At 36.4% G+C, this 70,063-nt stretch overlaps 6 protein-coding genes and 1 pseudogene across 8 annotated transcripts; 4 read left to right on the forward strand and 3 right to left on the reverse strand.

Moving 5' to 3' along the window:
* On the forward strand, nucleotides 12,340–14,246 carry LOC109832951 (cation/calcium exchanger 1-like). The gene has a single exon (XM_020400451.1). It carries the CDS (start codon nucleotides 12,515–12,517, stop codon nucleotides 14,159–14,161), a length of 1,647 nt encoding a protein of 548 aa, XP_020256040.1. The 5' UTR covers nucleotides 12,340–12,514; the 3' UTR covers nucleotides 14,162–14,246.
* Nucleotides 32,085–35,565, forward strand: LOC109832952 (glucan endo-1,3-beta-glucosidase 8-like). The gene is made up of 2 exons (XM_020400452.1): nucleotides 32,085–32,757; nucleotides 34,118–35,565. Exons 1-2 carry the CDS (start codon nucleotides 32,429–32,431, stop codon nucleotides 35,232–35,234), a joined length of 1,446 nt encoding a protein of 481 aa, XP_020256041.1. The 5' UTR covers nucleotides 32,085–32,428; the 3' UTR covers nucleotides 35,235–35,565.
* Nucleotides 39,928–43,131, reverse strand: LOC109832953. 2 transcript variants are annotated; one of them, XM_020400454.1, is made up of 3 exons: nucleotides 42,989–43,131; nucleotides 40,931–42,216; nucleotides 39,928–40,534 (listed from the first exon to the last, which is right to left on the reverse strand). In XM_020400454.1, coding segments are annotated over exons 1-3 (1,773 nt in total). In that variant the 5' UTR covers nucleotides 42,990–43,131; the 3' UTR covers nucleotides 39,928–40,048. The 2 variants fall into 2 exon arrangements, with proteins under 2 accessions (XP_020256043.1, XP_020256042.1); XM_020400453.1 differs by having other exon boundaries at nucleotides 42,955–43,131.
* Nucleotides 51,542–52,817, forward strand: LOC109834617 (annotated as a pseudogene).
* Nucleotides 60,658–64,267, forward strand: LOC109832954 (pentatricopeptide repeat-containing protein At4g13650). 2 transcript variants are annotated; one of them, XM_020400456.1, is made up of 2 exons: nucleotides 60,658–61,614; nucleotides 61,728–64,267. In XM_020400456.1, exons 1-2 carry the CDS (start codon nucleotides 60,744–60,746, stop codon nucleotides 64,109–64,111), a joined length of 3,255 nt encoding a protein of 1,084 aa, XP_020256045.1. In that variant the 5' UTR covers nucleotides 60,658–60,743; the 3' UTR covers nucleotides 64,112–64,267. The 2 variants fall into 2 exon arrangements, with proteins under 2 accessions (XP_020256045.1, XP_020256044.1); XM_020400455.1 differs by having other exon boundaries at nucleotides 60,658–61,575; nucleotides 61,725–64,267.
* On the reverse strand, nucleotides 65,070–66,128 carry LOC109832075 (short-chain type dehydrogenase/reductase-like). The gene has a single exon (XM_020399520.1). It carries the CDS (start codon nucleotides 65,949–65,951, stop codon nucleotides 65,187–65,189), a length of 765 nt encoding a protein of 254 aa, XP_020255109.1. The 5' UTR covers nucleotides 65,952–66,128; the 3' UTR covers nucleotides 65,070–65,186.
* LOC109832956 (short-chain type dehydrogenase/reductase-like) lies at nucleotides 67,850–68,934 on the reverse strand. Its single transcript, XM_020400457.1, has one exon. The coding sequence runs from the start codon at nucleotides 68,731–68,733 to the stop codon at nucleotides 67,969–67,971; it is 765 nt and encodes a 254-aa protein (XP_020256046.1). The 5' UTR covers nucleotides 68,734–68,934; the 3' UTR covers nucleotides 67,850–67,968.

Raw genomic sequence — 70,063 nt, forward strand, 5'->3', positions numbered from 1 at the left:
TTCATACACTCCAGCTGCTGGTTCGAGGGGAAGTACTCCTGATACGGACAATCCCCCATCGGAAGACCTGAAACATGATGCATCTCATGCAAGGCTAACCCTAGCTCACCACCGCTGGTTAGAAAGGTGTTGCTGTCAGGCATATAGGTCTCCAGCAAAGCCAAGAAATGGCGACAGCTGACTGGGATTCCGTACATGGTGGCTCGTATAGGCGCATACAACCCACTGCTCTTCAGATCCCTCTCCCAGCGATGATACCCGTTAGAGCCAGGAGTCTTGTGGTGAGTGGCATATCCACACTGAACTCGATCAGCATCTTCAGTAAGATGCCAAGACATCTGTCGCTCCACGGCCTGCCCCTTCAAGTGACTGAAAGAATATTGGTGTGGAATCGAGGGGATGTACAAACAAGCTCCCCCGTTGAGAGTTAGCCAATGCTCCTCGCAAAGGGTCAGCGTAGCAGGATCCTCGACGTGATCTCCAAACAGGAAACTCGGCTTCTTTAAAGCCTGAGTGGAGGTAGAATCCGGGGTGAAGGAGGCATCTGTAATAAGCTGGCGCAAACAATGGCGACCTCCTTCCTGTATCAAGCGGCAAGAGTCGTTTGAACGATCCCCGTCGAACCGAGGAAGTGGGCTAACAGCCTGCCTAAGGGAAGCTGAAGAGAAGACCTCCCGGCTACAACCGGTATTGGCATGAGGAGGAAGGCTGCCCGCAGGAAACTCCACTACAATAAAGCACAAGGGTGGAGTCAGAAAGCTCATAAGAAAGAATGATAAGCTCATTCCCGGAATAATTGGAGAGACGATTCTGAGTGTCCTACACCAGAAGAACGGTATGCATCAGTAACATACACCGACCTACAAGGTGTAAGACGACACAAAATCGCCCCAATATACCGGAAGACTTGAATTGGCTAAGCAAAACAAGTCTGAAACCTTACCCTCCGCGAGAGAGGTATCGGTTCTCCCTTCATGACCGGCAAAGAGGTCAATCAGGGATGCAAGAAGAAAAATCTGCATAAATTCTCACCCCCGAAGAATGAGGCCGCGGGGGAGGATGTCGCGGGAACCTCTTCCTCACTATGCTGTGAATGAGAACGGCTCCTACGGGGTCGAGATCGACGCGGAGACATGAGAAATCTGCGACAAAAAGCAGCAAGTCAGGTACAATCTAAAATATGAATGCACGAAATTTAAAAGGGAAATTAAGAACTTTAATTAAAATCCTATACATAAATAGGGTTTCATAATTGAAGTCTAGTTAAACCTACAAATTTCGTGCATGCGAAACAATGATTGTCATGTTTCGCGGGGAATTTTGGTGAAATACCCAAAATACCCTTCGTGTTAAATTTGGGTCAAGGACACGCTCGGGTTGGGTCATGGTCATCATACCTGATCATCTAGCACCCCGATACCCCACAATTTTGGTTAATTTTACAAATGAGCCCTTTTGTAGAATTTAACCAATTTTGCAAATAAACCCCTCTAACAACTTTTGGTCCTCTTGCCTAAAGTACCCCTCAAACTTTCGGCCAAATGAGCATGTAATCTAGGTCCTAATTTCAGTCCTCTATTACATGAACACCACCCCAATTCTTTGGCCAATAAGCCCCCCAAAAAAAATTTCGGCCCCATATTTGCACATAAAACCCTCAATGAGGTATGTTCTTTTTGCATGAAACACCCGTCCAAATTGTTACCAAAGGGGTATGAAATCCAAGCCTCAAAAGTTCAGTCCCATTTTGCAAATAAGCCCCCCAAAATTTCGGTCATGCTACCTCTTTTGCACAAAACACCCCAAAACATTGTGCATACACAACCCTAGCCTACTACGAGAATAAAGATGCGATCTTTACAAGAAAATAAGAGGATGGCGAAGAAGAACTTACCAAATCAAAGGGGTTTCCTTTGAGCTTGAAGAGGAAGGAGAGAACCCTACTTGGAGAAGCAAGCTTTCGGCCAATAGGATGCACCCAAAATCCGAGCTCCTCTTGAAGGGTTGATGGGTTCTTGAAAACGAATCAATGGAGGATAAAAGCTTGGGGAAGAAGAACACACAAAACCGAAAATGGGGGGGAAAGAATGCGGTTTTCTCTTTTGAATTTTGAATTAAAAGAGGGGGGGACCATGAGCAAAAGACAAAAGAAGAAAAGGCCAAAAGAAGGGGGGACCATGAGCAAAAGACAAAAAGAGGAAAAAGGCCAAACAAAAGGGGGGGGGGGATCTCGGCAAAACCGAGACACCCCCAAGGGTGTCTCGGCAAAGCCGAGACACCCCAGGGTGTCCCGGTTTTGTCGGGACACCCCCGGGCGTCTTGAGTCTGTTTTGACCCCCCGAACCTTGTTTGGACCCCTAAATGGTTTTCTGAACCCCAAATCACACCAATTCTTCGCCAATCGTTGAATATTGATGAACTCCAAAAGTCAACCTTTGACGAATCAAAACCCTAGGGTAGACGCCGGTCAACGCGTAACCCTAGGTCAACGCCAGTCAACGGGTTGCGAGCAAAGTCAACCTTTGACGAATCAAAACCCTAGGGTGGACGCCGGTCAACGCGTAACCCTAGGTCAACCCCACTCAACGGGTTGCGAGCAAAGTCAACGTTTGACGATTCGAAACCCTGAGGGTCAACGCCGGTCAACGCGAAACCCTAGGTCAACGCCAGTCAACGCGTTGCGACAAAAGTCAACGTTTGACGATTCAAAACCCTAAGGGTCAACGCCGGCCAACGCGTAACCCTAGGTCAACCCCACTCAACGGGTTGTGAGCAAAGTCAACGTTTGACGATTCGAAACCCTAAGGGTCAACGCCGGTCAACGCGTAACCCTAGGTCAACGCCAGTCAACGCGTTGCAACAAAAGTCAATGTTCGAGGATGAAAATCCACACCAATCAACGTTCGACGATCCAAAACCCTAAGGGTCAACGCCGGTCAACGCGTAACCCTAGGTCAACGCCAGTCAACGCGTTGCAACAAAAGTCAACGTTCGAGGAAGACACCCCAGGGGTGTCTCGGCCTGGCCGAGACACCCCAAGGGGGTGTCCTCACCTTTTACCACCCCCCCTCTTGGTTTCCTATAAATAGGCCCCTTAGGCCTTCATTTCAAGGGGCTCCTGATTTTTGTGGCTTTTGGTGTTGGTTAATTTCAGGTCTTGAGCTTCTGCCTTGAGATCTGAAATCTAAGAGAGCCTAGGCGAAGCCCTGCCGGAGCGAGGAGTGAGCGAGCCGTCTACAGCAAAGGAGGAGTCTTTTTCTTCCTTCCCCTTCTCTTTTCCTTAGTGTTGCCCCTTAGCGGTGATACTAAGTAGAGCGAATATCTCGATTATTCGAGATAGGAGCTATAAACTTCTAGATCTAACGCGGATCGACGAAGTTCTGCTTCTATATCCCTTCGCGGATAGACGAAGCTCTGCCCGATTTTCTCGGAACGGATCTGATCTACCGGTGGTCCACGGATATTGACGTCCCCGTCACAGGCCAAAGACCCACGCAAGCGAGACCGCACCAAAACGGGATCTCGTGTTTATTTTCGAAAAGTTGTAATCTTTGTTTTGTTGCACGAGGAGGTCTTATAAAAAGACCGACTTTTTATCGATTCTTGTTGTAACGCTTGAAGTTGTAACAGATTCAAAAGCAATGAAAACAACAACTTTTTCCGAAAACACAAGGGTGTCTCGGCTTGGCCGAGACACCCTAGGCCCCCTAGAGCCCCTCATTAGCCTATAAATAGCACCCCTTAACTTTGTTTTGAGAGAGCTGGATTTTTGGAGAGCTTTGGCGAAGCCCTGCTGCAGCAAAGAGTGGTCGTGCGCTTCAACCGAGGAGGAGAGGTCTACATCAGTCTTCATCACCCATTCCCCGTCTGATCCTTAGTATTAGCCTTTAGCGTTAATACTAAGAAGAGCTAATACCTCGCTTTAGCCGAGGTATACGCTTATAGCTTCTAGATCTCACGCGGATCGACGAAGCTCTGTCCGATTTATCCGGATCAGATCTGATTGCCCCGGTGGTCCACGGATATTGACGTCCCCGTCACAGGCTAAAGACCCACGCAAGCGAGACCGCACCAAAACGGGATCTCGTGTTTATTTTCGATAAAGTTGTAATCTTTGTTTTGTTGCACGAGGAGGTCTTATAAAAAGACCGACTTTTTATCGATTCTTGTTGTAACGCTTGAAGTTGTAACAGATTCAAAAGCAATGAAAACAGCAACTTTCCCCGAAAACAGGAACTAATACTAATTCAAAGATTTGGGGGGCTAATTCAAAGTTCGAAAGATTAAGGGACTAAGTTGAAAAGGAAATGAAATAAATGGTCATTATAATCATAGTAAAGCAGGTATTTTTTTTATTCATTTTTTTGTATCCAACTGACACCGCGTCAGCTCTCCAAAAAAATCACTCCAAATTAGAGTGATTTTGTTGTCCGCTATACCTCATCAAAATGTGTCAGTTTTTCATGTCAAAAGAATATCCAAACAATTATAATCACAGTAAAGCAGGTATTTTTTTTATTCATTTTTTTGTATCCAACTGACACCGCGTCAGCTCTCCAAAAAAAGTGATTTTGTTGTCCGCTATACCTCATCAAAATGTGTCAGTTTTTCATGTCAAAAGAATATCCAAACAATTATAATCACAGTAAAGCAGGTATTTTTTTTATTCATTTTTTTGTATCCAACTGACACCGCGTCAGCTCTCCAAAAAAATCACTCCAAATTAGAGTGATTTTGTTGTCCGCTATACCTCATCAAAATGTGTCAGTTTTTCATGTCAAAAGAATATCCAAACAAACACGATAAAGTAATGAAAACTGACCGTACGACCCATTAACCGACAGTTTTACCCGATTTTTATTGTAAAAAAAAATGCAACCAAACAGGCATTTATACGTTCCATATCTTGCTGACAGGGAGTTCACGTCATGTCAGTGGTGATTTATAGTCTAAGGCTCTGTTTGGCAAAACTAGCTGAAAGCTGCGAGATTATAGCTGAAAGCTGTTAAGCTAGCTGAAAGCTGTGAAATTGTAGCTGAAAGCTGTTAGCTGTGTAGCTAGCTGATTGACTAGAGCTGTTTGGCAAAAGTAGCTATACAACTAGCTTAAATTTGTTAAATGACTAAAAGAGACATGCAATATTATTGATATAAAATTAGAATTATTAGGGGCAAAACGGAAGAAAAAAATTGGCAGCTCCTTCCCAAAGACGAACGCTACTTGAGGTAGTTTTCCAAAAGCTACTTGCAAAAGACACAATCTTCAAAATAATCTCCTCCTATTTTTTGTCACCAAACAGCTCTACTAGCTTATTGACCAACTCAATAAGACACAAGCTCTTAGATAAGACACTTTTTTTGGTTGCCAAACAGTGCCTAAGAGTGGTGTGTCAATTTTAACTGATAGATCGTTTCCACGTTATCCTAATCATGGGATTGGTTGAGTATTTTTTCCAAATGGTGATAGATTTAGGTGACACGTGTGTTCCGTGTGGTGATAGTTCAGGTAAGTATGTGTGTGATTCTCAATTTGTTGAGTCATACAAGGTTTAAGATCCTTGGGAGGCAACGAGCCGCTGGAGCCAACGGATTGCATAACGAACATGAGAATCTTTGTTGTGGCGGAGTAAAGACGGCCAACGGATTCCACGTCTGTGTCCAAATTTTTTTGCAATATCGTCTTATCGTCGTGGGCCTCGTGGCCGCTCGACATCAATACGCGGCAACTTTTCCCCCCGAATTTCTAGTGGGGCGATCACGCACGCAAAATAGATGGGTTTTCTTGGTTAGTCATACAAAATAGTGTTCGCTCGGGCCACAATGACATTCCTAAAGCTCAAATCATCAAACAACCTAAGCCCAATCAGTCCAACATAGCCACTCTCTCTTCCTCGGCTGAGTCCACGAGACCGACATTTCGGATGGGCCCAGGTCGGACGGGCCCCGAACATCTTGGTGAGATATCACATCGCGCGTGCGTCCAAAGCTCACTCCGAAAGGCCAGCCAAACTTTTTCTCGCTTTTCACACGGCTTTACTATCCACGGAAGCAATTCCAAATTCGGAGAATTTAAGGGTGAAAACTACGGGAAATGGTCTGTTAGCTATAATAAGAAAGAAAACTGATGAAGTTGAAAGTCTTACATTCTATTGTATTGTATTCATGTACTTATAGTTACAAAGTATGAGTAACAACTATGTTAACAAAAAAGATAAAACAAAGGAACAGAATAACAGAACTGAGATTTTCTATACAGGTAAAATCAGTGTAGATGCTCCTTGATTATTGCTCCTATCTCTTAGATGTAGTTGAGCATCTGATGGGATTGTATCTGTTGGAAGCTCCACAGAATCTGCAAGTTCAGTTGAACTGTTCACAGTATTGTTAACAGCTCCTCGCAAGCTAATGGGGAGTGGATGGACCATTAGCTTGTTACGTAGCAGGAGAAAACGGGGTGAGGACAGCCCTTTGGTGAAAATATCAGAAGGTTGATCATAGGTTGGAATGTATCTAGTGATCAAATCTTTGTTGAAAATTTTCTCACGAATAAAATGATAATCAACTTCGATATGTTTAGTACGTGCATGAAACACTGGATTTGAAGAGAGTGCTAAGGCGCCAATATTGTCAACCCAAAGACATGGTGCTGTTAGAATTGGAATCCGAAGTTCCTTGAAAAGCATTCGAATCCAGTAGAGCTCAGCCACAGTGTGCGCCATTGAACGATATTCCGCTTCAGTGCTGGAACGAGCAACCACAGGTTGCTTTTTAGCAGACCATGAAATGAGGCAAGGACCCATGTATATGCCATAACCAGTTGTTGACTTTCTGTCATCAGGACTGCCTGCCCAATCTGAGTCACAAAAGGCATTTATATGTAGAGAACCAATGGTGTAATGGAGGCCAAAATCCAATGTGCCCTTAAGATATCGAAGAACCCTCTTGGCAGCGGTCATGTGAATTGATGTAGGTGAATGGAGGAATTGACACAACTGATTAACACTATAAGCAATGTCTGGACGTGTTAAGGTGCAATATTGAAGTGCTCCAACAATGTGTCGATATTCAGATGGATCTGAGAGTTAAATTTTGACAATTTGCTACCAGTGACGCATGGAGTAGAAGCAGGTTTAGAGCCCACCATCTTGGTTCGATGTAGTAAATCTGTGATATATTTCCCTTGATGGAGATGAAGTCCATTCTTGTCCCGGAATGCTTGAATACCAAGAAAGAATGAGAGCTCACCGAGATCTTTTAAAGCAAATTCATTCTTGAGTTGTGATAGAAGAGCAGCAATAACTGAAGATTGATTACTGGTGATGAGTATGTCATCAACATAAACAAGAATGAAGACACAGACTGAACCATGATGATAGGTAAATAAAGAAGGGTCAACACTAGAACCTCTGAAGCCCAATTCCAGTAAAGCTTGAGAAAGTCGAAGAAACCAAGCTCTTGGAGCTTGTTTGAGACCATAAAGCGACTTATGGAGTCTACAAACATAGTCTGGATGCAATGGATTCTCAAATCCCTTTGGTTGTTCCATAAAAACCTCTTCCTCCAAATAGCCATGAAGGAAAGCATTAGAAATATCTAGTTGATGGATGGACCAGTTGTAATGAACAGCTAGAGAAAGAATGAGACGTATGGTTGCTGGTTTAATGACCGGACTAAACGTCTCTATGAAATCAACTCCAAACACTTGATCAAAGCCTTTAGCCACCAACCGTGCTTTGTATCTGTCAATGGAACCATCAGCCTTCTGCTTAAGTTTGAAAACCCATTTGTTGCGTATAATCTTTTTATGAGTTGGACGAGGACAAAGGGTCCATGTGTTGTTGGTCATGAGGGCATCGAATTCAGATTGCATGGCTGCGTGCCAATGCGGGTTCCCAACTGCTTGTTTGAAGGTCTTAGGTTCAGGGGGAAGAGTGATAGCAGAGAGGACAGTTAGAGGATGCTTTGTGGTGTAATAGAGCTGATGGTCAGGAAATTGTTTTGGATTGAGGGAGTTGGTTTGAGATCTAGTGACCATACGTGTAGGAATAGCTGGAGGGGTGTCAAGTCTTGAATCAGACAATGTAGGGGAGGGATGACAAGGTGTATGAGAGACATCTGATATGAGAGGTTCATATGTAGAAGTTGGATGAGATGTGTTTGTAGAGGTAGGAGAGGAGAGAGGCATAGAAGGTAAAACAATAGAAGGTAAAACAGAATTTATGTGAGGATCAGATGAAGAAATAATAGGTAAAGAAGTAGGTGTTGTGGGTGTACCTGAGGTGATCAATGGATCATTGCTGGATGAAGACACAACTGCTGGAGAAGTTGTAGCTGGTACTGTAACCTTTGCTGGAAACAGATTCTCATCAAATACAACATGGCGGGAGATATAGACACGATTGGTCAACGGATCTAAGCATCGATAGCCCTTTTGATTGGTGCTATAGCCTACAAAAATGCACTTCTTGCTGCGGAATGAGAGTTTGTGAGCATTATATGGCCTGAGAAGTGGGTAACAAGCACAACCAAAAATACGAAGGAGTTTATAGTCTGGGTGATGATGAAAAAGCTTATAAAATGGAGAAAGATTGCCCAAAACAGGGGTTGGCATTCGGTTTATGAGATAAACAGCAGTTAGAAATGCATCAACCCAATATTTTTGTGAAAGATGTGAGTGAGCAAGTAGGGATAGAGCAGTTTCGGTGATATGGCGGTGTTTGCGTTCCGCAATGCCATTTTGCTCAGATGTATATGGACAAGTTAATCGATGTTGAATACCATTTGAGGCAAGAAAGTTTTGAAATGATAGTGAGGTGTATTCCCCACCATTATCACTTTGGAATTGCTTGATTGTGCATGAAAATAAATTCTCAACCAATGTCTTGAATTTTATGAAACACGAAAGTACATCAGATTTCATTTTTAAGGGAAATAGCCAGGAGAATCGAGTGAAATCATCAACAAAAACTACATAAAACTTGCATCCACCAACAGAAATAATTGGAGAAGTCCATACATCAGAGTGAATAAGCTCTAAAGGAGTTTTTGAGACTCTAGTTGATTGAGAAAATGGAAGTTTTCTGCTCTTGGAAACTTGACAGGCCTCACAAAGAGTTTGTAATTTATTAGAAGAAGAAACACATAACAAAGAATTAGTAGAAAGATGCTGAACTACTGAAGTCGATGGATGACCTAAACGGAAGTGCCAAATGCTCATGGGTGCTGTTGCTCCTAAGAGAGCTGTAAAAGAGGAGCCATGAGTAGGATGACGAGATGCCTTATTGGTAAGAAACTGTTGCAAGTAGATTGGGTACAGTCCAGCTTCACTTGGTCCTTGCAGAAGGGTCTTCTTTGTCAGCATGTCCTTAACAAGAAAAGAAGTGGCGGTAAGAACAAAGAAACAATTATTATCATGGCAAAATTTTTGAATTGAAAGAAGATTTGAGGAAACTTGAGGACAATGTAGAACATTATTTAGAGCAAGATTAGAATTAGGAGTAACAAGAAGTGATGAACCCGTATTGGCAATATTCAAACCATTACCATTTCCGACCATGACAACCTCATTGCCATTGTAAGGCTCTTGAAGAGTGAGATTACCAAGTTCTGCAGTCACATGATTATTGGCACCGCTATCCAAATACCAAGGTTGTTCAATCTCAGCAGATGTATGAGTGTGAGCAGCCATTGCAGCAAGTTTAGATGGTGGATGGCGTCCTTGATAAGAGTAGTCCATCCGGTGGTAGCAGTCAAGAGCTTGATGACTAGTCTTGCCACAAATCTGACAAGGGACACGGTTGTTTGAGAAAACATTAGAAGAGGGTGGTGTAGCGACTGTGGCACGTCCTTGGGGATGTTGATGTGGTTGCCAAAATCTCTGACCAGACTGAGAGCTTGAACCATGTCGTGGCTGGTACTGAGACTTGTTCTTCTTGTTGTTGTTATAACCAGTTGGTGGACGAGGTTTGTGTGAGAAGAAAGCTACTTGAGGGTCAAAAACAGGTGGAACAACTTGTTTTTGAGCATCAAGTAGGTGTTCAAAATTTAGCAACTCAGTTTGGAAATCATCAAAGGAGATAGGAGAATCTTTGGTTGCGAAGCTCAGTGAAGTGATGAAAGGGTTGTAGGAGGGATCAAGGCCACCTACCACATAAGAAATAAGATCATCATCATCTACTGGCTTGCCAACAGCAGCAAGCTGGTCAGCCCAGTTTTTGGCAGTAAGAAGAAAGTCAGAACAACATTGAGATCCTTGACTTAGAGTCTGAAGTTGTCGCTTCAGATGAGAAATTCGAGAGCGAGAATTAGGAGCATAGCGGTTAGCTAGGTGTGTCCAAATTTGGCGAGAAGAGTTGAGGCCATAAACAGTAGCCAACACCTTCTCACTCAAAGTGGCATTGATCCAAGCCAAAAGGAATTGATCCTTTTTCTGCCAAAGAAGATAGGCAGGATTAATTTCTGAAGTGGGTTTACCCTCAGTGTCAAGAACAAACTGAGAGGGACAAGATTCAGAGCCATCGACAATACCCAGATAATCAAAGGTACGTAAGGCAGGGAGAAACTGAGTGGTCCAAGTAAGGTAGTTGGAACCATCAAGCTTATGAAAGGAAGCAGTATTAATGGTTGGAAGAACAAAGTTATCAGTAGTGAGGGATGCAGGGGTGGAGGATGAAGATGAAGAGGCCATTTGAAAGGAAAAATGATCGAGAGGAGGTGTGAACCAATGAGCTCTGATACCAAGAAAGAAAACTGATGAAGTTGAAAGTCTTACATTCTATTGTATTGTATTCATGTACTTATAGTTACAAAGTATGAGTAACAACTATGTTAACAAAAAAGATAAAACAAAGGAACAGAATAACAGAACTGAGATTTTCTATACAGGTAAAATCAGTGTAGATGCTCCTTGATTATTGCTCCTATCTCTTAGATGTAGTTGAGCATCTGATGGGATTGTATCTGTTGGAAGCTCCACAGAATCTGCAAGTTCAGTTGAACTGTTCACAGTATTGTTAACATAATAACCCCCCTGAAGTCAACCGTCCTTGCATTAAACACCTCACCTCCGTAGGTTTTTTTTGTAGAGAGAAATTTCACTTTTGTATTTATTTATAAGGTTTCCTAGTCGATTAGTTTTAGGGCTTGTTTGGATTGAGGGGAATAAGGGTGAAGGGAAGTTAGGGGAACCATTCACCTCTATTCACCTTGTTTGGGAACATTTAGGAGGTGAAGTTATTCACCCTAGTTCCCCTTGGTTCACCCCCTAAGGTACCGTTTGGCAAAGGGTTAAGTGAGGGGTTAAGGAGACTTAACCCCTTCTTAACCTGCCAAACACAACAAATCTATATAAGCGTTAAAATGGGTTAACCCCTCTAGAGGGGTTAAAATGAGTTAACCCCTCAAAATGAGGGGTTTACTAATACTCCTATTTAGATGGAATAAGAGTTAACCCTTCTAATTATAAAAAAAAATAGTCAAAATCATTGTTATTCCCAAACACTAAAACTGATCATAAGGGCTAAAATAAAACTTATTTAACGGGTTAATATTTTAGTCCTTCGGATTATCAAATGGGCTAAGTACATTAATCCTTCTCTTTAACCCATTTTCATTAACCATTTGCCAAACGGGGTCTAATAGTATAAAATTTGTTACCCCACAAATTGGGGTGTAACCAAGGGGAAGGGAACTCCCTTCCATTCCCTTTCATTCTCTCACCTAGTTTCCCTTAACTTCTCTTCACCCCTTGCAAATCCAAAGTTAAATACAAATATTATCCGTTCAAAAAGTCTGACACCACCTTTATTTAAGAAAACCCATAAATTGAGGATGCAGAAGTCAATTACCATAGAAGAAAAATACTAAAAATATATATGTTTCGTCATGCTATCAAAATTGACCTCCCTAATATAGAAAGCATTGCCTATTCAAAATTTTGGCAATCTTTAGTTTTTTTTATTTTACTTTTCCTCTCTATTACTTATTGATTTACGATTTTTCAGCAAGGAACGCAAACTGTAATACATATAGCACATACAAACTTTAGGATATTAAAGCTCTATGAAAACCGTGTATAATCCAACATAAAATAGAAGTTGAATAGTGAGGGTCACAAGAGAGAGTTTTCTTCTATGACATAAAGGCACTTAAGGGAGTATATTGAAAACATAACCGAATTCTTTGAGGGTGTATTATTAAAGTAAGCAAGTTTCTGTGGGCAATATCGAAAAGTCACCGAAAGTGCATTAGTGTGACCGAAGTTTGAGAGAAACCCGACACGTCCATCTCCTCTCTATATCTGTAGCCAAAACTAACCCATCCACATTTATTAAAGCATCGACCTCTCAACTCCACGCACTCTCTGTCTTCCCCAAAATCCCTGCGCTCTCTCTCTAAAAATCATTAAAACCCAAAAAATTCTCGCCAAAATCAACTCCAACCCTGTCTACTCACCAAAACCCATGTCCCCAATTCATCTCTCATCCTAAAATTCCCTTCTTTCTCTTTAATCTTCAATGGCTTCTCATCTCTCACCTCCAAAACCCCACAAAATTCTCCTCAACATCTCATTCCTCTTATTGATCTTTCTCCTCTTCACCTTCAATCTCTCCTCCCCCCAAACCCTCTTCAATTCTCATTCAATCAACCCCCAGAACTGCGAAGAATTCGATAGTCTCAAAGACCACAAAACAAAATGCTTCTATATCAAGGCCAATAACCCATGCTCTCCTCAGGGCTATATCGATTACCTCCACCTCTTCTACTGTGTTTTTGGTGAACACCCGTTTATTGGCTACTCAATTCTAGCCCTTTGGCTGCTAGTCCTCTTCTATTTGCTTGGAAACACTGCCTCTGTTTATTTTTGCTCCTCTCTCGAAAGCATATCGAAGCTATTGAGGTTGCCGCCGACAGTTGCAGGGGTTACTCTTCTCTCTTTAGGCAATGGAGCACCCGATGCATTTTCGACAATTGCGTCGTTTGCGAGCTCTGAAGTCGGGGAGGTCGGGCTCAGCAGTGTCCTTGGCGGAGCTTTCTTTGTGACTAGTGTTGTTGTTGGTGTTATTAGCGTCTGTGTTGGAGATCGATTGATTTCTGTCGATCGATTCAGCTTCGTTCGAGATATTTGCTTCTATGTGATTGTTCTTTGCTTTCTACTTGGTATTCTGATTGTTGGAGAAATTGGGGTTGGAGGAGCAATTGTATTTGCTTCTCTTTATATTGTTTATGTTGTGATTGTTGCAATTTCTTATTGTTGGAGGAAGAATCAAAGAGAATTCGATGTGCCTTTGTTAGAGAGCATTGAAATAGAAAATGACCTCTTTGTGCCAAAGCTAGAGGTCCAAGAAGAAGAATTCAAGAAGCCAAATTGGTGCATTTTCTTGATGTATTTGCTAGAATTGCCTCTATATCTCCCTCGACGCTTAACAATCCCTGATGTATCCGAAGAGAGGTGGTCGAAGCCATTTGCGATTTCTTCAGTGATCTTGTCGCCAATTCTTCTGGCGACGCTGTGGAATTCAAAGCGAAATGTGTTAGCCTCCGAAGAAAGCTTGACGATCTACCTCTTCAGTGCGCTTATAGGACTAGTTCTTGGTGTTATTGCATTAGAGACAACGGAGACCTCGAAACCACCTAACAAGTATTTGTTCACTTGGCTCGCTGGCGGGTTCTTGATGAGCATCATTTGGTTTTATATATTGGCAGAGGAACTGGTTTCCTTGCTCATCTCAATAGGTCACATTTTTAACATCGGGCCTTCGATTTTAGCAGTGACAGTGTTGGCGTGGGGGAATTCATTAGGAGATTTGATAGCGAATGTGGCAATGGCTTTGAAAGGGGGTGAAGATGGAGTCCAGATTGCAATCTCTGGGTGTTACTCTGTCCCAATCTTTAACACGTTGGTAGGTTTAGGTTTTTCCCTTGTGTTTAGGTCTTGGGGTACGTATCCGTCTCCTTATGTTGTTCCTCAAGACTCTACAATCCTGGTGACGCTAGGGTTTTTGGTGTGTGGGTTGTTGTGGGCATTGCTGATATTGCCAAAGCGAGGGATGAAGCTTGATAGGGTGTTTGGGATTGGATTGCTGGCTTTGTATTTGTGTTTTCTTTGCTTGAGGATTTGTGATAGTATTGGGTTTGTGAATATTGATAAATTGTACTTATAGCAGGATATCATGTTTATGGGTAATGTAGTACTTCGGTTTGTAAATGTTGGTGCTTATGAAATGAATGTAGTTTTTTATCCATTTATTTCAGAGAGAGTATAAATGAAAATTAGGGCAATCTTAGATTAATATGTTATATATCTAGTATACCATTAATACAAGGCTAAATAGCACCTATATACCTTATAATTTCACTCTTTTAGCACTTGCATACCTTAGTTCTATTTTATAGCCTCTATATATCTTGAGTTGTTCAAAATTGGCACATTAATATCCTCCGTTTATGAAGACGTGAAAATTTTCATTTAAAAGTTCATTTATACCATTCATATGCTAATTTAAGAGTTTTTTAACCATTAATATTTGTTAAATTACTATTAAACCTATCCAAAATTCAATTTAAATGTATGCTAATTGTATTTTTAAAATAGAACTTTGAAATATTTAGTAATGAATTCAACAAACTCAATGGATAGAAAGTTGTAAAATTAGTATATGAATGCTATAAAGGAACTTTCAGATAAAAATTTTTATGTTCGCAAAATAGAGGGTATTAACGTATCAATTTTGAATAACTCGGAGTAAATGTTACGAAACACAATTGAGGGTATATAAGTACTAAAAGAGTGAAACTATAAGGTATTTAAGTGCTATTTAGCCTTAATACGATGAATCGAAAATATTGGATTTTTGTAATCATTTCTTTTGTTTGTAACTTGTGAGTGACTTTCTTTCTATAAGCAATTAAGTATATTCTTTTGTGATAATACATGTGAAAGAGAGATGTTGAGACAACAATTATAAAAGGTCATTAGTCGAAATTTTTTATATGCATGTTTGTTGGGATAACTAGCTTTGGGACAAAGGAAATGTCTTGTTTGATGGTGAACATAAAGTGTTTCTTTTAGCAAGAGGGACCGTCGTTAAGGATTTATTAAGGTTAGGTTCAAAGCTTGTGGACATGTGCTTTTGTTTTAAGAAAAAACAGCAATCAATTTCTAGTGCGACTCTTTTTAGTGTTTGGAGAGTCCCGCTAGTTTTTTCTTTAGATTGTATTACAAATTGAGCTGTGTTTAAATATTAGGAATTCTAATAAATTGGATAATCTTTGAAGTTGGCCTCCATCATTTGATGAAGAATTTGTTTGAATGACGCTTGACTGACAGACAGCTGACCGCTGGCCCATTAGGCGGGAGCCAAAACAATCCCGATCACACGGTCCAAACTCTGCCTTTCATATGAAGGTCGCTATCCAAAACCCATAAAGATGGTTATTTACGACAAAGTAGTAAATACTGGAGAAGTGGAGATGACCTCTATTATCCTATAATTATTGATTAAAATGGTTCAGAAAGCAAATTCAAGAGATTATTTAAGAGAAGTCAATTTTATTTACGAGAAATGGATCAAATACAAGTATTTACTAATCGTTTATTTGCTTATCAAATACTATTTGTTCGCTTAATTTCTTCATCTGAATTAGATAACCACATATAAATATTAAATTCAACAATATTTGAAAATTTTGAGAATGTTAGTCAAACTAGAATTATCCTAATCAAGTATTTTGTATAAGTTATAGATGTTAGATATAGGTGCTCTGCAGATAATAATTGTATATTGTAACAGGACCTATATGAATATAATATCATTGTTCAAAATGATAGTATGCTATTTTGGTCAGTATTTATCAGGTATTTTTTTAAATACAGATAAAGTATTTAGAATGATACTAGACTATCAGAATTTCGATAGTGATCGTAATGAAGAAGATATCTGATTAGTCACTAACGTATATTCTAAAATGTTCATAGTCGATGAAGTGTTGAGATATGACATCATCACTTTGGTAAAGACTAGTGTATACTCTATTTGTCCTTTAGAAGGGCGATGATCCATCTCTTAGATCATTGATGCTGAGGCATCAAGATACAGTATACAGGTGACTCATTAGTGAATGAGTTGACCGAACGACTCACCGAGAACGTCTAGTTGGTAATTATACTTAACTGTCAAATAGAAGTTCTCAAGTGATATAGTACAAAATAGTCTCTTGACCTGAGGCATGAGTGCAATATCTTACATGTCAGTATAGGTGTACTTAGACTTTTACCTAACCACAGTTTTCATTGAGTTGTGCATAACAGTTCTTGTTGGGTGCATCCTGAGACATAAGTAGATATTGAGATGTCAATATGGAATTCGTCTCTACGAGTATAGGGGGTTGATGTTATAAGGTTGTTTGATACAACTATAGTATGAAAATCATTGGCCGAGGTAACTAAGATAATCTGAGTGTCAGATTGATCTTATAGGTTATGAGTTTAATATCAACAAACACTAATCAAGCTATTAGGGTTAGACAGTTTACCATACCCTAGGTTCGATAGTTTGACATAGTTTGACGAAGAGACCGGACTGTACGTATTATCACTGAGTGATCCTGATAAAATTGTGTACGCATCTTACTGATATTTATCATAACTTATACCCGGGTAGTCTTCATGTGTAGCTAGCACCTTTATTGTACTTGTGAATATGATCATCCACTGCCGAGTCTTAAGTTGGGCCCTAGAGTCACACCAAGCATGTACTTGAATCCTATGAAATACAATTTATAGAGTTAAATGCGTATGATTGATACACATATATGATTTTCACCGGATACACATAAATGATTATATGTATCGGTAAAATCAGAATGTTATGTGCTTAAGAAATGAATTCCGGTATTTTTTCTATAAAGTTAACTTTTAGTCAACTGATTGACTTTTTGGTCAACTCATTAATTTTTTGGTCATATGATGACTTATTAGTTAATGATTGGAAAATTACGAAATACTATATTTATGAAACACTGTATTGATGTGGTATTTTTATTTATGAAATACACACTTCATTATACTTTGATTAATGAGTCATGAGATGAGTCATTAATGTGGTATGGTTTGGGAACATGTTTTAGCACATAGTTTTGATTCTTCATGACTCTTTGCATGACTCATGAGATGAGTCATTGCATAACTCATGAAAGGAATCATTACATTTAGATGACTCATGAGATGAGTCATGATATATCTCACTCTATATATATGAGCTCTCTCTCTCTCTTATGAAAATGTTAATGAAAAATTAGCTAAGTGGTTTTTTTTCATAAGAGAATAAAAGAGAGTTCTACCTCTTATTAAACTCTAGCAATCTTTGAGTAAGAGAAAGTAGTAGGATTTTATAGTACCCCAGGGTGGATATCTTGACTTGTGTCTCAAAAAGACTCCGATTTTATCAAGCTCGATTACTTGAAGACTTGGAGACCCACTACAAGGAGGTTTACAATAACAAGGAGAACGAGCTATGAGTTGTTCGATCTACCATCGAATCACGCAATGAAAGTAAGCCTTCAAAGCTCTTGGTTGCTCTCTTTATTAAAGGGATCATGTTAGATTTAATTAGGATGGTCCTTGTTTGTATTTCATGCTCTCTACATGCTTAGTATTATTATACATAGAGTCTTTTGTTGCGTATTTTGCATGTAATTAGTACGAATTTTCAACAATAGAATCAAGTAATCATATTTCACTATATATTCTGAAGAAAACTCACATTTATGTTCCTATTTTGATAACAAAACTTCATTTCAGATTTATGTCATGATTGGCAAATGTTGATGCCAGTTATCAAAGAAGGGGTTTATTGGGTTAAAGTAGAGTTAAGCTCCTAAAACTCCTTCAAATGACTGGCTCTATTGGTCAATATTCTTCTCTGCACATGAAGAACACGTAAAAGGCTGGAGTTGGGTTATCTGGTTGTTCCTCCGACAATCAAGTTAGTATTTGAACTGGAGTGGAGAAAAAATAATGAATTGGATAATTTCTCAGTCCAAGTGTGCAGAATATTGCATACCTATGTACTCCAGACAATCCCTCTATTTATAGTAGGTTTAGAGGGGCAATGTTGTAATTTCGATAGAGTCCAGGTATATAGCTGACTCGGCAAATAGCTGACAAGTGTCGGCCGCTGACAACGATGGTTATCCTGATGGTTAGTGCAAAGCGACAACAACTGCTTGGTGCTGATAGAGCTTGATAAGTCATAAAGACTTTTGGGGTTAGAGCACTGATGATTTTTTACCACGTATTTAATGTGATAATGACTGGCTTTTTGCGGGGGGCTCGATGAGGACTGCCTTTCCACTCGGCCTGGCGAGAAGGGACGAGTCGGCCTGACGAAAAGGAATGAGTCGGGCTGCCTGTAGAGAAGGAATGACTCCATGCGATAAGGGTGAGAAGTATCGCCTCTTCAGTCGTTTGGTAGAAGGTCGACTAACACCACCTTTTTACTCAGCCTTGAGAGTTGTCAGTTGAGATAGTGGGCCAAGTGTGGAGGCTTTGTGAGCTCGATCAGATAGGTAGGTTGGCAAGTACCACCTTTCGAGTCGGCCATGTAAATTGTCGGCTTATGGAATTGGCCGTAATAGCGATTCGAGTCGTCTAGGCTCTGATCATGTCTGATCTGGCGTGGAGTGGGGCGCGTGTCGACAACTCAAGAAAGATTAATACTTAGTTATTTACAGGCTATAACAAGAAACTCTTAAAAATGAGCCAGAATTAACCATGATCCAGTTTCAATATAGCTTTATATTTGGTAAAAATTAGGTCAGAGTTGGCCTAACTTATTTTTAATTCATTTTTATCCTCTTAATCAAGCTAGAATTGGACCACCAAAGCCCCAATTCTACCTTGGTTGAAAAAAAATAAAACACCGCTCGTCCCATTTCTATGATGTTGCCAAACATAGCCTTAGGGTCTAGATTTTTTGCGAATACATACATCAATACCTTACTATTCAACCCTTAGCATGTTTATGGAAGTTGATCTATCAGTAGGGCTGTCCATTTTAGGGCCCGGCCGCGGGGCCAGGCCCCGGGCCAGAAAACCGGGCCAGGCCGGGTTCCGGGCCCGGGTGGCCTCAGCGGCGCCCGGCCCGGGCCCGGCCGTTACAGTGCGCCGCCGGGTCAACGCCCGGCCGGGCAGCCGGGACGGAGCCCGGCCCGGGTGGCAACGCGTCACCGTGATGTAGACCGTTGCCGGAATTAGGCCGGGCGGCCACACGGTCACCATTTGGTGGACTCGTTTCTGTGTGAAAACGACGGCCGGGCTTGGCCGGCCGGCACAACGGTCACAAAGGTGACGTTGGTGGCCAAAACAAGACCAGGCCGGGCCGGGCCGGCCCGGTAACAACAGCCAGATTGGTCCTTTGACCGTTTTGCCCCCAAAAACGGTCAAAAACAGCTATTTTGTGAGGTTATTTTGGTCATTTACCTAGGGGGCTGGTTCTATAAATAGAGGGGGGTTTTCATTTGTTTTCTTCACACCAAAAACTCATCTCTTCTCTCTTATACTCTTATACTCTCTCTTATACTCTTATACTCTCTTATTTATACTTTCTAATCCAATCCCCAAATGGCTTCCGGATCTGATTATGAAGAGCAAAACATATCTCCCGATCCTGAATTGAGTCCTCCTACTATGAGTCCTCCTACTATCAGTCCTCCTACCGAAGTTAATCCCGAATCCGGTGGCGACGAATCTGCACCAAGAGCTCCTAAACGGCCAAGATCCGATGTGTGGAATTTTTACGAGAAGATCGACGTCACCAAGGATGAACACGGTAGGATCCTCACCCAGAAGGCTAAGTGTGCTTTGTGCGGCAAGATTTTTCAAGCTCATCATAAGAGCGGCACCAACCACCTCAAACGCCATTTAGATAAACACAACAAAGGCCAGCCTCCTCAAGGTGATATCCGACAATCCATGATTTCTCAATCCTCCTCTTCTGGTAGTCTCGGTAGTTGGAACTATGACGCTGCCAGAGCCAGGAAATGCGTAATCAGGTTTATCATTCTTAAAAACCTTCCTTTTAAATTAGTAGAAGATGATGAATTTGAAGATATGTTTAGAGATGGTTTTTATCCTGCATTTAAAAAATTTTCTCGTCAAACCTGTCAACGTGATATTTTAAAATATTATCAGCAAGAACAAGAAAAAATAATTTCTTATTTTAAAAATTTAAACTGTAAATTTTCTTTAACTTCTGATATTTGGACATCTAGAGCACAAACTGGATATTTATGTATCACAGCACACTGGATTGATGAAAATTGGCAAATGTTTAAAAGAGTTGTTTCTTTTATTGCAATAGAAGAGTCACATACTGGTGCTAATGTTGCAAATTTAATAATTGAAGAACTTATGAAATTAGAAATTTCACAAAGAATATTTTCTCTTTCACTAGATAATGCAAGTAATAACAATGTAGCTGTTGATTTTATCAGATCATCTTTATCATTGCCATGTCATGGTGATCTTTTTCATATTAGGTGCATCTGTCATATTTTAAATTTAATTGTTCAAAGTGCATTTACTGAAATTAAACCCATGATAGAAAAGGTTAGAACAGTTGCTTACATGCATAGTGCTTCTGAACAAAGACTTAAAAGATGGAAACAATTTTGTAAAAGAAAAAATGTAAAGCCTAGACTAATTCCAAAAGATGTTGACCATAGGTGGAATTCCACATATGCAATGTTAAGTGTAGCAATAGAATATAAAGACATTATAACTGATTTTATAAACTATTATGCTTCTAGTTCTAGTTCTGGTAGCACTTATGGAATAACTGAAGATGAATGGACAGTTATATGTAATTTAAATGAAATGTTACAAGTTTTTTATGATGCTACCATGTTATTATCTGGCTGTTATTATCCAACCCTTACTTTAGCTGCTTTGCAAATTTTAAATATTTTAAATAAAATGTTACAAGTTTTTTATGATGCTACCATGTTATTATCTGGCTGTTATTATCCAACCATTACTTTAGCTGCTTTACAAATTTTAAATATTCAAAATTTTTTTACAAAATATCGTATGGATGATATTTTTGGAAGTATAATTTTTGAAATGGAGAGTAAATTTAATAAGTATTTTAGGCCTATTCCTCATATTTTTGGTTTGGGGGTTCTTATTGATCCATGCTTGAAGGATATTGGCCTTCGAAGTTTGTTACAGTCATTGTATGGTGGACATGTTATAGACTTAGATGATGTAACCACCCTGAATGCTACTACTCATCATTTACTTATTAGAAATTATTTTCAAACTTTATATGATGAGTATGCAGCTAGACATGGTGTAGCTGCACAACAGTCTGCAGCTTCGGTTTCTTCGAGCTCATCCCGAGCCCGAGGTAAAAGTGTAAGTTTTGATAGGTATGCAATGGTAGCTGAGCTAACTGGTGGATCTGGACTTGGATCGTCATCATCGGAGGTTTCTGAAATAGATGAATATTTTTCTGCTTCTTTAGTTAGATGTCAAGGAAATGCTTTAGATATTTTGCAATGGTGGAAAGTATATGGATCAGTTTCATATCCTATACTTTCCACCATGGTTCGTGATTTACTAACAGTGCAGGTTTCGATGGTAGCTTCGGATCCGCCTTCAGCACAGCAGGTCGTTTGATCGATGATCACAGGACATGCTTGGATCCATATACTGTACAAGCGGTGATGTGCCTACAAGATTGGTGGAGGTACGAGAAGCGAACGCAAGGCATCGATCGGATGGCTGGAATTGAAGATAAATTTGAAGAATTGGGACTAGCAGATAGATATAAAGAATAGATTGTAGTTTTTATATCTTAGCTTACAATTTGTAAAGAATTATTTTGGAAATAATTGCAAATGATAGTGATATAGGTGAGTAGGTGCCAACCTAGTTGGGATTACCCGGGCCAGCCCGGAACCCGGCCCGGTCGGGCCCGGGCCCGGGCCCGGACTCGGCCCGGGGTACCCGGGCCCGGGCCCGGGCCCGGCCCGGTGTACCCGGGTCCGGGTCCCGGTTTTGCCCGTCCCGGGCCCGGATTTCCGGGCCGGGCCGGGCCGGGCCGGATGGACAAGCCTATCTATCAGGAGCATCATGTGTCACGGGTTAACTAGTGAAATCATTGCTACATAAAAGGTTGTAGATCGCCAGCCATTTTCACAGCTCAACTTTGTACTCGATAACGTGCTCCAAAATTAATAGTATGCAAAAATCTCTGGCATCAATAAGATCTCATGTAAATCTCACACGAGCCTTCCCTCTTTTGTGAGGGCTTTATATTGGGAAGGTATTATATCACTCTTTATGATGCACTTGTCTGCTGGTGAAAGCGTGGAAATCTCAGCAGGGGCGATCCTATTCTTTTAATACTGTTCTTTCTTTCATAATGGGTGGGAAATGGGTAAATTACACAAAACTCCCGTGAAGCTCTTGCGTCTTGCAGTAAACTCCTATGAGCTTCCAACATCACACTAAATCCCCAATTACTTTTGCAGAAAACCATCAGTATCTTTTGGGTAAATTACACTAAATAACCAATAATTTCCAACATGCCTTTTTATGTTGTTTTCTACTTCTACTTTATGGGTATTATCTACGAAATGCATAAACTTATAGGGGGTTTTCTGCTAAATAGAAAAGTTATTGGGGTGTTTAGTGTGATTTTAGAAGTTCGTAGGGATTTACTGCAAAACGCTGAAAGCTTACCCTAAAATTCACGTAGATGATTCTACTATAGGGGAAAAAATGCATAGTGATCATGGATAAGCTTATTTGATTGATGTATTATTTTTCATTTAATATTTTATCCGTGTTGGCTTTTAATTATTGGTGCTAATTTCCAATTTGTATTGATTTGTGAGCTGTATGAATATATTACCAGGTGTTTTGCGCAAAATGATTATTCTATCATAAACTTTTGCTTATCAAAGAAAAAGTATTATGATGTTTCGAACTACATAATAATATACCACCAACCTTTAAAAATTATTGTTAACGATGTTAACAAGTAGCTAGGATAAAAAGTCTAAACCCCCCTTCTAAAATAGGAGAAAGAGGGGTAATGTGCAATATAATGTTTGCACTGTTTGGTTAGTTTGTTGAAAACTAAAGAAAATGAAAATAAGGGGAGAAAATTACTTTTCATGATTTCCATTTTCCACCCATTTTCCTCAACAAAACCCATGAAATAGATTTCCTAAACTTTAGATCACATCACCTAATAATAATGCGTCATGTCACCTCTTTTCTTGATTTCAAAGTATGAACCAAAACAATGGTAAAAAAAAACAATTGTAAAAAATAGATTTTCTATAATCGTTTTCCCTGATTATTTGCCAACCAAACAACCCTTAATTTATTTACAGTAGGATTCTTACAGCCTTCTTGCTTTCTGTATGATATCTCTATAGAATTTAATTTGTACATCTCCAGGATCTCCTATAGGATTTATTTGTACTATTTTATTATCACCCAGGTCCTACAAAAAAAGATTTAAAATGACCTTTGTCAACAAAGTTTGGCGAGCAACCAAAAAATATATATAATCATAGTAATTAACGAACAAGAAATATCACGCTCGAACAGTTGACACGCCCAACATGTGACCATATCACCACCTGACCTAACGAATATCTCAATGTTCTAATATTCACGCCCACACTAACAGTGACTGAGATTTTCTAATTGATGTATTTATGGTATCGTGAAAAATAAATTAAGCTGAGTCGGTAAAATTATCCGAGAGATATTTGAACTAGTAAAATTAACGCTTACAGTCACAGGTGTTTTGGAGAAGAAAACACCGAGAGTCAAAATAATTGACACATGCGTCCGCGAGAATGATCAAACTGCATTAAAATATCCTAATAATTCCTGGAGTTTAAAAAGATCCGCAACTTTGTAGAAGATCGAAAATGTTTTTAAATACTCTTTGCTCTCCAAAACTAAAAGCCCAACCAAGACCCAAGACCAGAGATTATAATGCCCAACAAGCTAGGCCCAGTGTATAACGCAACAATTGCCAAATAAAAATCTACAACGTTTCCTATTGTAAAAAGTAAATTCAAAATATTGTCTAATATATAGCCCTATATACTTCATATATTTCCAAGAGCTAGAAAGTTAGCTTGTTTTTCTTGAAAGAAGTCAGAATTTCCAAAAAAAACTATTTTCTCACTTTTTTTGCTGTAAACTATCTTAAATCATTTGACATCATACTTCATTTAAAAGTACGAGTCTGAAAAAATCTTTCGGTAGACAAAAATAACCTTGCAATTCAAATACTATTAAGAAGAGTAAGTTGATAAATTGATAAATTTTTATTAGATATATACATAGTATGAAAATAAGGATACAAATTAAATTAAAATATAAATCTCAATAAAATTATTAAATGCCAAATATTTACAAATGTATATAAGATGAATGGCGTATATGCAAAAACTAAACAAATTAATGGGACAAATAATGTCTGTCCCAAAGGTTGAACCCAAAAACAACTCAGGCCTACAAATGTACATAATGCAGAGGGGGTATTCGAAAAATCCACCAAACAAATTATAGAGACAAAACCGTCCTCAAAATTACAAAACAGGAAAATTAAAACAAACGGCTGCGATATGAGGACAAAATGTGGCAATCTTCCACTGACTAAATTTCAAGTAGTTTATGATACTGCATAATTAGTTTTAAATTTTAATTATACTATTATTATCTAAATAGAACTTTGTTTACAATTGTTATCATCTAAAATGCAACATCACATACCAATATACATCAGCCAAGAAATTACAATAATTTTTATAGCATTTTTATCTCCTTCTACAGGTATGTGCCTTTGCTATTTTTTTCTTATCAGATTAGATTAAATTATTTTAAAGTACTTAATTATATTATATATTTGTTCTTTTTCCATATCAAGAAATAGCAACGATTTTCACAGCACTTTCATATGTTTTCTTCTTATTAGATTAGATTAGATTATTTTAAATGGATTAATTATATTGTATGTTGATCTTTGTTTTAAGATCAGAAATTATAATAATTTTCATAATACTTTTATCTTTTTCAACAGTTATGTGCCTTTGTTATTTTCTTCTTATTATAGCAGTTTATTAGATTAGATTAGATTAGATTGTTCAAAAATTATGAATTATGAAATTGCAATAACTTTCACATCACTTTTATCTATTTTCTTCTTATTAGATTAAATTAGTATTTTAAAGGAATAACTTATATTGTATGTTTGACCTTTTTTTTTCAACTCACAAAGTTTAATTATACTATTATTATTTAAATAGATATTTCTTATATAAAAGTCGAAGAGAATCTCACACATATCTTAGATCTCAATGCCAATTGTAATACTTACATATGGGTGTTGGTTAAAATTAATTTCATGTATGTGCTTAACTTATATGATTCTACTTTAACCAGATTGGATAATTTAATTTAATTTTTTCATCCAAACTCTTCCACGTACAAAACCAAAAGATAGTAGCAATATTATAGCTATATATATCCACAGGACGACAGATATCTTAAAAATGAATGAAGAACACCACACAAACAAAAACCATATTAATTACCCATATGCAGTCACTGTTTTGAAAACCATCATTCTCCATTTTCATCTATAATATATCCACATACCCAAATTAAGCGGTTAGAGTTTCCCCCTCACCAACTACACCATTTATCAACTCTATTTTTTCCTTTGTACTAAAATTGTATAACATTCATTGTGATGAGTACTCACTTGGATCCTATGATTGCCTTGAACCGCCAATAAAAAAACAATGTACTACTGTACTAGACCTTGTAGTTAGTTAATAATGAGATCCTATCATTATAAACAAACTAGTGTGAACACCATGCAAAGCACGACATATTTTTTCTCTTCTACACTAATCCCGAATTTAACTGCTACATTAACTATTTGAATTTTTAAAGTGCTACAGTATCATGCCTCTGTTATAGTATTCCCGTGTGATGTAGTAATATTTTTTTTAAAAAAAAATTAATGTTTGCTACAATAATAATGCTACCGTAGCATTTGCTGTAGCATGTATAGTGAATTTTGGGTTCTCCCATTTGTATAGAGGAGTAGATTAAGTAAAAAATAATAGTTTTTAAGAATGTACCAACTTGAGGTTTGCTTGCATTAAAACAGTTATGTTAGAGGGTCCATACAGTATGTTTTATAGTTTAAGACATTTTGTTTCTGATACATGTCAATTATGAGTAATAATTTAATTTGATTGTTCCAAGTATATTATAATATATTTCTAGACTATTGTATTGTCTTTTGCTCTTTATTATGCACTAACCTGATATCACAAATTGATGATAAAGACACTATTGTAGAATTGCCTAGAAAAAAGATTAAGGTGGAGAATGATTGATCTCAGCTCAATTAAATATGAAAAAGAATGAATAAAAGATAATATTTTTGACTAAATTATGGTAAAGATTAAATTTTTTGAGTAAAATCAGAAATATTTAGAAAATATTTTCATAAAAAAATTTTAATATACTTAGGTGAATGATTTTTTCCTTTAAAATTAACCTAGAGTTACTATTAATCTTTAGTATTTATTTTTTATTTTAAGTTCATCAATAATTAAGATGTTTTGCAATCCCGTGAAAAGTATGTGCTCTGTGCTGAGCTTATACAAACTATCTTAATATTAAGTATTTGGTTATATTTTTATTAACACATCAACAATATATTATTGTATTTTTTTTCAAACTTAACGCTATATTTAATGACAAAGATAAATAAATTGGAGATCGATGATTTGATCCGGTAAAAAAATATGTTACATGAAGTTTGATATTTATAAATTTTAAAAAATAATATTGTCTATGCAAGTATATACAGTTTTATGCACAAATCTATTTCGTAATTTTTTTAAAATGTTTAAATAAAAACTATGGCAAATGTGATAATCTATCTTTATAGATTTTAACTCAAAATGAATCTAACTTATTTATAGTAATAAAAAAAATAAAAAAATAAATAACTTTAATATTTAACCAGGTGCATTACACGTGCATAAGAACTAGTAAATGTAAGAATATGACTAAAACAGGAGAGAGAAAAAAAAGCAAAATTTAAAAGTATTAAAGTTACCCGCTGCTTAACTTTTATTTTGCGCTCGTTTTCTTTTTAGGCTCGGTCCAACTTGATTATCATTTTTGGGCCTAACTATCGGGATTTCTATGCAAAAACATTATGCGTCAAGTTCTGAGCTGATCACAGAAAATAAAGTGAGTTTTTTATGGTTCAACGCACCTAGGTTGGTTCACTTGCAGATTGTGGACCGTGCTTGCGTTGTATTTTGGAGAGAATCTTAGATGCTAAATTTTTTTTCTCCTTTCCCATGAAACTAGGATTTAATGGATTTGACAAATGGAATCAAACAACTAAATATTAGCCACGGAAATGTGTGTGTTAAATGCTCCATTCTATAAAAGGATATTCCTTATCCGAATAAAAAGCTAGACAAGCATCAATGTCGGCCCTCAGTGGAGATAAAATCAAAGCGTATAGAAATTAATTGATTGACGGTCCCAAATCCAATTCAATACGCCTCTCTTCATCTTATACATTTTTTTTTGTTGTTCTTATTTTTTGTCCCCGTCAGATTTTCTCTCTCGTTATTATTATGTTGGAGCTTCGGTGTCTGGTTAGGCTGTGCATGCTGACCACTTAATTTTCGAAAAACCCTAGTTTCTGTCTATATATATACGGACGCTCTCTTTTGTAGTTATATTTTGATTAAGAAAAAAGAAACCCTAATGCGACTATGGATATAGACGAATTGACAAACCAAGAAAAATTCCATGTCTTTTATAGTTGCTTCTCATATATTCCTTGCTTTCTTTCTCACTCGCAAGAGTTTTCGTTCCTATAAAGTATTGCTAGGCTTCATCTAAACTAATTTCCGGTGATATGAATTTGTAGACTTTCAATCATATATTGCTGTGAGAGCTTAGCGTTTAATAGCCAAATCTCTTATTTTTATCGTTGGTGTTTTGTTCGCTAATAATGTTCGCAAATAGTATTTTGTGTGTGTATGTATATATATATATGTTGGCAGTTCGTGTACGTCTTTAATGAACCGTGTTTGGGAACTATCTACACACTACACTGCAAAATGCGGCTGGAGCCCATAATTCTTCTACGTGTGAGGATAGCATTAATCATGTTCAAATTTCTTCAAGAATCTTCGGGTTATGATTTGAATTTGACAATGACCTCAATTTGATGAGGACTGGCCGATTATGCCGTTGTTATCGCGATATTTAGCACCCCATCTTCAACACTCACGTCATCTGCTCTGTTGCTGACTTAATATATAAGTATTAATTAGTTTATATATTTGATTACTTTTTATTAATTATAGAGATAAGTGATTTTTCAAAGCACGCAAACTTCAACCCTTGATACTCAGAGCCTTACAGTTCCCTGTCATGCTACTAGTTTTATTTGGCTTTCAATAGATCATGATTTTCTTTAAATAAAAAAAAAGGAATGGATAAAAATGAACGATTGTAACGGGCTCAATCTAAAGGAAATTATAACATACATTTACGTACACTTCATTGTACATCAGTTAGTTAATTATACATTTAGATGTGAAATGTGAGCATCGCTATCATTGAAGTTATGATCAGAGAAGTTGAGAATTGCATTACGCGACAAAGTATAAAAAAGGAGTGGCTGTTCTCTAGACAAGCTATGGAGTAAGAAAGAGCATTAGCTTGGCTCTATGAAGCATGCGGCCATTGCAAGAATCAATGAAGATATTTGCGGACCCCATACGAGAAAGAGGCATCAAATTAAAAGAGAAAATAATGAAGCATGTGTGGGGTTAATTTATTGTAAGAGGTAAGCATATATAATATAAATGGTCAATTTTGTCATTTTTTTTTTGTTAAATGGTCGATTTTAACAAATGGTCGATCTGATTCAGCAAAAAATGGTCGATTTTACTAATTTTTTTGTTAAATGGTCAATTTTGCCTATTAAATTTGAAAAACAATTGTTTTTCAAAATATCTCCTCCTGTTTATCTTTTTCATAATGAAAGAGATTGAGCGTCATAGTATTCACATATGAGAGTTTAAAGTTGTAAAGTTCATACAAGAATCAATATGCTTAAGTATTATAATCCCGTAGCATTCAAAAATATTACCGTTAGATTATCCACATAACAGTTGAAAGTTTACTGCACACGAAAAATTAAGTTTCGGATCTTTTGATGCTATAAAGAGCCACTTCATCAAGGGGAGGAAGATTAGTGCTTGTTAATGCAGTTCTTTCCTCTATGTCAATCTTTTGGATATCTTTTTTCTTATTTCCAGGGTGGCTCATTGATAAAGTTGATATGATGAGGAGAAGATTTTTATGGACTGGCTCTTTGGAACATAAGAATTCTTCTAACTTGGTTAAATGGGAAGAGATATGTAGACCCAAAAAGTTAGGTGGCTTGGGTATTATAAATTTGAGAATTATGAATAAAGCTTTGTTGGGAAAATGGATTTGGAAATGGTTTGATAATAAGATGGATCTATGGAAACAAATAAGTTTTTACAAGTATTTTGAGAATAAAAACTGGACAGAATATTTTTATTCTGGCAAAAGATCCCTATCTCATTTCTGGAGGAATATTTTTATTAATGTTGATAGCTTTTTGTGCAGTACTTGTGTAGAAGTGGGGAATGGAAATAAAGCTCTTTATTGGCTTGATAAATGGACAGGTGCAAATACACTGGCTTCTATGTTCCCTTCTCTTTATAATATTGCATCATCCCCTTTTGCTACTATTACCAGTTTGAGGAAAAAATTAAATAATGAATGGATTTGGGTTATTAAATTTCAACAGTTGACAGGAAATCTGGTATTTCAATATTTTGATATGTTGAACAATATTATGCTTATTAATTTTGTTCATAGGGAGGATAAGAGAAAGTGGATTTGGGAAGCAAAAGACAAGTTTACTGTTAAATCATATTATCATTTTCTTATTGATGGAGGCTTAAGGTATGACTGCTTAAATCTTTGGAAACTTTCTGTTCCTCTAAAAGTGAAATTTCTGGTTTGGTTAGCTTTAAAAAATGGTTTAAACACGAAAAAGAATTTAGTAAAGAAAGGAGTTCATATGGATGTGTTGTGTTGTTTTTGTTCCAAGGAAGAGGAAAACCATCTTCATCTTTTTGTTAAATGTGAGTTTGTATACTCAATTTGGAGATCTGTCCAATACAAAGTGAATATTAAGAAAGATTTCAATTTATTTTCTTTAAAAGAAATCTGGAAGAATTGGAGGGATGAGAAGTATGATAGTTGGAATATAGAGAGATGTGATTCTTTGTTCTCTTATATGGTGAATTTGGCAGGAAAGAAATGATAGAATTTTTTCAAGTAAGAAGAGGAGATCATTAGAACTTTTGAACAAAATTTTGACTTTTGCAAAATTTTGGATACGTTCACAGATATTTGATCGTGCAGCTAGATTACAAGAGAGGAGGAGGAAAAAAGCTTCTTCAATTGCTGGAAACTCTTCTGTCTGCACAGTTGGGAGGGTGATAGATCTGCTGGAATGAAGGCTAAGCTCAAAAAAGAAATATGCTTTTGCGGTCTAAATATGAAAAAATTGTATATGTGTTGGTTTTTTGATACAGTTTATGATATTTTGTTATCAATTGCTAGTGGGAGAAGAGAGTTGGTGAAGTTTAATGTAAAACTTTGATACTATAGGGTACTCATTCTTGGTTGGGGATGAGTACTTTTTTTGTAACAACCAATTTTGTTTAATTTAGCTGGCTGGATTACTATGTTGGTAATCCATCCTTTTTCTAAAAAAAAAGAGCCACTTCAGACGCAACACATGTTTCTAGAACTACTTGTGCTAACATAAGCATTTAGATAACATAGGCAGGTCCCCAATTTTAAGGTAATATTGGGGAAAACTAGAATAAATGATATCTGAATCAGATTTATTTGACATTTTGACAAAGAAGTTTACCACCGGCAGACCTCATTGACAACATTGTTATCGTGATATATGCTTAGATCTTTATTTAAAAATTCAATAGATGGTTATAAACTATAACATATATATTAAACGAAAATAATTTAATATATATTGGATAACGAATACTATGATTCAGAAGGAACTCTTGATAATCTACAAATATCGTACTTAGCTCCAAACTATTAGATCATATGTCTATTCAGAACATCACATATGTAAGATGGATGTACTAATTTACTTATTTTGGATGGTAGAGCCACCCAGTCACCCCTTAAGCACTTTAGATGGCTTCGTCCAACCACTCCTGAAGATGAAAGATTAAAACATATCCCTCGTGCGCAGGATATCCTAATTGTTATTTCTGTATTGCATTAGTAGTAAAAATAGTTTTTTGAAATTATCCCTCTAATGACAAAAAACTAGAGAGATAATCCCTCCAAGTAAATGATTCTACCAAAAAATAATCTTTTTATGCTAGCTAGACAACATGCTACAAAATTTATTTGCTTTCTAATAATATGCGTGTAGCTCATAAATCTAGTCTTCCGCTCTTTAATCTCCTTAATTGCATTATTATGTAAGGATAGGACGTGGTATATACGATTGTTAAGAAGATAAAAAAACAGAAAAGTGCTCACCTTTTTTGTGTAATTTTCTTTCAAAACAAGGGGCATTACGTACAAATCACTCCCGCAACGGCCGAAATTTTCGAAAACGTACATTCAGTGGCCTGTTTTGTCGGCCAGCAGCGGGCCAATCCCATAATGACAGCTCAATAAAACGCCATAAATCTTCTCTTAATTACCAAACTACCATCCGTCAAACTGACAAAACTACCCTCACAATCGTGGCGGGCCCACGCGCCAAAGTGGCCCCCGGTTCCCTGTAGTGGGCGGTGAGATCTCCATCACGTGCGCCACGTCCTTTGGGAAGCCACGTCCCCACTATCTTTAAATTGACACAAACGTCCCTCGTCTAAGATGTCCCTTTTTTATCTCCTCCCTGTTCTTTGTTCAGAATCTAGCGAAAAAGCTCTCTGAAAATTTCTTTTTCAATTTTTTTTATCTTGTGAACAAAGAATCTATCTTCATTCAATCTTTTATTGCTTTAGAAGTTGAAAAGCTTGCTCCTTTTCCATCAGTGATCTCTGATTCTTTTTTTTTGGTTTCAGAGCTTCTACCTAAAAGTTCCAACCTTTTGAGCACACATTGCCTGCAAAACCTCAGTTTCCTCCATTGGTTGCCTGTTTATTTGAAATCGGTGACTGATAAAATATCCGCCTATCGAAACCCATTTATCAAAATTCCCTCTTGACCCAATACTCATTGCTATTTTTAGCTTCTAACGATGAAAAGCTGCCATTTTTTTATATGGGCCTGTTCCATTGTTCTGTTTTCTCCCATTGCCGACGGATTGGGAGTGAACTGGGGAACGCAGGCGACTCATCAGTTGCCGCCGATGACGGTGGTCCAAATGCTGCAGGATAATGGGATCAATAAAGTGAAGCTCTTTGATGCCGATGATAGCACGATGAGCGCGCTCGCCGGCACGAATATTGAAGTGATGATTGCAATCCCTAACGATCAGCTTGCTGTCATGAATGATTATGATGCGGCTAAGAAGTGGGTTGATCGGAATGTAACTCGGTATAACTTCAACGGAGGTGTTAATATCAAGTGAGTTTTTTTTTTGGGTTATTTTTTATAGATTGTTTTGATTTGTTTAGTTTTTTTTCCCTTGATTAGATTATACTTGATTATTGTTTTGAATAGTCGTGTTTTGTAGGATTTTATGAATAGCTGCTTAGAAAATGGTTATTTGTAAACTTTAGATATCGAAGGTTTTTTATGGGTAGGTCAAAACGTTTAATGGCCTGAAACTGATGTTCAAAGAATCAGAGGAAAAAATTGGAATTTGGATACAAGTATAAGCATGGTATTTTATATTTCAATGAGCATTAGATTCATTGCATTGCAAATTAACTCAAGATGCGGAGATATAGGTCTAATTGACTATATCCTACAGCCTACAAGCTGTGGAAAATGATTTTTTGTTTTTTATTAAAAAAAAACAGTATATTTAAAACATTAACTGATGTTATGAGTGTTTTCTCAATACAAATTTGCTCTTTATAATTATAAGTTTCAAGAATTTTTTTGCTTGCATTGATTTTCTCAAATTTATTTACAAATTAATTCTTACAATATAATTTTCTTGTGCTTGTAACTGTAAAGAAGAATAATTGGGTATGCTTTTATGAATCCAAAATAAGCTGCAAGCAGTTAAAAGTGATAGGTTTTTTTTTTTAATATTGGAAACAGAATATCTAAACATTTAGTTGGTGCTGTGAGTGTTTTCTTCAATAAAAATCTGTTTTTGATGATTTTAATCCATAAGTTTCAATATGCTTTGATTTTGACAAGGGCATGATTTTCCTTAAATATATTTAGATTCAGTTACCCCGTTACAGTCTTCGTATAGGTCATTGAATAAGGATAAATGAACATTTCACATGAATTCAGTTAGATTCTATACTACAGAGATTCAATTAAAATTGTGCTCTTTCTTTGCTGATCCAAGTATAGTCTATTGCTTCAGATAGGAACAGAATTAAATCAAGAAACCATCTAATTTACTGTTAGCTACAGAAGCCTGTTGAAAAATGATTGATTTATGTAGAAATAGAAAATCTAATACATTAACCTGATCTTGTGAGCGTTTTCTCATAGAACTGTTTTTTTTTATGATTGTAGAATTTTCTATTTATATCAATTTGGTTACATTTTTGCGATCTTCTCATATTTGAACTACGCAGAAGGATTATTGGGTATTGTTTCATGATTCAACTTTGAGTCTATACAGCTATACTGCATTCCCATCAAAATGCTCAACTTCACTCTATATCCTCCATTGATTTCTACTCCATCTACCCAACAGTTGTTTGATTCTTTCATGAATTCAACGATTACATTCTGCATACAACTGAGAGATTTCATCACCCTGATGGTCTTATTGTTCTCTTCCTTTCAACAACAGATACGTAGCAGTGGGTAACGAGCCATTCCTGACAACCTACAACGGATCTTTCCTCAACACGACGATGCCGGCCCTCCGAAACATCCAGAACGCCATCAACGACGCCGGCCTTGGCGACACCATCAAGGCCACCGTCCCCCTCAACGCCGACGTCTACAACTCCCCGGCCTCCAACCCCGTCCCCTCCGCCGGGCGCTTCCGCCCCGACATTGCCGACCTCATGACTGAAATGGTCCAATTCTTCCACCAGAACAACGCCCCCTTCACCGTCAACATCTACCCCTTCCTCTCCCTCTACGCCAACCCTGACTTCCCTTTCGACTTTGCCTTTTTTGACGGCGGAACCGCCACCCCTGTCGTTGACGGCCCCATCCAGTACACCAACGTCTTCGACGCCAATTTCGACACCCTCGTCTCCGCTCTCAAAGCCGTTGGATTGGGCAACCTCCCCATCGTGGTCGGAGAAGTCGGCTGGCCGACTGATGCTGATAAGAACGCGAGAACAGACCTTGCGGAGAGATTCTATGCTGGACTATTAAAGCGCCTGGCGAACAAGCAAGGCACGCCTCTTCGCCCTGGGGCAGATATTGAGGTGTACTTGTTTAGTTTGATTGATGAGGATGCAAAGAGTATCGCGCCAGGTAGTTTCGAGCGACATTGGGGGATTTTTCGCTATGACGGTCAGCCTAAGTATCCGATGGATTTATCCGGTCAGGGACAGAATAAAATGCTGGTGGGAGCGAAGAATGTGCAGTATCTACCGAAAACATGGTGCGTGTTCAATCCCGACACGAAAACAGATTTGAGCAAGCTCGGCGATAATATCAACTACGCGTGCACGTTCGCGGATTGCACTTCTCTTGGATACGGGTCTTCTTGCAACGGGCTCGACGCCAACGGAAACGCTTCGTATGCGTTCAATATGTACTTCCAGGCGCAGAATCAGAAGGAGTTGAGCTGTGTTTTTGAAGGGCTTGGGATGATTAGCACGCAGAATTATTCGAAGGATCAGTGCAATTTTATCGTTCAGCTTGCTCCTTCTGCTGGTGTAGTTTGCTCTGTACCGCTGCTCGCGGTGCTTTTGTTGGTGTGTTTTGTGATGGGATTGTTGTTTTGAGGTTTGAAAAAGTTGGTGTAAATTTTTTTTTTGCTTAGGGGGATGGGGGGTTAGGGATGGGGGGGTTAGCGTTTGATGTTTATTACTTGTAGTATTCTTATGGAGTTTACAGTGTTCGAGTGATTTCTTGTAGGCATAGAGATCTGAGATGCTGTGATACAGTATTTTTTTTCTTTTTTTTTGGGTGCAGATTATAGTATAGTTTCACATGCTTATGTTGGGGGTTCTAAAAGCAATGTCATGTGCAGACTTTGTGAGGAAAGAGGATGGAGACGATTGGTGTTGAAATCCTATGGATTAGTAAATTAAATGTTGAGTAGCAGCAAAAGAAGTGATAAGAGAATTATTTTTTCCCCTTCATTTTTCTTAATAATTACTTAATCTAGTTTCTGATCAATATCTGGGAAATCGAGTTAACTCACTTTTAAGTAAACCAAAGCAACAAGATTTTTTTTTTATGGAAAAACAAGGGTTATACCTTGTTCATTAAAAATAAGAGTAAATTTTGTTTACAAAAGAGGATACGAACTGTATCCTTGAAAACTTGGTAGATAGAAAAAGTAATTTCTCTTAACCAGTGATGTATAACCTTCTTCTCCCATACATCCGTAAAGATGAAGAGAGGGCTTTGCCGTCATTCACCATTGACACAGATATAAGGAAGAACCAAAGCCGGCCATACATATAGTAAAAAAAAGTTAAGCTTTCTATAAACCAAGAGAGAGAAAAACAATAAACAGTTCCACAAAAGATTATATATACATGTATCAAAAAAAGAAAAACTAGCAGCACCTAATTTCCACTGCACTTTGAAATTGGCTTTTCTTGCAAAATCCCTGCTAACTTGATAGCATTCTTCTTCCTTTCAGCTCCTGCCCAATCATATAAAGCAGAAATTGCTGAATTAATGATAGATTGAACAGTGAAAGGTGTCTGTTCAAAAATAAATTTATTTCTTGAAGTCCATATACACCAACAAACTGAAGATAAAATAGACCGCCATAAAAGCCAACAAGATTATGAGTCATTCTTCCATAAATATCTGATCATAGAAGTAAACAATTCAACTTTATTATTATTATTATTATTTATACTGAAATCAAATCAAATTAGTCACCAAATCAATTTGTTATTATTATTATTATTATTTATACCAAAGCAATCTGATCATAGAAGTAAACAATTAGTCACCAAAACAAATTAGTCACCAAATTAGTCACCAAATCAATCTGATCATAGAAGTAAACAATTAATCCATGTTGGCCTGGTCTACAGTCAAATATCAAATAAAATTAGTCACCAAGACATAGAAACTCCAAGACTTGATCGCTGATGACCATAAATTTCTGAGTTAGAGAAGAAATATAAAAAAGATCATGTTCATGTCACACGTTTACAAATCCCTTATTCAGCTCAAAGAAATCTCAATATCAGAACCATTACTAACATCCCTGCGAAATCTCTGTGCAAATTAATCCCAAATCTTAACTTATCAGGTGTTGAACTATGCTTAGGTACGTGCCTTTAGCAGCACAAGATTAGAGCATTTCTCAAGATACAGGATGCTTTCTTGTGACGAAAAGGCAAATCTATGAACCTTGCAGCTTGTTTAAAGCCGATGATCAAGAAAATAACATGCTTTCAAGGGACAGATCAGATATAGATACCTGCATTTGTGCTGGAGTTGCATCAGCTTGCGGCCAAGCAAAGCCATCAATATTTTCTTTAAAATCTGAGATTTTTATTGTCAGATTAGTCTTTCTGGTCTTTACAAGTTGGTAATAATCCTGGCTCAATCAGCCAGATTGTTGATTACTTAGCCCAGACTGATCCAAGCCTTTTCCTCTTTAAAACTGTGGGGGGTTTATGGCCTTATCAGTAAGTTGTAATCAGGTTCAAAAATGTCGCCTTAAAAGCGACGAAAACATTTCATCATAAGTGCTGTCAAACACAAATTCAAAATGAAAGAGCCTGGTAGTCTGAAATCAACTTGTACCACTCTCTCTGCTCCTTTCATTGCGGAATCTAGTAACATTGCAACAATCCATTTGTTGCGAGTCATTCTCTCATAAACCTGATCATTATATCGCCTATCATCGAAAGAATCTTTTTATCTTATTGGTCCAAGGGAATAGGTATCTGCTTTTTTCAACTTACACTCTTACCTAACATAATTATCCTGGAAACATTTTGGCTTCTGAAAACCTTTATAACCAATTATTCTGTCACGCTGCAATAAAGAGAGAAAAAATAAACATAAAATCCCTATGTCTAGCTTGCAACTCTAAAAAGGTACGGTACATATCCCTAAAGGTCACCACTTATTGTAGTTCGGTATACATAGTGAATATATTTGCAAGAAAGTATGAAGCAGAAACGCATGCATACCTAATAAGGCCTAAGCCATACATTCTCTTGAACATTTGAAAGTGTTTGACAAACTCTCAAAATCGAGTCAGGATCTATCTTGGTCCAAGTTCCCTCAGCACAAAAAATATCCACCAATATAAAGCTTGACCACCTCCTCAGTTTTCTTCGTAGCCTGGATAAGTTGAAATCAGGCCATGATCAATCATGGCCTACTTTTGTAGTGTTCGGCAAACACAGCCATTACCTCTTGATATAATCGAAATTTCTCTGTTGATTGAAAAAGAACAAAGCAAGCTCATGCTGAAACCAAGAGCGTATAATACCAGACTAAAGTTGTATCAGGCTCCTTGTTTAAATTATTGGCAGCTGTATTGTCAAACTGTTCCAAATTAGAGGAATATCCAAATGTTTTGCTATGATTTTATCTCGAAATATCAATGTCTCTGCACTCGTCATCTCTTATTAGGTTTAATTCCGTATAGAAAGAGACGTTCAAAAGAACGTAGATGTTAGAATTCTAGCTACATTTCTCAGAGGAAGTGGACTTGTTGAATTTAGCTAAGGTCTAAACCATGACCAAACTAGAAGATATCAAGTGACAAGAGTTCTCCTTAATTCATATACGATGCAAGCTAGTGATGATAGAAACAAAACATTCAGATTAATTATTTGAGAGCATGCAGATTAACAAACAATCTTCGAGTAAAACATTAACTACAGATCATATATATTGTTTCAACCTTCAATGCTGAACCCTAAGGGGCTGTTAGGTTCAATTTCTATAAAAAAGAGGAAAAAGAAAAGTACTCAAAATTTGATTTCCTTGTATTTCTATAAAATTTGTAGAAAATTTTATAGAACTCAAAAGAGTACCATATTTCTTATTTTTTGCTATTTCTTTGTTTGGTTCAAAGTATGAAAAAGTTTCTAACTTTATAGAAAATACGTTGTTTTCTTTTTTTTTTTTTTTGGTTGGATGTCACTTTATAGAAAATAGCTTAGAGGCTATTTGTTTGCCTAAATTGAAGAGAGAAATCAAAGAATAGGAAACCTATTTCTAAGAAAAATTATTTTGAGATTGTTTGGTTGGCTAAAAAAACGAAATCAAAGAATGAAAGGTGAGATGAGATGAATTGTCACATTATTATTGAATGATGTTGGTGATTTTTTAAGAAAACTTGTTTTGAGGTTGTTTGGTTGGCTAAAAAAAATAAGAAAATGAATTATAAGAAACATATTTCCTGTAATAGGTTCTTTTCTTGTGTTTGGTTCATTCTTAAATAAGAAAATAGATGAGATGGGATGAGTTGTCATTATATTATTGGATGATGTGACCCACACTTAAGAAAATCAATTTCCTTGGTTTTTTGAGGAAATGGGTGGAAATGAAATGTTAATGAGATGAGATGAGTTGTCACCATATTATTGGATGATGTGGATGATTTTTAAAGATGAGATGAGATGAGTTGGATGATGTGGCCCATTTCTTGTGTTTGGTTTATTTTAGGAGATGATATGAGATGAGTTGTGGGATGAAAATAATATTTTATTAGATGTTGTGATGAGTTGTGGGATGAAAATAATATTTTATTAGATGAGTTGTGGGATGAAAATAATATTTTATTAGAGTTATGGGATGAGTTTTAGGGATGAAAATGGATGAAAATAATATTTTATTGGTTTTCATGTACCATTTTCATTTTCTTGATTTTTAGGAAACCAACCAAACACCTACTCACTAACAATGACCATAGGAAATCACATGGGAAGAGTACTGATGTACTTAATTATTTTTTTAATATATGTCTCAGATTTCTAGGTGACTTCCGCCCATTTTGAGCAGAAATTAATTTCTATAAAATGGGGTACTTTTCTGTACTTCATAGAAACTTTTTGTAATTTTTTTTGAACCAAACACAGTTTATAAAAATCTCTAGAAAAGTTTTATTTACAAAACTGTCACTATCAGCAATTTTCTATAAAGTTTTTTATAAAACCACTCAACCAAACAACCCCTAATTATAGCCCATTGCTCAAACTTCGAAGATTTAATAGGCATTCAGAAAAGTTAATAAAGGTCGGAAAAAGAAAGAAGCGTGTTTCATCAGCGGAAAACGTATACAGGGAGTACGATTGATTCAAAAATGTCTAAACAAAATCTATCAAGACAAATTCCTGTAATTGATAGATCAATCAGAAAATACACTTATCATTTTAATCTAACAAACCCTTATAAAGCCCATAAAGACTTGGGATAACTACACTTTTCATAATGTAGCAGAAGAAAATTGGAAAGGAGAAAGAAAAGCAAAACTTGCTGCTCTCATTTTGAATTATATCTTCCCTTTGAGAAAATAAAATGCATATAAGTTTGTATATAATATTTCCAAACACTCAGCACACGACACAGACAGAATGATCACACAAACTCAGTCCACAAAGTTTTAAGTTGGAACTACATCAGAGAGTACCTTATCATTGTCAATCCAGAAAATTGACAAGATAACAGCAATAAGAACAAAGGAAAACAAACCTAGGACAGCCTTATCAGATTTTCCGCTCCTTGTTTTCTTCATCTGAACTTTTTCTTCACCTTTGCAACAAATTATGCATGACGTTGTGCAAGGACAATCTGTCGATTCATTTGTTAGATGCTCGCCATCCCAGAGTGTCTGTTGGGTGTGCAACCGTTTCATGCTTCCATTGACCCTTGCTTCGATTGTATGGTTCAAATTCTGAGAACTATTTGCTCTATTTAGTAGCATGTTAGGTTTCCATTCAACTTCAACTGAGGCAGGACTTGTAATGATCCTAGAATGTTGTATTACATGATCTCTGAAGTTGGCACTGGAAGTATTTCGAAGAGGCCCATTGAGCTTACGGGGTGTGTAGTATATATTTGCATTATCAATAAGTTGTGGTCTTGACCTCTGAAAAAAGCAAGAGAACACAATTAATCTTTAACCACAATTATAAACATGATTTTGTTGTAGATCATTGTAGTTCGTAGTTACCACCACTCTGAGCCATGCAAGTGTTTATCTATTAAAGTAAGAAGGAAACACTTAAGACTTCACCTGCACTTAGTGACACAAGATGAACTACCTAGAGGCATCCCCTACACGTTGGAACTTACTAATGCATATCTACAGGTAGATTGAAGGAAACAGAAGTGACCTTAAGCTAACTGCACTTGATGATATTTTTTTAAACAACAGTCAAGCTAAATAAGGAGTTAGAATCGAAGTATAGTAATAAATTCTTATAACTGACTAAAATGAGTATCCATGCAAATTGAACAAATTATGCGGAAAAAAAACTCATACCGGAGGACTGCTGGTGAATGATCGGGCAACAATATTTTGTGCAGGTAGAGACTCCAAGTGTTCCGCGTGTGGTTCACTTAGCTCATCCTTAAATCTTTCAAGATGAACTATTGAACTATCACTGCTTGAAAGAGCTTGACGACAAAATCCATTTTCGTTTGGTGCATGAATGCCTCTAATAGCATCCCCCCATAGCCTCCTACTTGCTCGCCTACCATTCTCAACATTGCAAGAAGATTTTCCAAGAGAGAGTGGAGAGTCAACTGAAAACTCATCACTATCCTCAGCATCTCCGCTGTCATCTTTATCAACTTGTGGATTATTTCTAACAATTATCTTATCAGAATTCGAACCCGCGAAGGGACTTGAACATACTTTGCTTAAAGATTCTCTCTGCCTGGCTACAATTTTAGCAGTCTGCAATGCTTCAAAAGCTGCACCCCTAACAAATGGCAAACTATCATTCTGGCTTTCCTCCAGGACATCAACAATTTTAGCAATTTCTGAACAGATGCTCCTTGAATCCACACACTTCATCAAAAAATTAATCATCTGAATGGCGGAAAGCCGCTTCTGTGAATTCTTCTCTTTGCTATCAGCAGTTAAAATTTGTAGGCCAGAACGTATGAGGGATCTTGAATAAGCATCGATAATCAAAGTATTATGCTGCAACAGAGCCATAACCAGACCCATATGGGAGGCTGTCTGAGTTTGATTCTCCTCGAGAGCACCTGCAACTTTGAGGCAGACCTCATTGACAACATCGTCTGAAGCAAATCTCCAGTTATCAGATTCCACAAGAGCTTTAAGGCACAAAGCAGCTCCTGATGCAGCATTCTCCTGTGAACCCATCAGTACGTTCGATAGAGGCTTAGATAGAGAGCAAACTATTCTCGCCTTCTCATTCTCAAGCATCAAAGGATCAATGCAATACCGAGCAATCGCTGGAACCACTTTGGAGCAAGACTGGTGGAGGGCAAAAGATCCGGAGGTTGATGACAAAGTCTTAACGATGAGATCCATAATGTTGTTGATATATGGAACAATGCTGCGGCCATGGCTTCTGACAAGGACCTCAAATAGAGATATTATACTCTCTCCAGATGGTGAGCTTGGATCTTTGATCTCAGAGGCCCGAGAAAGAAAGATAGGGATGGTTTTAGAGTCCAAATCTTTGACGTAAGATTTGAGTGCCTTCATTGCAGCCCTACGGGTCTCAGGGTCTTTCTCAAGGTTCTCCAGCTCTATGAAGAGCAGTTGGCTTATATTTCTACCCATCGGAGACACTGAAGACATCAAAAGAGGAGCAAAAGCAAGATAAATGTCCAGTTCGAGAAGTCACCTTAATTGATTCTGTTAAATGTATAAGAGACATATTGCACAAAACATGAATTGGGTCATCAAATAAGCTAATGAAAGAAAATGTCTGCTCTGATTTGCTTCTTCCAGAATTTAATTTCTATCTTGGCTATAAGTAGAGAGTGACCACCTAAATAGAACAGAGATTTAGCTTTCTATTATGGACTGGTCACAAAACAGTCAGAATCAGAAAATAATCGATAAGCATGAAAACTTAACTCGATTTACCAACGTGCAAGATATCGATATTTGAAACTGAACGGGATGGATTGATTCGTCAAGGAAACAAATACAGGGGTTAGAGTTGTTCTCCTGTTTCTATTAGGGTTCCATCATGAGCGGTCAAATTTCATCAAATGGGTAAAGCAACGCATCTTTGTTTTAGAATTCCAAATTTCCCCAATGGGTTAAATTGAGTCTTCACTATTGAAAACAAAATCGCTGTAAATCAATAAACCAATTCTTGTTTTGTTTTACCAATTTAAGCAATCATCAAAGTTATAAAAGAAATAATCAAATTCACCTAATGGGTAACTAAAATTGTGCTCTTTCTTCTACAATAATGTCAAAAAAATCCGAAAAGAGCCAATCTTTATGAAGAATTTCAAATGGGTTTTTATATAAACAAAAGAAACCATATTTCATCATAAGAGAAAGGAACAAACTTCAGGGCTGAGAATTCAAGAGAAAGGGATAGACTTGGTTGCGAGCTGGAGAAGTTGCAATCTTCGTCTTCTCGCTGCCCTAATTCTTCGATTCTGGAGAAACTGGAAAGGAAATCTCGGTGAGCTGTAAGAATTAACGCAGGATTTAGGGGTTTTGTAATAGAGATTTTCTATTTGGAAAGTTTGGAGGGTACCCGGACATTTGAATTGTATTTGCAGAATGCCCCCGCTATCCTCTGTGTTTTACCACTTTGCACCGAACTGCTTCTGTAATATTCTGATTCTACTCGTGGGGGCTGTTTGGTTATTTCCTAAAAAACCAAAAATTAGAAATGCAAACCAAGAAAACTCAAAAAGTACAATTTCACACATTTCCATCTTTAAAATTCACCCACAACATCTAATAAAATATTATTTTTATCCAACAACTCATCCATCACATCTAATAAAATATTATTTTCATCCAACAACTCATCCATCACATCCACCACATCTAATAAAATATTATTTTCATCCACAACATCACTCAACTCATCTCATCTCATACTTAAAAATTACTCACATCATCCAATAAGATTGTGACAACTCATCTCATCTCATTAACATTTTATTTCTTTGTTTTCCTCCCAAAAAGCTAGGAAAACAATTTCCTTAAGGGTCCGTTTGGATAATGAAAGTATTGGAAGTAAGAAATAAGTTACGGAAGTAACTTCCAAAACTATGAAATAGGAAGTAGCGGAAATAACATTTTTTTGTTTGTTTCATATATTTTTAGAAGTAATGGAAGTAGAACTTCTTCCTCTTCATTTACTTTTTTTGTTTGGATAATATTTGGAAATATTACTATAAAGTAATTAATACATGTTGCTTCTATTTTATTATTGTTTGGATTGTCGTTGAAATAGAAATAGAAGTATTATAACACACAATATTCTTGCTGCAATGATATTGAAACATAATTGATTGCTTGTTGCCGCAATTGTCGGAGACTCGCAGTACAATTTTGCTACTATATATGGCAAAATTTGATAATGAAATATGATTTTTCTAACTGGTGCCTATAAGCACTTACTAGAGGATGATTATCTATCAGATTTTGCAAGCTTTATACTTTCTTTTAAAGCATCACATATATTTCTACTATACATGTATCATACTGTTTTCTTCTTATTATTGTCTTTATTTCTAATTTATGAATTTCCATTAAAAGCAATATTTCCAATTTATGAAGGGAAAAAAATCTTTTATATATGTCACATGTTCAACAGAAAAGTATGTCATTCATCAATTTCAATAACAATATTTTTTATATCTACGAAAGCAAAAAATGCATGGACGGCATTCATCAATTTTAATAATAATATTTTTTATATCTACGAAAGCAAAAAATGCATGAACGGCATATCACTGTCATAATTTTTTTAAATGTTTATAAAAAAGATTTTATGATTACATATCAACTTCCGTCGTAATTATGATTTTGAGAATCTTTTTTCTTTCGTGGACCCTACCCTACATCAACTTCCGTCGTATTTCAGTGCATTTGAAGACGGAAAAATATCAAGGAAATAGAGGTGTCACGTAGACGCAACGTCAGAATTTCAATGAAGTAGCGGAAGTAGTTTTTACAAAGAAACAAACATACATTTTTGCCAAGAAGTAGCAGAAGTAGCCTCTACTTCCTCTACTTCTGCTATTTCATAGTTACTTCTATGCAAACAAACGGGCCCTAAGTGTGGGTCACATCATCCAATAATATAATGACAACTCATCTCATCTCATATATTTTCTTATTTTTAAGAAATAACCAAGCAAAAGAAAACAACCTATTACAAGAAATAGGTTTCTTATAATTTATTTCATTATTTTTTTCACCAACCAAACAACATTAAAACAAGTTTTCTTAAAAAATCACTCACATCATCCTATAATAAGGTGATAACTCATCTTCATTTCTTTGATTTCCTTCTTTTTTTTAGCAAAACAAACACTCCCAAAATAATTCTTTGATTTAATAGTTTTCAATTTCTTTGATTTTCAATTTTTTTAGGCAAACAAACAGGCCCGTGGAAGAAAAGGTTGGATTTTGCCCCGTTGAATCGCTATTCGTCTTATTGATATTTACGCTAAAGAACACTTAAATACTTTATAGTTTCACCTACTTTGCATTTATATACTCTTAACTTTTTTCGGCCACGTTAATTTATATATCCAGAGATATTTAAATTTTGCATTTTACCACCATCTATTTAGCATAAATGAAAATTTTTCCTTAGAATAATTCCATGCGATACTCATATGCTACTTTTAGATTTTTTTTTTAGATTTTAATGTATTTCTAGATTTACTGTTGAGCCTATTCTGATTTTATTTTAAACCTGTTCCTGTCACATTATTAAATAGAGTTATGCAAAGCGCATCGGTAAATTCAACAAATATTAATAGTTAAAATGCTCTAGTACTAGCTTGTAAATGTCACACAATAATTTTCGAGGGAGTACTCTTGCATTTGGATAATCTAGCACTAATTGTGCAAATTTAAAAAACTCCAAAGTATACGAGTTTTAGCAAAAACAGAGTGAGAGTACATAAGTGCAAAACATGAGAATCTTTAAAGTTCAAATTTAGATAAGCTCTAATGGTTATCGTGTGATTCATGTGGTTGACCAAAATAAATAAATAAAAATAATTGTTACCGGTGTATTTTGTTGCCAATTATTTGCTTATAAAATCAGTATATACAGAATAATCAAATCCATGACAATTCATAATAATGTTGTAAAAAGAATTACCCTGCGTAATATTCAAGCGAACATCATTTGATAATTGTTACTTGGGTTTTTTTGAAATAGGCAATTAGATTACACCAATTGAAAAGGTTAATTGCATTAAAATGATCTATTGTTCCTCTTTTTTTATTTTCCCAAGTCACAGGATCTTATTTGTAAAACATTGTAAACAAATGCTCTAAAGTTTACATTTACTTCAAATAATTAACCTAAAGTTTATAAATGTTTTAAATAAATACCCTAGAGTTTACACCATTAATTATCTGTTACGTATTTTGAGAATATTCCTATGTGATATGCACGTGACAATACGAGGCATTTTATTATATGCAACTTAGGTTATTGATGCAGCATTAAATTGATGCAACATTTTATATATGATCTTAAATTGATTCAAGTTTTTCAAACTTTCTAATTTTCCAAATTATATATGCAACTTAGGTTGTATCATTTATGACTACTTATATATTATTACTGTTTTATTTTGCATTCTTTTACTACATCAATTTTTGTATATTAAACAAATCCGTGCATCGCACGGGCTTGAAACTAGTATCATTAATTCACACCGGACTATCCTTATGTTATATATTCCGTTTATTCTTCCTCAAATTAGACCTAAAACTGACATTTTTTACGTTGTCACTATTTGATTCAATGCAAAGAAGCAAAAAGGCAAAGCTCAAGATGTTCAAGCCCTAGTCCATACAGCTGCCAGATTGCTCGATTTCCCCTTCCCCCACTTCGAATTCACGGGGGGTTATTGGTTGGGATATTTTGGAGGATAATGGGATAATTTTGATGATTCTATTTCATAGTATTATTCGTTGGGACAATAGAATAAGGATAATATTTTTTTGTGTTATTGGTTTTTTGGAACACTAGTGAGATAGTTACACCACTTGGGGTAAATTTACCCCACTCATATACAAAAATTTTGTCCCAATAGTAAAAAATTACCCCATCCTCCATATTAGAACAATGTTGTTTCACTTTGAAGGCAATTAGGATAATTTTTAAATATTTTTGTATTATTTAACTAATATATGCTAATTATATTATAAATATATGACATGATATATAAAACATAACATATATTAATAATATTATGTAATATATTATTAATTAGTAATTATAGTATAACATATTTATTATAATATTATATAATATTTTAATAACATATATTAAATATTTTAATAACATATATATAATATTTTAATAACATATATTAATATATCAATTATTATATAATATAGCATACTAATATAATGTTAATTAGTAATTATTGTATAACATATTATATTTTTGTATAAATAAAGTAATATATTATATTAAATATACTAATATTATATTATATTAATTATTATATATAGTATAACATGCTAATATAATATAATAATTAATAATAGTAATTTGTAAGTATAGTATAATATATTATATTTTAATATAAAGTAATATAATAATTAATAATAGTAATTTGTAAGTATAGTATAATATATTATATTTTAATATAAAGTAAAAAATAATATTTATATTGTCATAATATACTAAATAATATACTAAACCAATTAGATAAGTTAATTTAGAAGTAATTAATAGATAAAATTATATTTTAATAAGGTGCCATATCATTAATTATCCCACATGCATTGTCAAATCAAAAGGCTCAAATTATCCCATTATCCTACTTTACCCCACTCAAAATATTCCAAAGGGATAAAATTATTCTACTGGAACAATTTTTCCACTTGGCCACTATTTGTCCCAACCAATAACCCCCCTCAGAGCATCTCCAACAGCTTCCCAATTTCTTAATTTTGGAGAATTTAGTTAGGTTTTTGATCCAACAGATTCCCCATCTTATTCCCCAAAATAGGGATGGAGGAGAAAAAAATGGGGAAGCTTCCTCAAATCTGAAGCATTCTTCAAATTTTTGGAGGAAAAAAATGATTCTTTAAAATGGGGAAGGTGTTGGAGTTGGTGTAAAAATAATTTAAAGAATATGACATTTATTTCCATATTTTAGAATAAAATTTTAGAGAAACTGTTGGAGATGCCCTCAATACCCTATCCAATTGAGATCTCAAAACCCTCTCCTCTCTCTCGGGCCCAATACTTTGAGAAGCTGCAAGAATCGAGGGGTTTTACTCTTGATGGGTGTTTTAATACGCGTGAGTAATAGAATTAGGGGAATATATTTTCGTCTTTATGCCAAACAGCGAATATTTTAGATTATTTATTTGCAACGTTTTACAAATGTAGTCATCTATTAAGTGAAGAAACGAAAACAACCGGTCGTTTACGTGCAATTAACCCTCTACCGAAATACAAGTCATTAAGAGGAGGCCCAGCTACCGTAATAAAGTATGAACCCGTTAGGCCCAGTCTCGGCCCAACCCGCTAACTTAACATTACGGGTTACCTTACAATGCTCCGCGGGACACTGGATCAGTCCGGGTGCCTATATATTGTATTCGAGAAAATACCTTGTCATCTTTGAACCTAGGGTTTCTCTAGCCGCTTCTTTAGTCCCAATGAGGGTTTGCCCTCTTTCTTCAAAATCTCATTTTCTTTTTTTTCAAAATTGTTATATTTTAATTAAAGATCTGGCCTAATATTGCAATTTTTTGCTGATTGTTTTCAAAGCGCAGCAAGGAATCTATCATTAGGCTATATATTTCTACCTTTAGCTCCGATTATCCTCCTTTTTTTTCCTTAAATGAAGTATAGGATTTATTGGTGACAAGGTAGGCAAATGTTTTTATTTTCACAAAGTTAGTATCTTTATTTTGTATTGATCTAATCTTTTGGCATAATGTTGGGTGATGAAGTAAATCAATCGGATTCCCAATGAGTTCATTCAAATGATTACATAACCAGCTACTTCTGACTTCTTTATGCCCAATTTAATCATTTTAATCTTTTTTGGTTTGGTTTTGTAATTCTATTGATTATTACTGTTTTTTAGGGGCCGGTGATGTAAGAATATATTTGCTACTCTTGATGGGTTTTCACCCACTTGACGATATATATCCACCAAGATCTCTGAGGCCTTGAATCTTTTTCCCCCATCATTAATTTTTATTCAGTTCAAATTAATCATAGCGAATATTTTTAAATTAAATTTGTACTTTTATTTTGACCGCAAAGTGATGAGCTAGACTTTGTCTGAAGTTATTATGTCGATGACAAATATATTATTGCCTTCAAAGTTCTCTGATTGCTATGCTCGTTTTTAAATTGTTTTCCTACAGTTTAAGAATAGGGTTTGCGCATCTTCTCGATTTATAAACTCCCTTTTTATTATTGTTAGCGTAGCCTAGTAAAATTAAAAACCATACTCTACTTGTGTTTAAATGAATTGTACTGATTGTTTCATCTGCTAATGTTCTGGGCAGTTGTTCATTGATAAGTTTATATTTTTTGATATGTATTAAAATAATATAAAAGAGTTTGATGATAATGTATTATTCCTACCAAGTCAAGATGGCCGAGTGGTCTAAGAGCTTCTCCAACCGAACGGCGATCCCCCCAAATTGACGCAAAAAAAGTTCTTGTTCCTCCTCCAACCGAACGCTTTCCCCAGCGCCATTTTGGGGGAGAGCTACAGTGCTGCGCCAGATTTGGCGCAACACTGTAGCTTTGGCGCAGTTAAATTTTTTTAAGGCATGGAGTTTATTATTTTGTTGGTTTTTAATGTTTTTCTTTTTATTCATGATCAAAATATTTTATGGTAGTTTTTATTTTTTTAATTATTTTGATATGAACTATTATAATAAAATTAGATTATAAAATAATTATTAAAATAAAATTCAACAATGGAAAAAATAGATAGTTTAATCCAAACACTTAAAATTTTAAAATACTAGAACCAAATAGAACATTGAACATAAACTAGAACAACATTAAAAATTAACACTAATTGCAATACATTAAAATTAAAGGAAAATAGAACATTGAACATAAACTAAAATAATATTTTAGTATTTTGGGAAGTCATCATGAGAAGGACGAAGATGCTCGAAATGTTGGGCAAAAGTACCAGAATCGTTATTTTGAGATCTTTTACCTTGGTTAGTTCTTTTATGCATAATTCTCGATTGTTCTTGTACAAGAAACTCATGTAGTTTTGGATCAGTTACTTGTATCAAATCTTTCAGTAAAATTAAATTTTCTTCTCGTAATTCTTTCACGTCTACTTTTTTGGTTGTAGTTTGAGCTCGTAACATTTGGATTTTATAATTTAATTGCCTATCAGCATTATTTTTTTCCATAATTGCTAGCATTTTTTGATTCTCTTCTTTCATATACTCCATAAACTTAGAACTTTCTTCATCATTTTTCTTTTTAAATTTTGTTTTCGTGCCTCTATATGTCTTTCAGAAGTACCACCAAAATCATTGTCATTCATATTAAAATCGAATGAAGCCAGTCCAGGAAATGCTTGTGTGGGAGAGTACTCTGATTGTGATGATGCAAAGTTACCATGTTGCATACGTCCCACTTGAATTCCAGCACTGATTGTGATGATGCAAAGTTACCATGTTGCATACGTCCCACTTGAATTCCAGCATTAACATCTGTAAATTTTTCGATATCTTTCAAGATGGGCCAGTTGCATACGTCCCACTTGAATTCCAGCATTAACATCTGTAAATTTTTCGATATCTTTCAAGATGGGCCAATTACACTTTAGTTCGATTGAACTGCAAAATGATATAAATATATAAAATTAAAATTCAATCATAAATTAAATCTCAAAAATATCTTGTTCAGAAGCACCGCTTGGATTTAAAATTTTAACCTGTCTTACACATCCCCTCATCTTGCCAATTGCAGTTAACAGAGTTTGCATTCGACATTTCAAAGATCTTCTGGGTCGAACTTGAGTGATAAAAGCAGGCATTGAGCTATGATAATCACTCTCAACTTGAGACCAAAATTGATCCTTAGATTGGTTTATACCTATGATCGGATTTTTGGAAATGTCAAGATATACATGGTAGAGGTGTGAGTCTTCAGCATTTGTGTATGAAGAACTTCGTTGATTTGAAGTCATCTATAACACAAATGTGTATGAAGAACTTCGTTGATTTGAAGTCATCTATAACACAAATGAAGAAGATGTATGTTTCTTGAAGTATGATATGTTATTTATAGATGAAAATGTATGTTTCTTGAAGTATGATATGTTATTTATAGATGAAAAATGAAAGTGACAACATTTCAAAGAAAATATCAATGATAACATATCAACTTTAAACACTTCATGACAACATATCAAAGAAAAGACACATCAATAACAACATATCAACTTCCATCACACATTAATGACAACATATCAATTTTTATCACTTCATGACGACATTTCAAAGAAAAGACACCTCAATGACAACATATCAACTTCAAACACTTCATGATAACATATCAAAGAAAAGACACATCAATGACAACATATCAACTTCTGTCACTTCATGACGACATTTCAAAGAAAAGACACCTCAATGACAACATATCAATTTCAAACAATTCATGATAACATTTTAAAGAAAAGACACCTCAATAACAACATATCAACTTCAAACATTTCATAACAACAATTCAAAGATAAGACACCTCAATGACAACATATCAACTTCAAACACTTCACGACAACATTTCAAAGAAAAGACACATCAATGACAACATATCAACTTCTAGCACTTCATGATAACTCTTCATGATAACATTTCAACTTCCAACACTTCCCGTTTATCATCTCCATCTATTATAAAAGCTCATATTGATGAGTTTGCTAAAATCATAAACCTCTATTTTCAAAAAAAATAAATTTTAACAATAGAGATTCTTCTAATTTGTCATCATCATTTTCTGATAATGAAATTGAAGATGAACAATTGATAGATGATATTGAAGCGATTGATGCAGAAAGGGAAGCAGTGTTTCGCATCAGGAACAACAACAATCTTCTCATCGCTTACTATATCAATCAACAAAACAACCAAGTAATTCGTGGAGGCTCAATTCCTGGTCATATAGTGATCAACCGTGATCGAGAAAATGCTGATCGTAATCTGTTCAACGACTATTTCTCTGAGAATCCGTGATATAATGATTCGATGTTCCGCCGACGATTTCGAATGTCTCGAGATTTATTCCTTCGCATTGTTAACGCCATAAAAGCTCACGACACTTACTTTATACAGCAAAGGGATGGGGTCGGTAGACTTGGATTGTCTACGCTTCAAAAAATTACAGCTGTGTTCCGAATGTTGGCATATGGTCTACCAGCGGATGCTACTGATGAATACATTAAAATAGGAGAGTCGACAGCAATCGAAAGTTTTAAGAGATTTTGTCGTGCTGTTGTGGAGGTTTTTGCAGAACAATATCTGAGATCGCCTAACACTAATGACATTGCCAGACTACTACATATTGCTAAACAACGAGGTTTTCCAGGAATGTTGGGCAGTCTAGATTGCATGCATTGGAAATAGAAAAATTATCCAACGGCTTGGGGGGCCAATACGTAGGTCGTAGTGGATCCCCAACTATTATTCTGGAGGCCGTAGCTGATTATGATCTTTGGATATGGCATGCATATTTTGGTTTGCCAGGTTCCAATAATGACATTAATGTTTTAGAGGCATCTCATCTTTTTGCAAAACTCGCTGAAGGTATTGCTCCTCCTGCTCATTATGTCATTCAAGGTAAACATTATAACATGGGTTACTATTTAGGTGATGGTATATATTCAAAATGGTCTACTCTTGTACAAACAATTCATGATCCTCGTGGTCCAAAAAAAAGTTGTTTGCAATGAAGCAAGAAGGATGCAGAAAAGATGTAGAACGTGCATTTGGAGTACTCCAATCTCGATTTGCAATTGTGTCAGGACCAGCTCGTTTTTGGAAAAAAGAAGTATTACATGATATCATGACTGCGTGCATTATTATGCACAACATGATAATTGAGGATGAACGTGATCTTAATGCTACAATTAAAAATTGGAAGGAAGCGCCAGTTCCGGACGTAGAGATGGTTGTAGATGAAAATGCTCGGTTTGAAGGGTATCTGGCTCGTCATCGACAAATCAAGAATAAAGAAGCTCATATTGCACTTCGAGATGCATTAATTGATCATTTGTGGGATGAATATACTAATTCGGAGACTTGGAATTTTATCAATATGGACCGTGTCTTTGTGTTTTATTTTATGTTAAATGTAATGCCTTTTATTTTTATTTTTTTTTGCTTGCAAGTGTGATGTTTTCTTTTGTGATGTTAAATGTAATCTTTAGTTGAAGTTATGAAAGTAATATTTTAATTTGATTTAGCATTTAATTTTTATATTTTTATTTTATTCATAAAATATATTATTATAATTAATTATATGTATTATATAATTATATAATTTGTTAAATATTTTAAATTTCAAAAAATGTTAAAAGATAAGAATAATAAAAGGAATATTCTTTTTGGTGTAACATTTGGTGTAATGGGTTGGAGATGGAATAGTAATTTGGTGTAAAAACTACACCAACTTGATGTAAAAACTACACCATTTTGAGTTTTATGGTTGGAGATGCTCTAAGGCGCCAGACTCAAGTTCTGGTCCTCGTGAGAGGGCGTGGGTTCAAATCCCACTTCTGACATATTTATTTGAGGGCACATTTTTGTTTATTTGAAGGGGTTGTTTGATTCAATTTCTATAAAAAAAAGTACCTTAAATTAATTTTCATGTATTTTATAAAAAAGTATAGAAAAAAGAAATTAGTAATTTTTTATTTTTTACTTTGTTTGGTTCAAAATATGAGAAGAGGAAAAATTAATTTTATAAAAAATAAGTTGAGAAATGTAAATGGATAATTTTGTATAAAATTTTTTATTTAAATTAATGCTTTGATTTTGGTATTAGTTTTTTTATTATTTTGACATTAAGTTATTTTTTATAAAATATGCTAATTTTTCTTATTTTATAGAAAATATTTTTATAAATTTTTTGAATTTAATATAATTTATTGAAAACTGTAGAAAATTTTTAAATATAAAATAGCTATTGTCAGGTTTTATACTAAATTTTTTCTACAAAATGAGTGAACTAAACACCCCTTAAGTTTTGCTTATGTTATTTTGTAGAATATTTGTGTATTATTACATAGTATATATATTTTGCAGCGTGTCGCTTTTACCTGTATTAAATGAATTGTATTGACTAATCAATTTGCATTAAAGTCGCAAATTACATTGAACGAAATTTCAATATCTGCCTGATGAGCTTGCCACATCAATCAAGCTGTAATTTTTGAACCTATGAATTTACCAATTATAACGCTTTGACTATTCGTCATGGTTACGATGCTTGTACAATTTTCAAACAAATGGCAATTGAAATGTTCAGTGAAAGTGTTTTGAGGTAATAGAAGCAGAACTGGAAAAGAGATGGAAACTTATGATTTCTACATTGATCTTGTTAATTACGATACACATCTGCAAGTATTTGAAAAGATTTTAGGGAAAAATGTGTCAATGCCCCAAAATGAAAAAGCTATTGTGACAAGGCCTTTCATATTATTTTTTGTGTGACAAAGTCCCAACCACATGAAATACTTGTGTTTCAGTTGTTATTTACCTTTTCAACACAGCACAATGAGAGTTTTTTTCAAATTCCAAAACCGCCCCCCCTCTCTCTCTTTCCTCTCTTCTCACGCTCAAGTCTCGAATCGATCACCATTATCTCCTCTTTCATGCTGCTGGCAAACAGAGGGACAAGCTCAAATCGGATCCGCTGCCAGACCCTACCAAAAACAAGACCGAGAAGCCTCCTTCGATCCCCAAACTCCAGCTTGCTAAACTGAACCTTTGACCCCTCGCCGGCAGTTGCCATCGACGATATCGAAGCAGATTGCCTTAGAGACATGTTCCTACCCTCGTAGGCGGGAGCGATGACGAAGCTCTTGGTGTGCTGCAGTTAGGGGAGGAGGAGGAGGGGGAGGGGGGCTTCAAGTCGACCTTGAGGAGGAGAACGTTGCAGCTGGAGTGGACGGGGGCGACGGAGCCCCGTCGGCGCGGCCGTGGAGTGGTGATGGAGCCACACAAGGCTTGCCCTGGGCAGCTGCCTAGGGTAAGAAAGTTTCTGATCATCTGTGGTTTTTTCATGGGTTTTGTTTTGGATGGTGTGAGCAAGTGATTTATAGGTGCAAGTTCATGGCGTAACCCACTTTCCTATGATTATATCTGTGGGTTCATGGCGTAACCCACTTTCCTATGATTCCGTGTGTTTGATTCTTATGGCTCTTTTGTGCATTGCACACCAGTTGTTTGTCATTTTGCTTCACTAAGTAATAAGATTTAGGGGTGGGCAAAAACCGAAAAAAACCGGTTCAACCGAAAAACCGCCCGAAAAAGCGGACCGGTTAACCGAACCGGATTAAATGGATGAGAAGAAGACTCTAAACCGCCCGAATCGAATTAAACCGGTTTGGATCCGATTTGAACCCCTGAACCGCCCGAAAAAAACCGAACCGAATTTTCTAATTCGTTCTTTGTCGGATATTCATATTGCTCAAAATGAGAAGGACTTCGTCGTTCGGAATTCGGTCAAAATGGAAAGGACTTTTAGTTCGGACGAAGTCGGATGGAATAGATTTCTTATTAGTGAGTCATCACTTGAACATTAAGCTATATAATTGCTCGGTAATTTGATTGTTATATTTACATACATGTTTATATTGTATAGTTCCTTTTTCATTAGGCCTGCTAGCGTATATGCCCGCATTAAAATCGGTGAAACCTCATATAAGCTTTCAAATTCTACTAGAGGCATGTTAAGTTGTTTTCTAAGAAATGAAAGATAACCTTTTGATTATAGTTAATTAATATTTGAATGTTACGTAACCATATGTACTTGTTGATATGGTTTGCGCTCATTTCACTGATTTTGGTTTTTTGTTAGCTGTGGCAATGATGTTACTTCAAACAAGCTCCACATTTCATTGTTTGGGGGAAAAAGTTAAGAAGACAAAATGGACAAATAATGATACTTCATCAGAAATTAATAGGCAATGATCTCAGGTGTGGGCAGTTTTTTGTGAAATAGTATTAATTCGGTTCAAAACCGAAACCGATCCGAATTTCGGTTGGGCCGAATATTCGGATGAAGGAAAAAAAATCTGGATCTGGATGAGAGTTTTGAGAATTCGAAAAATTCGGATTGGATACGAATTGAGCTTAAAACCGATCCGAACCGAATATGCCCAGCCCTAATAAGATTTGTATTACACATAAACATGTGAAATTTTGAATGGGAGTCTTGTGACTCTGTGATATGACCAATGTAAGTCTATGTCCTCAGGACCACAACCTTCTAAGGAGTTAACCACCATTTTTTCGTTGTTCATTATATACGAGAAGAAAAAAAAATCATTTGTTTTGCTGTGCCCATTTGTTACTTTGAGAATTTGCTACTAGTTTTCTCTTTTGAGCAAGATTGTGTTTTGCAATGGCTTAGAATTTTTATTTTACTAAGTTTTTTATCAGCTGACGTTACATTTGTGAATCCAGTGCTGCAACATTTATAATATCTAAAGCTCTAGTCGATAATTGTGCTATTTATCTAACCATATGGTTTGGTTGTCTCTTATTTGTGACAAAATAAGTAAAAATTTGATTAATGTTAAATATCATGAGAACATAGAATGTCTGTCAAATCTCATGATCAGCAAGAACATGACATGTATTCTATGTTAACTTTAACTGGTACATGTTAACTTTTATAATTATATGTTAACTCTCCTCGTAAAATGTTAACTTTCAGCTGAACATGTTAATGTTTATCATAATATGTTAACTTTCTTCATAACATGCTAACTTTTTCTCAGAATGATTATTTTTTCTCATCTTATGAATTTGTTGTGTTTTGAGAGAAGTTTGTTTTTGGAATGGATAGGCATACACCAATGAACTGGAGAACAAGATCTCACGACTTGAAGAAGAGAACGATATTATATTCTACGTCGCCACCAGAACCAAAGCATCAACTTCGACGATCAAACTCAGCTTCTTTCTAAAGATTGCCCGTATACTAAAATTTGTAGATTTGCATGAAGATTGGAGTGGTTTTTGTAAGATATTTGTATAAGAAAACATGTCTGAACTTGTGAGAACTTATATATCAATGATAAATCATCTTGAGGGACTTTCAGTCTTTCAAACACATCAAATTTTAGTTCAAAAAAACTTGTTATGAAGAAAGTTAACATATTAGTATGAAAGTTAACATGTAACAGTGAAAGTTAACATATTATGATGAAAGTTAACTTGTTCAACTGAAAGTTAACATGTTATGATAAGAGTTAACATATAATGATGAAAGTTAACATATAACAATTAAAGTTAACATATTAAGATGAAAGTTAACATCTTCGGATTAAAGTTAACATGTTATGAAGAAAGTTGACATGTTCACGTGAAAGATAACTTATTCAGCTGAAAGATAACATAGTAAAAAAAAAACAAAAAAAGATAAGCTGCTTTTAAAACTTCTTATAGGTGATATTGCTTGAGTACACAATATGATTATTCTTACAAATTAACAGATTACAACTTCGATGAAACACAAACAAACTTGCAAGATCTGATTACATCCCTATCATCGATTCTAGGTGTAGGAGGAGATGAGTGAGTTAGTGATGAACATGTCGGAATCGAGGTTGATTTTCACCATCAATACAATCAAACAATCAAACTAAATCGAACAGGAGTTGGGTAGCATCCAAATAACCACTTTTGGTATATTAGCTTCAAATATCACTCAACACAAGAAACAACCCAATACAATCAAACGAAATCAACAAGGCAAATCAACAACCTGACAAAATAAAAAAAGGTTGATTTTCACCATCAATTTGATGAAGGAAAGCAGCAAAACCCAATAACAGTAACCAAAGCATTCGACAAATAAGATAACACATCAAGAGAGAGATGTCACCTAAATTAGATCAAGCTTTGTGCCTGAGACGCTTCCTCGGCTTCTTTAGCTTGTGCTTGTTCATCTTCCTCTTCCTCTTCTTCTTCTTCGCACTATCAGCCCACATTGCTGGACCTCCGCCATCATCATGGTCGTCATCGGAGCCTATATTTGTGTCGTATAGGCCGAGCCCATGAAGAGAAATTGGGTCCAGAGTAAAGCAATGGGGGAAAAGATTGGTAAAATATTTTGGGGTCTGGATTTGGGTTTGAGTCAGGGTTTTGGTGAAGGAACGAGGAAAATGGGGGATTTGAGAGATGAGTTTTGTTGAGGGATGTGAGGAGTCTAAATGGAGGAGAGGTGAATGATTATTTTCACTTTCTTGTCGCTCCGCCACTGTTGGCCGCCTCGCTCTTTTCCTCAGTTACCTCTGTGGTGGCTGATGCTGATGCTGGAGCTGCGACCTCCTCTGATGATGGGGCAACGATTTCTGACGTCTCTGTGGCTGTAACCTCCACCGTCGATGTGGCCTCCACCGTTTCTGGTGCCGAAGCGACAACCTCCTCCAAGACCTCATAGGAGAAGAAGAAGAAGAAAATGGGAAGGGGTATTTTCCGGAGCTTTTGTGATTAAATCCTGAGATAGTGTGAAAAGGGGCCTAATTACATTTTTTTTAGTTTTTGGGGTTAAAGGAAATAAGAAAAACATTGAGGGGTTGGGTCACAACAGCTTATATTTTTTGGGGCCTAGACACATTTTCCCCAATATTTTAAAGAAGGATATTCTTTTATGTGACGGGCCAGATAACATTTGCAAGTATTTGAAAAGAATTTAAAGAAGGATATTCTTTTATGTAACGGGCCAAGTAACACAACGATTATACATCTTGTCGCCTACAACTACAAGCTGAACGTTATGCATCTTCAAGCAAAGGAGGCTAAAATTCTCAACTAGAATAAATTCACATTAGACATTAATTAATAGAAATTTGGATAAGTGACATGTTATCTCTCTTCTCACATTCTTTTAGGGGCTGTTTGGTTCAAATGCTAAAATTTTAGAAGTTTTAATTTCATATGGAATTTGAAATCAGCTGAACGTTATGCATCTTCAAGCGAAGGAGGCTAAAATTCTCAAATTTTAGAAGTTTTAATTTCATATGGAATTTGAAATCAGCTGAACGTTATGCATCTTCAAGCGAATGAGGCTAAAATTCTCGTCAACTAGAAAAATTCACATTAGACATTAATTAATAGAAATTTGGATAAGTGACATGTTATTTGTCTTCTCACATTCTTTAAGGGGCTGTTTGGTTCAAATGTTAAAATTTTAGGATTTGTAATTTCATATGGAATTTGAAATCTATAGTTTTTTTTTATAAATGTCTTGGGATTTCTAATATTTTGTTGGTTTAACATTATTATAGAAAAGTAAATCTTAAAATTTATAATATTTTGTTTGGTTCAAACTCAAGATTATAAGATAACAAATTATAGAACTTGTAATTTATTGTTGAACCAAATAAATTTTAAGATTTAAAAAAAAAAGATGGTGAATAAGCTTATCTTGTTGAGGTTACCTCTCGCAAGAGAATAATACAATTGTATAGCAATTAAAGTAACCATGTCTATTAAAATTTAAACTCCAATGATCATAAATGGTCATATTAAAGAGCTAAAACCGAAACATGCAATTAGGAAGTTCAAATCAGCAACCAGCAAGAAAGCTCAAAAATTTGACATGCATCAAGCTCAAGCTCAACCATAACCCAACAAGCTCAAACAAAAACCCAAGCAAGCAACAAGCTAAAACCTAAGACTTGTATAAAGCTTTCAAACAAGAAAGAATCTAAAAAATCTAGAATATTAAAGATGTCTATGATCTTGCAGTGAGGGCTTAGGTATAAGCATAATATTGAAAACATGAGTTGGTCTTATCTAATAATGAACTTGCAATGTAGATTGCGATCACATAAAATGTTGTCTCAATTAATAACTGCAAATGCTATGTAGATTGCATTCTCATCCAACATTGCCCTACCTAAACATTTCAAAAACATTGTAGATTGCATTCTTATAACAAGATCGCCATCATTACCCAATTAACTAAACCCCATTATCAATTAAAATTCTCTTAAAAGTATGGTATAGAATAACCGTATCAATACGTATCTCAAAATGAACATATGAACGTAAAATTTCTAATTTTATGCATGATACATATAAAAGTGATCATAGTTGCTGTTGAGGAATTAGTTTTCCACTAGAAGAACATGATACAAAATTCAAACTAGTAAATAAATCCATAAGAAAATGTTATTGTGGCAGGGAATTTCAAACCAGTAAGTATAACAATGTGATTGTCGGTCTGAACAGCACAATGGAGGATTTGTTGGCGTCGTTGAACAAACTTCAGAGCATGTTTGGGTTTTAGGGAAAAAAGATAATAGTTTAGGCATTTCCTCATATCATAAATACCTGATCAGCTGAACAAGTAGTAAGCTAAAGAAAAATTTAGTAACTTACCCCCGTATTGAAAAAATATCTCGTGTCTTAAAAACAATTAGGATCTAACAATAACTGAAAAAAAATGTCTTGGGTCTAAAAATGATTTTCGAATTGGATCTAAAAATAGATAGATAAAAAAATTTGAGTAAATCGTTTTTCATTGGTTTATTAGTTAAAACAACCTTTTAGAAAGTGAGGGAGTTTAGAAATAAATGATTAAAACTTTTTCTCATTGGGCTTTAGGCAAAAACACTCATTCGGAACCTGGCGATTTTGAAACAAATGGGAGCAAAGCTCTCTTTTTTTGGCGTATACCCAAACAAAATTAGGGTTTATACCCAAACAAAATTTATAAGAAAAAGAAAGATATAAACAAGAAAAAAAGCACTTTCTTCTAAAGTGAAACTTTATTAGTAACACAGTCTCAAATAGTGAACATTACTCCAAATTACCACGTGGTTAAATTCTCCCTCCTCAAATTACAAATTGCAACACAAAACTTTCACAAAGAAAATGTCTTCAAGCAATGCCATCAATCTCACTCGTTCCTCTAACAATTCCTTCCTCCAACTCATCGCATCCTCACTTCAGAGCCTCTAAGGCACTACCCATCTCCAAATTTCTTCAATTTAAGACTCCATTTCCTACTATTGAACATCCATTTTCCTTACTTATTCGCCATCATCTGACATTTGTCTGTAGATTTAGCTATTCGAATGGAGAAAGTGAAGGTAACCCAGTTGCTAGAATCACCCAAAATGATGCATTTTCTATTCTCTACTCAATGGAAGAGTCTGGTGTTTCACCTGATCACAACACTTACGCTTACCTCTTAGATTGCTGTTTGAGTTCTGGATCGTTAGTAGACGCTAAAAGGATTCATGCAAGGATTCTGAAGGTGGGTTTTGGAAAAGATAGCACCTTGTGCAACAAGCTTATAGATTTCTACTTGGGTTTCGGGGATTTTCTTGATGCGATCAACGTGTTTGAAGAAATGTCTCATAGAACAGTTTCTTCATGGACCAGTATCATTTCTGGGTTTCTCGAAAGAAATGAACGTCATCAAGTGTTGGCCATTTTCCCAAAAATGTTGAGGGAGTGTAGGGATCCTAATCCTGTCGCTTTCGCGAGTGCTTTGAGAGCGTGTAGTGGAAATAATGTGTATTGGCATCTGGTTCAACAAATTCATGCGAAGATATTCCGGCATGGGTTTGTTGGTGATCCTATTGTTGGCAACCCATTGATTGACTTATATTCAAAGAATGAATGTATAGACTCGGCAATGCTTGTCTTCGAGGAGTTGTTTTCTAAGGATAATGTTTCATGGGTTGCAATGGTGTCTGGATTTTCTCAGAATGGTCTTGGAGAAGAATCACTAAATGTCTACTATTTCATGGGTTGCAATGGTGTCTGGATTTTCTCAGAATGGTCTTGGAGAAGAATCACTAAATGTCTACTGTCAAATGCATCAATCTGGGATTCGGATTTTCTCAGAATGGTCTTGGAGAAGAATCACTAAATGTCTACTGTCAAATGCATCAATCTGGGATTCTTCCGACTCCGTATGTTTTGTCTAGTGTTTTAAGTGCTTGTGCAAAGTGTGAGTTATTTGAGAATGGGAAGCAAATCCATGCTCAAGTGCACAAGTGGGGATTTTACTCGGAAACATTTGTAGGCAATGCACTTATTAGCTTGTATTCACGCTGTGGAGCTCTTCACTTGGCACATAGAGTCTTTACTGAAATGCCACGACATGATGGAGTGACATATAACTCAATGATCTCAGGGCTCGCACAACATGGAAATAGTGAAAGTGCTCTGAAGATTTTCGAAGAGATGCAACATTCCAGCTTCAAACTAGACTCTGTGACTATTTCAAGTCTTTTGAGCGCATGTGCTGCAATTGGAGATATTGAGAAAGGCAAGCAGCTTCATTCTTATGTGTTAAAGGCAGGGTTGTCTTCTCACTACATAATTGAAGGATCGATTCTTGACCTCTATGTAAAGTGTGCAGATGTTGAAACCGCGCGCAATTTTTTCAACACAACAGATAAAGAAAATGTTGTTCTGTGGAATGTGATGCTTGTGGCTTATGGTCAGGCGGGTAATTTGACAGAGTCCTTCGATCTATTCTACCAAATGCAAGTCAAAGGCTTGGAACCGAACCAGTATACATATCCAAGTATACTGAGGACATGCACTTATTTGGGAGAACTTGATCTTGGAGAACAGATTCATACATTAGCAATAAAGACCCGTTTCAATACAAATGTTTATGTTAGTAGTGTGCTAATAGATATGTACTCGAAATGTGGAAGGTTGAGCAGTGCAAAGCAAATCCTTGAGAGAATCACAGAGAAAGATGTCGTCTCCTGGACTGCAATGATTGCTGGCTATGCTCAGCATGAATTTTATATTGAAGCTCTCAAAACATTTGGAGAAATGTTAGCTCACGGGATTCAATCAGATAATATTGGATTGGCAAGTGCAATTAGCGCTTGCGCTGGAATAAAGGCAATTAAGCAAGGAGCGCAGATTCATGCTCAAGCTTGTGTTTCTGGTTATGCGTCGGATAACTCAATTGGAAACTCACTCATCAATCTTTATGCTAGGTGCGGTAAGATTTCAGAAGCATATTCTGCATTTCAGACTGTTGAGCCTGAGGATGAGATATCATGGAATGGACTGATATCAGGATTTGCACAAAGTGGGCATTGTGAAGAAGCTCTTAAAGTGTTTGTGGACATGGACCGTACAGGTATCAAAGCAAATTTATTTACATTTGGGTCTGCAGTCAGTGCTTCTGGTAATATGGCTGATATAAAACAAGGGAAGCAAATCCATGCGAAAATGATAAAAACTGGTTATGACTCTGATATAGAGGCTGGTAATGTTCTAGTTTCACTCTATTCAAAATGTGGAAGCTTAGACGATGCCAAAATGGAGTTTTATGGGATGACTGAAAGAAATGCGATCTCATGGAATGCTATGATCACTGGTTACTCACAGCATGGGCATGGCTATAGAGCCCTCGAGCTTTTTGAGCAGATGAAGAAGAAAGGGTTCAAGCCAAATCATGTAACATTTGTGGGTGTTTTAGCTGCCTGTAGTCATGTGGGTTTAGTGAATAGAGGCCTTGACTACTTCAATTCTATGAGTGAGGAGCATGGACTAATTCCAAAACCAGAACACTATGTTTGTATTGTGGATATTCTCGGTCGAGCTGGACTGTTGAATCGTGCAAAAGAATTTATAGAGGATATGCCAGTTGATCCAGATGCCATGATATGGAGAACTCTTCTCAGTGCTTGTACAGTTCATAAAAATGTTGAAATTGGGGAATTTGCAGCTCAACATCTTCTGGAGTTGGAGCCCCACGATTCAGCTACTTATGTTCTGTTATCAAACATATATGCAATTAACAAAAAATGGGATTGTAGAGATCAGATAAGGAAGATGATGAAGGATAAAAAAGTGAAGAAAGAGCCAGGGCGTAGCTGGATTGAGGTGAAGAACGAAGTACATGCATTTTATGTTGGCGACAGATTACATCCTCTAGCTGATAAGATTTATGAATACTTGGAAGATTTAAATAATAGAGCTGTTGAAATTGGGTATAAACAAGATAAGTATCGTCTACTTAATGAACTTGAGCAAGAGCAGAAAGACCCAAGTGCGTATATTCACAGCGAGAAGATTGCTGTTAGTTTTGGGCTAATTAGCTTGTCTTCAGAAGTACCCATCCGTGTAATTAAAAACCTTCGCATATGTAATGATTGCCATACATGGATGAAGCTTGTCTCAAACATTAAGGGAAGAGTCATCATAGTGCGGGATGTTTATCGGTTCCATCATTTTGAAGAGGGCAGCTGTTCATGCGGAGATTACTGGTGAAAGAAAATAATTGGACAGAAATGGTAATGAAAATATTTTTAAACTGTTTTATTTTTTTTAATCATAGAAAGTTATTTTATTTGTTACATATTAAAATTAGTACAGCTCTGTAAGTTATATTGAGTTACCAACAAGATATTCTTTATGATATTCTGATATCAGACATTCTTCTGTACAGCCAAATTCAAAAAGTTGGACTTGGGTCTAAATTATTTAATCTGAAGAACCTAGTTCTCTTGACATGGCTTTTAGATTTTAACAATATTATTTACAGGCTAAACTACTTTTAAGTTTCAGCATTCGATTCATACTCTAAAACATTCGATGAAATATACATATTCAAAAGATGGGAAAGGTCATCAAAAGCCAGGTTTGATACCGGCTTCACTGGTTTGGCAGCTGACCTTACTTCAGATTACAGCTTTCAGATTTGGCTATTAGGGGATTGTATAAAGATAATATTTGACCGGTGCATGAGATGTTAATCTGCAAAGGTCTCGAGATGATTCTCTGCAAGCATGAATGCAGTGAAGGACTCCATCCACGTAAGAACTATTTATAGCTCATTAGTATTGCATTTTTTCTGTTCTTTTCATATCGATCTCAATTATTTCACATTTGTTGCCGGTTAGATTTTTAAAACTGCTTTGGCGCTGAAAAAACCAACATTATATGGAGCTAATGGTGTTCAAGTTTTTCATCAAGCTTGGGATAACCTGTGTTCTAAGTTTCCAGGCTAATATTTCACAATATTGTTTAGTAAGTATCCTCTTCTCCTTCAAAACTATAATTCACAAGCTAATAATTTCTCCGGTTATCTCGAATAAAGACGAATGTAACCACCTGGATTAGCTTGCAAGTTAAAGTTTAGTAGGAACTGTACGGACAAACTGGATCAGGTTTATAAAAACTTTGTAGAAACAGAATCAGGTTTAGAGACACAGAACAAAACCAAGATTGAACTATCCATAAATTTTTTTGACTCCCAAATCTTAGTATTACATCACATACCACTCTACATGACTCTAATCTCAATCAACACAAAATCATCCAAAGTTATATGGAGTGATTTTTATCAGACGATTCCAGCGTTCGCTCTTATCACCTGACCATTAACCCATTCTGCTTCATCTGTACAAAGAAACCCAACAACAGGTGCTACATCCTTAGTCTCCCCAAGCCTCTCCATCGGATTTAAAGATGCCCTTTTAATATCCTCTTCACTCTTCCCCTCAAAGAACAAGTCAGTAGCAATCGCTCCAGGCGCCACACAATTCGCAGTGATCCTAGTTCCTTTGAGCTCCTTTGCCAGTATCTTCACCATTGTTTCCACTGCTGCCTTTGAGGCTGCATACGTACCAAACTTTGGCACGAGCGTGCCAACCACAGATGTGGTTATCATAATAATTCGCCCACCACCACCACCACGAACGATTCTATTAGCAGCTTCTTGACAACAAAGAAAGGCACCACGAGCATTGACGTTGAAGATGGCATCAAAGTCTTCGACAGGTATTGCGGAGATGGTCGAGTATTTAGAATCAATAACGCCTGCAGAGTTGACGAAGATGTGCACTGGAGAATTGAATGCTTGTTCTGCGCGGTCGAACAGGGTTTTGGGGCCGGAGGGATCGGATGTGTCGGCCTGGACCGCGATGGCTCGAAGATTGGTTGAATTTGAATTGAGCTGGGATGCGAGGAGATCTGCTTGGGTCGAGTTGGTGGCATAGTTGATGACGAGGTTGGCGCCGAGGGAGGAGAGATGGATGGCGATGGCACGGCCGATGCCGCGGGATGAGCCCGTCACGATTGCCACTCGGTCACTGAGAGGAAGAGCCATTAAGGATTTTGTGTTAGAATTTGGGAAAAGAGAGAGAGGGTCGGGAGGGAAGTTGGGGCTGGCTGCTCTTGGAAAGAAAGTAAGTTGTTAACGGTAGAATATCAATAAAAGGAAAATTCTAATGAAAATAGAACGTCTAATAAAGTAAGATTCAAAAGAGAAAGATACAATATTAACTAATAGATTGCTCTGAAGACCTTTCAGCAAATAATATAATATCTTCTAGTAGTTTGGATTGAAGGTAAAGGTTGCTTCACAGAAGTGAGAGTCATGTTCAAATGAATGCTGCAGGATTAGCCGTCAGCCCTGATGTCAGCAGCTTGAAAAAGTGGCCAATGAAAATTTGACACTTATCCCTAATACTTTGTTCATTTTTTTGTGGTGTTCAAAAGCTTTTAGGGGCTGATTTAGATTGATTAATGCAGTATTTATCAATTCTCCTCTTTTTTTTTTTATTTTCCCCAACGGTCTATTTGGAACAGTGCAAGTTGGAGGAGTTACATAAGGAGATCAAATCCTTCCTATTTCCTTGCATGAAAGGGTATAGGTGGTGTCTAAGCTACTAGGAGAGTAATCCCCTTTTTTATTATTTGTTAAGTGGTTTGATTTTCATATTTTAGTAACCCCCCAAGAACTTGTCATATCGATAGTCTTCACTGGAGACTTTATGATGGTTGGTCAGTAATTTTGCTTTGTTCAACTTGAAAAGGGTTGGCTTCTTATAGACTGTAGTCTGTAAAATTTGGTCTACCTTCTCTCTTTCGAGAACTCAATTTCCTTAATCTCGTCTCCTACATTATCATTTAAAGAATTGGATAAAAAAGTGAAGAAAGTTTGAGAAATTAATTGTTAGATTTTCTTGTACGTTCTGTTGTACAAATGCATACCTGTTATTAATACACATATTGATCCTTCATATAAGGTATCTAGTGGTGATTTAAGTCACTAATTACATAATCATGCCTGGTGAAACCATATGCTGACTGTAAATAGTGCATCAAGTGATTCAAGACACCAACCAATGCATTGACTCTGATAGATAATCACGACCCTTAGTTCTTAGTAAAATACTAAATACATGGTTGGCTGCAATTACTGACCTCATATAACTTCTTGAATGGTGACTTTATCAGAGATCAATGACTAAGATGATCGTTCCTATAGGTAATTGAATTGAACTTCTCCTCCTGTTCATCTACCAGTTCATCTACTTGCTGCATTGAATTTGACTAGATCGGTTCATCTTCTTGCTCCATATGAAGAACTCTCTCCGGTTCTTATAAGCTAATCGCGAACAGGTGAAATCGCGAAAAGATTCTAGAATAATAAAAAGCGTTTCCTGGTCTTCAACATTGCCGTCATTGGTTGCCAACTGAACTTCAAAACATCGACATCATGGAGAGTTTTAGTTATATAGACTTGTGCTGTTCTTTCACATTGCTATAAACCGCTCATATTTATCGCCAATTAGCTTTTCCATATTGTTTTCGGAGATCTTGTGGACTGGGAGAACCAAGTTTCTACAGGGCTAGATGATATTCAAGCTTGCAGGCAATCTTTGGAACGATTATGTTAAGTACCATCATTCATTTTTACTTACAGGGTATTGTCTAGAGATACATGATTGTCCTTAGTAGCTGTAGTTTTTAACCTCAAAATTTCTCAGATCATCTGGAATAAGCACAAAATGTTTGACACTTTTTCCCTGTATCTTGAAAATGTTGCCTGGTCAATTGGTTAGCATGTATAATTTGAGAAAGAATATGATTTGTAATCATATCTAAACATGAGAGGGAACAAAACTATGATTGAGAATAAATCCTATATATGTTCATGAACACATGTTTTTGGATCGCAACAATTTGCAAACTTGCAGCTAACTGTAAATTGGTTCTGGCTGAAAAAAAAAGCCCAACATCAATCCATCAATAAAAGATTTAGAATTCCAAAGTTCAGTATTACATCACACGCTCAATTCCTCCACAAAGCAAGACAAGTGAAAGAGTTCCGTACTTTATCAAACGTACCCACCATTAGCCCTAATCACCTGTCCATTAACCCATTCTGCTTCATCCTTACAAAGAAACCCAACCACCGGCGCCACATCCTTGGGCTCCCCAATTCTCCCCATTGGATTCATATCCAGCAACCTCTTGATGTCCGCTTCGGTTTTACCCTCAAAGAACAGCTCAGTCGCGGTCGGTCCAGGCGCCACGCAGTTCACGGTAATCTTCGTTCCCCCGAGCTCCTTCGCCAGTATCTTCACCAGCGTCTCCACCGCCGCCTTCGACGCTGTATACGCACCATACTTCGTCAATAGCGCTCCGACCAAAGAAGTCGATATCATGACAATCCGCCCTCCGCCGCCACGAACGATTCTGTTAGCGGCTTCTTGGCAACACAGGAAGGCGCCACGAGCATTGACGCTGAAAATGGCGTCGAAGTCTTCTACGGGCATGGAAGAGATAGTCGAGTATTTGGAGTCAACGATGCCCGCAGAGTTGACGAAGATGTGCACGGGAGAACCGAATGCTTCCTCCGCACGGTCGAACAGGGTTTTGGGTCCTGATGGATGTGATACGTCGGCTTGGACCGCGATGGCTCGAAGGTCGGCTGAATTCGAGTTGAGTTCGGACGCGAGGAGATCCGCTTGAGTCGAGTTGGTGGCGTAGTTGATGACGAGGTTCGCGCCGAGGGAGGAGAGGTGGGCGGCGATGGCTCGGCCGATGCCACGGGAAGAGCCCGTGACGATTGCGACTTTGCCGGCGAGGGGAAGGGCCATTGTGAATTTTGTTTGGATTTGAGAAAAATAGAGAACGGAGAGCGTTCGAGGAGAATTTGGGATTGGTTTGGGTTGGAAGGTGAAGGTTATATACGACAGAAGATGATGGTCATGTTGAAATATCCATAATAATTGTTGCAGTTTTTGCCGTCAGGGCTGCCGTCAGGAGCTTGATAAAATAGCCAACGGTAAAGCTAAGTAGTCAACCATGGTGGCTGCTAGGAAAAAACTGTCCCTGAATCTACTTTATTAGCTTTTGTGCTGCGCTGCTCAAAATTTCTAGCGGTTGCTTTCCACTGATTAATTTTAGGGGAATATAATCCCTTTCTTTTTTAAATAGTTGATAAGAAGTTTGATTTGATTTTTGTAAACCATAGAAAATGACTACTTACCAACCACCACGGATCCACCCCCCTTACTGTAGCAATATTGCAGTAACAGTACAAAACTATCACAAAATCACACATATATAACCCCCTTAGCCTTAAGTTGTGATCGTCCCAATAATAAGCAAAAGAGAGAGAAAAAGGGAGTCTCTCGTTATAAAGCAAGAAGATTGTAACTAATAAAAAAAAAGAGTCTCTACAAAAATGACACAAGAGGTTGCCTAAATGTCATTTTATCATGTTTACAAAAATCAAATCAAACTTCTTATCAACTATTTAATAAAGAAAAGGATTATTCCCCTACCGTTTGGCAAAGGGTTAAGTGAGGGGTTAAGGAGACTTAACCTATTCTTAACCTGCCAAACACAAAAAATCTATACAATGGTTAAAGTGAGTTAACCCTCTATAATTTGCCAAACATAAAAAATATAGAAGAGTTAAGCTAAACCCTCTAGATGGATTAAAATGAGTTAACCCCTCAAAATAAGGGGTTTACTAATACTCCTATTTAGAAGGATTAAGAGTTAACCCTTCTATTTATAATGAAATAGTCAAAATCATTGTTATTTCCAAACAATAAAACTGATCACATTGACTAAAATAAAACTTATTTAACGGGGTTAATAATTTAGTCTTTCAGATTATCGAATGAGCTAAGTATATTAATCCTTCTATTTAACCCCTCTTCCTTAACCATTTGCCAAACGGGGCCCTAAAGTTAATCTGCTCTTCTAAGAATGTAAATAAATATTGTTCACCTGACATTAAATTGTTGTGGAGCCCGCTTATTTCTACTGACAGATTTCCCTTACAACGAAAAAAGGAAAAAAACAAAGCAGCATATTTTGAAATTCAAATCCCCTCTTTTTTTTGAGCATTGCTTTTTGGCTCGCGCTTTAACGTGCGAGCCAACTCGCACAGAAACAGGGGGTGGGACCCATTGG

Source organism: Asparagus officinalis, chromosome 3 (assembly GCF_001876935.1).
Source record: "Asparagus officinalis chromosome 3, Aspof.V1, whole genome shotgun sequence".
NCBI lineage: Eukaryota > Viridiplantae > Streptophyta > Magnoliopsida > Asparagales > Asparagaceae > Asparagus > Asparagus officinalis.

Bases quoted from the DNA above. Each gene is read 5' to 3' on its own strand.
- LOC109832956 (XM_020400457.1), bottom strand. From the start codon at position 68,733: ATGGCCCTTCCCCTCGCCGGCAAAGTCGCAATCGTCACGGGCTCTTCC.
- LOC109832951 (XM_020400451.1), top strand. From the start codon at position 12,515: ATGGCTTCTCATCTCTCACCTCCAAAACCCCACAAAATTCTCCTCAAC.
- LOC109832075 (XM_020399520.1), bottom strand. From the start codon at position 65,951: ATGGCTCTTCCTCTCAGTGACCGAGTGGCAATCGTGACGGGCTCATCC.
- LOC109832952 (XM_020400452.1), top strand. From the start codon at position 32,429: ATGAAAAGCTGCCATTTTTTTATATGGGCCTGTTCCATTGTTCTGTTT. The intron at 32,758-34,117 runs GTGAGTTTTTTT...TTTCAACAACAG, and splicing joins AACGGAGGTGTTAATATCAA to ATACGTAGCAGTGGGTAACG.
- LOC109832953 (XM_020400454.1), bottom strand. The intron at 40,535-40,930 runs GTATGAGTTTTT...TGCTTTTTTCAG, and splicing joins CATTCACCAGCAGTCCTCCG to AGGTCAAGACCACAACTTAT.
- LOC109832954 (XM_020400456.1), top strand. From the start codon at position 60,744: ATGCCATCAATCTCACTCGTTCCTCTAACAATTCCTTCCTCCAACTCA. The intron at 61,615-61,727 runs GTTGCAATGGTG...GTCTTGGAGAAG, and splicing joins AAATGTCTACTATTTCATGG to AATCACTAAATGTCTACTGT.